Raw genomic sequence first — 54,937 nt, forward strand, 5'->3', positions numbered from 1 at the left:
CCCCACTGGCAGTTAAAAGAAAGAAACAGCAGACATTTCATATTATTCTGAGAAGCACAAAGCTAAAAGCACAAGCCTGATGATGATGAATGTGATTTCATCGAAACGTCGCTATGATACTTCTAATCTTACACGGGAGAAAACCCGAATGACCAAAGACTCACATATATATATATATATATATATATATATATATATACACACACATATGCATGCATACACACATACATACATACATACATACATACATACATACATGCATGCATTATGGTTGGTTGCAGTCAGCCAGATGTTTAAACTGGGTTTGGCATTTTGATCCACCTATCCTGTCCTAGGACGTGGAATAGGCAGATGTTATTTGATGGTGTTAAAGAGATTGCTGTAAGCCTTTCCAAGTAAAACTGCCTTTTGCAGTTATTGGTGGTGATTTTTGCCTCAGTCATTCTATTTTGTCTTCGGTGTTTTTTTCCAGTTTTTTTTCTATTCTATTCTGTCGTCTCCAGATACTACTACATCTACCATCCAGATTTTTTTTTTGTCTTAAGTATTGACAATTGTTAAGGTCTGGGGTGTTATGTGGCAGTTGCTTATGTGTTTTGAGTTCTAACCCAGAGCACTTTAGCTTATTAATTTTCTATTACTTCGTCTACTTGGGTCCCATCAGTTATTACTTGCACTCAATCTTGCAACAGCTAACTTGGTAGTCCACTATTTCTTCTGTTTATTTGCAGACACAGCATTTCTTAAGAGTTGATCTTGTGCAGCCAGAATTAGGCCCTCTCTTTTTTCAACTTTCTTGTTTTTAACTATTACCAAGTCTTCTTGTTATTTACTTTGCATATTTTTTTAAATGTCCTGGCCATGTAATACTTTGCCATGCCTTATCTCTTTTATTTGGTCTTTCCTGCAGACCAGTTTGGTGTCTCTGGCCCTCAGTAACCCTTCCTGGTATGCTAGCTTCAGTGCATCTTCTTCATTGTTCTTCAGATATCCTTCCAATGGCATTTTCCCCTTCAACTGCCTGGCATACTTGCAACATTCCATGCCCATCTGTTTTCTCTGATAAGCAGATGTAGTGGGGAAAATGCTATTGGACTCCTTGTGACAATATTAAAAATGGACATGTATATCACAGTACATCAGCTAGGGGAAAATCCTTCTTCAGATTATTGGGGGGGGGCGTACAGAACCAAAAAATTAAATCAAATTAAATATAATTAACATAATTATTTCCCTTGTATCCAATAATTTCCCCCTTCAGTCATACTAACAATTCCTGTTGCAACTAAATGCAGTTGGCTATTCTGCTGATAAATCTACCAGACCAGGAATTACCATGTATCTCATTTTTATACCGTAATTCTAAACATTGCACTTTTCTCCAAGGCCTCTGAATGTACAGATCATGCCAGAATGTGGAATATATTAAAAACTAGCTGTACCCGGCCACGCGTTGCTGTGGCTCAGTCTGGTAGAAGCGTGTGTTGCTTTTATGTCCAACAGATGGCGCTGTTTTTCAAAAAAAGCATGTTTTTACATCTATATAATATAGGTATATAAAAACATGCACGTATTCAAATGCAACATTGTGTCAAAATTTCAAAGCAATCGGTGAAGAACTTTCGGAGATTTAAGATTTTGAACAAACATTTACATTTTTATTTATATATATAGATAATAGTGTGCCAGAAAACTTGATTATTCTTTACATTTGTTTATTGTTTACAATGAACCAGAAGCTACTTAAGACCTGAATTTAGAGAAACAGATGACTCAGTCTCCATATCTGCTTCAGTTATAGAGTGCAATCAATCTTATTAGTAAGATTGATAAGAGGGGAAAGATGTAGCCACCAGAATCAAAATAAAAAGCCAAAACATGATCTATTTAAGATATGCAATATTTTAAATAAAATATTTATTTAAATAAAATAGTTCCAGACAAGTTTTATAATTTAATTGGAATTGACCTGCCTCCCTCACAGAATTTGTTTCCTCTTGCAATAAGTCTGTTCCTTTGTATCAATCCTTTTTATCTTTTTCTATTTCCCTTTCAAAGGATTCTATTAAGAAAAGGAAAGGTTCATGTAGAAAAACAGTCTGGATTATGAGGGCTAAATTAGTCTCCTAGGTGACTTTGTTAAATCTGAATGTGAATTGGTGATCAGTATAAAGTCTGTATCTGCCTAATTCAGTCATAAGATATGTCCTACTAAAATTGTCCATCTTTATTGAAAACATTCAAATTTTAAATGAAAAGAAGAAATTGCAAAATTACTTCGCTGGAAGATATGTAAATAAGCATGAAGATGGACACATGATCACATAGTTACTACCTTTCTTTCATTGCTAGATTTATAGTCAACTTTCCTTCCATGAGTTCAAAACAATATATTTCATTCAGTTCAACAGAACACATATAATACAGTTCTTGTTCATGTAGAAGTATGCCTTCTACAGTTTAGTAAGAAATACTTCCCAAGAAGTTCACATAATTGCCCGAGCAATTCATTAATTGGAAGAAAAATCCATTGGGTTTGGTGCTATTCAATTGCTGATAAATTCTTTGTAAAAAGTTTTTTTGTTCTATTGTGCCATCTTTATAAAAATTGAAAAAATTATATTATGTGTTTATAGACTTTTAACTTTACATTAGTACCAAATGTTTGAATAAAATAACGGCTTAACAATCTCAATGTGAAAGCTGTGTTTCTTGTTTCAGCTTGTGCTGGAAATCAATTCTAAAGGTTCTGTTATATGTCTCCAAGGCAGAATAGAATTATTTTTTTTTACCTTTTTCTGTCATTCCCTCAACTAAGAGTCACATGAAGATAAAATGCTCACATTTGAAGCAAAATACAACAATAAAAAAAATCAATGGTACACAATTGCACCACTTTGACCCACCACACCCTCCATGGATACTACTTGTTATCATGACCATTATTTCACTAAACAAAAAAGTTGGAAATGGCTATAAGGATTATCTATTTTGGGTTCTGATATTCAGGACAAGAAACAGAACGACAGAGACAGAGATGTGTGTCATTTATTTTGAGAACAAAACATTCAAGTTAGATGAATAATTTAATTACAGATTAAAACAGATTTTCCAAAGTGGGGGGAAAGCCCCAATAATATTTCATCAGTTCCTCTGATCAATACTGATCAATCAATCTCTTGAGAACTTTCCAAAGGATTTCAACTATCGGATTTTATTTTCCATATCTACTTTATTTCCATCCTTTTCCCATGATAAATCTATCCATCATATCCAAAGCCCTTTCTGGTTGGTCATAAGGCAAGATGTGTCCGCCTCCTCGAACAATGACCTATGAAATTACATATAAAAAATAAATTAGAGATATCCCAAAGGAATGGGTGGAAAAATGCTCCCGGACATATTAAATAGCATTATCTATGGAACTCTGTTTTAAAATCTTAGTCACTACCTATTATCTGATCCTTATTTAATAACTTGTTCATGCAAAGCAGATACACAAACAACCACCTACAAATCTCACCATTTATGTTAGAAACATATCCATAATAAGCTTCAAGGGCTGTCCTTGAAGAGCTCTGGAAACTTCAGATGATACAGAATACAGTTGCACAGGCTGTCAATAGTGTGACTATTCGGCACATATAACACTTCATGAGCTGCATTGGTTGCCAGTATATTTTCAAATTAAATTCAAGGTGCTAGTTGTCACTTTTAAAGCTCTCTGTGACTTTGGAAAAGGTTAACTGAGGGACCATAGAATCCCAGTTGATTCTACCTGGGCTCTGGGTCCCATCAGTCAAGGAACGTCAACTTAAGAAGAGATGTGTCCTTTCTGCCATAGTTCTTGTCCTGTGGAACATTCTCCCTCCTGAGATTAGAATAGCCATAATCCTTTTGAAAGGCTTTGAAAACTTAGCTATGTACCTGGCTTGTATGTAAAGAACTCTGTTTCCTGGCTGCATTGACACCAAAAGATTATAATATCTCTTGGCTATTTTTTTGCATTAGATTTTATCTATTTTAATTATTTTTATGATCATTGTCCAAAGTTGCTGGTTTGCAGTGGGCAACTATACAAATTAAACAAATACAGGGGACATGGGCAGCATAAAAATTTAATGAATGAACAAATAAATGATCTACAAAGCTATTCTTAGTTGCATTAGTAGTATTAGTACTACCAGTGCTACTAAATTGGTAATACTTGTATTAGTAATTGCCTTCACAATATATAATGTGAAGCCATAAACCACAGTTTACAGGATCAATGTTTTGTTACACACACTGTTCCATAACCAGACAAATCAAGATATGGCCTATTCCAATGTGTGATTCCAGTGATACTTCAAGTTTATTTCCTCTTTTCAATTAACATTGCATAACCATACATAACCAAATCAAATTAAAATGAGATTGGCATAAGGGAAAATGAAAACAATGAAAATGAACATTTCACAAGGAAGAAAACCTCAGGCCTCACACACAATTATTCATTCACTCATTCAGTAAGAGAACACATATCTATTCTAGACAAGTTCAAATCACCAGGACCAGATGAATTACATTCCAGGGTTATGAAGGAACTGGCAGATGTAATCTCAAAACCATCGTATCACTGATCCTGCAGCACTGGGAAAGTACTGGACAACAGAAAGAAAAAAGAATTGACACAGTTCCTATCTTCAAAAAAGATAAAAACATGGATTCAGGAAATTACCAGTCAGCCTGACGTAGATACCTGGAAAGATTCTAGGAAGGATAATCAAGTAACAAATCTGCAAACACTAGAGGCAAGAAAAGTTATAACCAGAAGCTAACATGGGTTTGTCAAAAACAAATCATGCCAGACAAATCTTATTTCATTCTTTGATAATGTGACTAAATTAGTGGATTAGAGAAATGTTAGGGACATAATTTATTTGGGCTTCAGTTAATCAGTTGACAAAATAGACCACAACCTACTTCATGGTCAGCTTAAAAAATGTAGGATGGACAGCATCACCATCAGATGGAATTGTAATTGGCTGACCAACCACACTCAGAGTATAGTCCTTAATGGAAAGAAGTATGCAGTGAGGTACCCAAAATTCTTTCTTAGGCCCAGGACTCTTCAACATCTTCATAATTGATTTAGATGAGGGGATAGAAGGGCGAACTTATCAAAGTCGCCAATGAATCTGGTGGAGATAGCCAACATGTAAGAAGATAGGTTTAAGATCCAGAAGGATCTTGACAAAACATTGGGCTGTAAACAACAAAATGAAATTCAACGATAAGAAAAGTGAAGTTTTATACTTGGACAAGAAAAACTAAATGCACAAGTATAGAATATGTAGTACCTGGCTCAATAGCAGTAACTGTGAGAGGGATCTGGGATTCCTAGTGGAGAATCACTTAAATATGTGTCAGCTGTATGCTGCAGCCACCAAAAAAGCCAATGCAGTCCTAGGCTACATTAACAGAGGATAGAATCAAAATCATGTGAAGTGTTAGTACCACTTTTATTCTGCTTTGGTAAGTATTCACACTTGGAGTACTGCATCCAGTTTTGGTCACCATAACACACACAAAAATGTTGAGATTTTAGGAAAAAGTGCAGAGAAGAGCAACAAAGATGATTAGGGGACTGGAGGCTAAAACATGAAAAACGGTAGCAGGAACTGGGTATGTCTAGTGTAACAAAGAGCATGATAACAGTATTCTAATATCTCAGGGGCTGCCTCAAAGAAGAGAAAGCCAATCTATTCTCCAAAGCACTGAAGGCAGGTCAAGAAGCTATGAATGGAAACTTATGAAGGAGAGGTGCAACTTAGAAATAAGGAGAAATTTCCTGACATCTAGAACAATTAATCAGTGACACTGCCTCCAGAGGTTATGGATGCTTCATTGGAAGTTTTTAATAAGAAATTGGACAACCATTTGTCTGAAATGTTATAGGGTCTCTTGCTTGAGCTGGAAGTTGAACTAGAAAACCACTGAGATTATTCTGTTATTCTGCCTTTCTATTTGTGTACTGCCAAATCAATGTTTCCTCACTATCTTTACAACAATCCATTCAAAACTCACATAAATAGCTGAAGCTGTCCCTTCACTTGAACCAGATTTTGAAACACATACTTATTTAAAATTGCAGTGATCAAACTCACTTGAAATCATTTTGACCTCTATTCTAATGCTTCAAGACTTCCCTTCTATTCTGCAATCCACGGACAACTATCAGGAGATAATGCTAAACATCTTATAAATGCCAGCAATGTCATTCAGGCTTGATGGAACTGCGAAAGCTAAAGTTCCACATGTACATATACTTTCTTGGGGGAAAAAAAGACTAGACAGTCTCTCTCTGTCCAGAATTGGAAGAAAGAGTAGAAAAAGAAAAAAAACCTAACAGGATTCAATTCCAAATGGTATTTATGCGCAAACAGAAAGTAACAGTAGAACTCACAGAGAAAGAAATATTTAAAAGGCAGAATATATTTCCCTAAAGGATTTTAAAAGCAGAAACCAACTCCGCCCCCAAGTCTCTCTGTCCCAAACAGAAAACAAGTCTGCAGAATTGCAGATGTGATAATCTTGTCAGAAAGACTGGAGTCAGGGAACTGGTATTAAGAAGAAAGATCCCTAGAATCAACAATCCCTCACACCAAAAATCTAAGAGTCATCACAATCCCAGGGAAGCAGGATTGACCTTTGAGACATAATAGGATTAGCCCACCACCATCAGAATACCAGAAAGGCACACTCAGACTCAGGTCAAAGTTCATGCCACAGGAACAACTCCAAACAAAAGGCTCAAGAAAGTATAAAAACCCACTCCCTACATGTGTTCTCTCTCTCTTTTCTTCCAGAGCCATCTTTCTGTCTGGCTCTCCTCTTCAATAAACTGCAACCTTCTTTCTAAAGCAGTCGCCACGTTGTTTATTCCCGGCTTGGACTGAGCCATGATGAAGACTTTTCCTTCAACAAAAGATTGTATTGAGCATATACCATTTTTATTCTCTCTCTCTCTCTCTCTCTCTCTCTCTCTCTCTCTCTCTCTCTCTCTCTCTCTCTCTCTCTCTCACTCACACACACACACACACACACACATCACCATCATCATCCTAGTTGTGAAATTATTAAATGAAACAGCAATGTGTGTGGTAAAGACCTGAATTTCTATGACAGTTCTTATACAAACAGAAAAATATTGTGAGACTGCTGAACTTGACAACTGGAAGAAGGAAGGAAAAACTAATAGGACATAAGAAAAGAGAAAGCATATTAAGCAAACAGGCATTTTTACTTTACTAAATTCACAACTATACTTTTATAAATGAATCAGGAATTATTTTAAAGCAAACCCCAATTGGATTTGGATTGTTTATTTGGCTTGCTTAACGAAATAATTTATTTGAAACCATGATTTAATTACGAATTATCTGAAACAGAATGGTATCATGGATTATTCATTCTTCCAAATGCACAGAAGGAAAACATATGTGACCAAGCCTTTTGCATGGGACTCTATGCAAAATTATACTGAACAGTAAAGCATTATTTTTTAAAAAATAAATAAATAGTGGAATGGTAGAAGAAAATAGCATATTAATCCAAGAAGTAACTTTGGGATAGAGAGGCTTTTTATATGCTTTTTAGTTGCTGTTGTCATAGGTGTATTTTATTAACTACCAATCTCAAGCTAACATTAACTTCTATTTTGTGACCTTTTTATAATATTAAATAAATTTGATTTTAAGTAGAGTTTTGATTGCTTTAATGCATTCACTTTGGCTAATTCAATAAACTAAATTATTTCATTGTACTATAATTGAATACATCCTTATTTATTTTATATAGAACCAATGTAAACTAGCACATTTTTTATATTAAGGTCATGTGGCAGGAAATTTTTTCAAAGCTTAAGATTCTTAGTATAAATTAATAGTAAATGTTTTCTTTTGAAACAGCAAAGACTTATCTTAAGTTGATTAGAATCTTCTGCAGTTGTTTTGATATTAAGACTGCATTAGCCATACTTAAGTGTCTAAAGAATACCAGTCAGAATCCCAAAACAGCAAAACGTATTTCTAAGAATTTGTGTTGCTGATTGAGAATGTATTTTTTTGTGACAAGCCAATGCACAATAATAGCCTGTCAAAGGCATATCATTTTTTTTGTCTAGAGTTAACAGTAGTAATTCTGATCAATTGTCCACCCTAAGGGAATAAGAATAGAAAGAAGATTTGGTAAAATAAATTCTTGTTGCTTCTCACATCATTAATCAGTTTGGGACAGAGAAGACTGCATATGTGAGTCAGTTTGGTCTAGTGTTTAAGGAACCAGGCTAGAAAGCTAGAGACCATGAGTTCAAGTCTTGCCTTAGCCAGGAAAGCGAGTTGAATGACTTTGGGCCAGTCACTTTCTCTCAGCCCAACCCACCTCACAAAGTTTTTGTGGGGAAAATAAGAGGAGAGATGTGTGTCGGTTATGTTTAGATATGCCACTTTGAGTTATTTGTAAAAATAATGAAGGCAGCCTACAAACAAATAAATAAAATAAACTATCTACCTCTAAAATTCTTTTCTCAGTGCTTGTAGGAAGGAAATTAAATTAGATTCTAATTAGATTAGAGTCAATCACATGCAATGAAAGAAGTGGCACAGTATTTCACTTTGGCACGCTTAGAAGTAGTCCTCATTTAGTAACTATTCACAGTTACAACTAATGAAAATAACTTGGCAAACAATTCTTGCATTTACAGTCTTTGCAGGTTTGCAAAGCAAAGCAAAGCTGAAGTAACAGCATAAGCACAATTGCAGTGATTTACTTAGTGATTGCTTTGCTTAGTGAACAAGTTGCCACTCCCATTTGAGGTTGCTAAACAAGGACCTTTTCTTCACTTCATTTTAGAGAAATTCCTGGGACTAGAATAACTTGTTGATATGTCTACGACAGGATAAATAACCAAGAGATAAATTATCTTCAGGAACACCTACTGAGGTCATATGCTGATTATAGACTGAAGAAGTCATCTTTTATTTTTCTTATTCTCTTCTGATATTTTGATATTTTTATTCTTGACATGTATTTTTATATAAACATGGAACAAACTTCCCACTCATTAGCACTGATGATGTTATCTAGTTGAGTAATGAAACATCTGCAAGCAAACAACTAAACTCAAGAGAATACCAAGGACTTCAGTTTAACCCTGAGTTGCACATATTTTAATGGATTTTTCCTTCCTTCCTTCCTTCCTCCCTCCCTCCCTCCCTCCCTCCCTCCCTCCCTCCCTTCCTTCCTTCCTTCCTTCCTTCCTTCCCTTTTCTTATTCCTTTCCCACAAGTTGTCAGATAAATGGGCACACAATCAGAAAACCTTATGCCTTCTAATAAAATGTGTTAGTTTAAAAAGATTCTATCAGACTCCTGAACCTTTGCTACCATAGACTAAAATGGCTCTCCTTCTGCTGTGTCATATTTAACCTGTTTTATTTTTCTTAGAAAATAGTTCATCTCACCTGATAGAATTCACCCACTTGGCGTACATAGCCAGCAACTTCAGGATCTTTATCATGTATTCGCCATACAATTCTCTCAGCATTTTTGTATTCTTTCACTTTGCCCCATGGCACAGTAGGCAGAAATCGTTCAGTAAGTGGAGCTGCCACAATGATATCAAGTTGCCCGTTGTATAAGAGAACCTGGAAGTCAAATGTAAATACAAAAACAAGCAAAGCTCAAAACAATATTTTCAATTTGTTTTATTGATTTTTATCAACCCCAAGTATTATTTTAATTATGATCGTTGTTGTTACTCTTGATTTTATGCTGTTATGTTTTTATTATTTTATTTTGATTTCTATGTATTTTTAGTCATTTGTATAGTAAAAAAGAATATTTGGATTGTCAATAACTGATAAATATTACATCAATCATTTATATCATAAATTTAATATTAAAGGAGCAAAAACTGCTGCAGAATGAGATCAGCCTAAAAAAGGGCATCTTGAGATCTAACACAGAGAGATCAGAGACACAAAACAAAAAAGCAGAAGCCTACATAATATGGTGGTTTCTGAGATGCACAATTTCTGCTTCTGAATTTGACAAAACACTAGCAGTTCCTGACAAGTTACAGAAAGGGTCCACTTTGCAGGAATCAGGTCCTTAACCTGCCTTCACTGGGTATCGGCAGCAGCTTCACATTCTTTTAACCATAATATGCATTTCAAGCCCTTGTCACTTTATTAATTCTAGAATACTATTATTTTTAAATGTTTTACCCATAGAGATCACAATGGCAAATCTTGTCATATACCAGTGGTGGCGAACCTATGGCACGGGTGCCAGAAGCGGCACTCAGAGCCCTCTCTGTGGGCACACGCGCTGTTGCCCCAGTCCTAGGCCTTCAACTGGGTTTTATAAAACTTTTTCGCTTTAGGCCTCCGCCGCCATGTGCAAAAAAAAAAAAAAGGTTCAATCAGTCAATTTCAACTTCTCGCAGGAAAAAAAAAGGTCTTGCAAAGTTGGAATTTATTGATTGAACTTTTTAGTCCACCCAGTCTGCCATTACCACCGCAGCCACGCCCACCCAATGGGCCATGCCCACCCAATGGGCCATACCCAGCCAATGGGCCATACCTACCTGGCACTCGACGATGCATAAATGGGTTTTGGGTTGCAGTTTGGGCACTCGGTCTCTAAAAGGTTCACCATCACCGTCATATACTATTATTATATTTACAGAGGCTGGAATGAACAGCCTTAATTGCATTAAAAATGACAAAATATTGTTCAAGAAATAAATAAGGATCTAAAAGTCTAATGTTTCTATTGTCTACAAGGGATTAAGCAAACTTTGTTTTAAATTTAAAATACAGAGATGGTATTTGAACATTTGGGAAGAATTTTAAAACACATAGATGAAAAGTTCAAAACTTTTAGCTTTAGCTCTACTTAGAGGCTAGGACAGAAATACAGAAAATGTCACCAACGTTATTACATGATCAGAAAGTATCTTTCCAGAACAAGCAAGATTAATGTATGCACAAAGATGGAAACATTTGGCAGTACCCACAATGAAGGAATGGTTGGTGAAGATGATGGAACTTGCTGAGATAACAAAATTGAGGTCTTTAGTCAGAGAAAGGACAATATCTACATGTATTGCTGACTGGAAATCCCTTATAGACTTTTTGCATAAAACAGAATAAAAACTTATGATTTATGGTTTAGATTATTAGACAGGATAAATTATAGAAAGAGAGTTGAGCTGCACCTATAAATTGGGAAATTTATAATTATACCTATAATTGCTGTAAAGAATGTATCCTTTTCCTTTTCTACCTTTTACTTTTTCCCACTTTCTTGCACTTTTAATTTTATTCCTTTTTCTTACTTTGTATTAGTTTGTATTAGTTTCTTCCTTCTTCAAAATCTTTAATAAAATTATGTGTATGTGTATTTATACATAAATATACTCTGTTTTCTCTCTCTCTCTCTCTCTCTACTTATCTAGACATAGTATCACAGCTGAAATCTATTCATTGCAGTTTATATAGTTTATACAGAAATAAACAGCAGAAGCAGAACATTAAGCCATTAGACTTTGCTATTTAAATGGAAGGGAAGATTGAGAGCAGATGTGATCAGTTCAGGAACATATGCAGAGGAGGAATCAAAACCTCAAGATGGCAGTTGTGACTGAAGCCCTGTCCTTTTTTAAACAATTAAAAAAGAGATAAGCCTTCAGTTACATGGTTATAGCTGCCATCTTGCCTTTTTTCTTTCCTTATTCCTAGGGAACCAGGTTTGGCCTAAAAATTCAGAATCATAGGCATTTCCCTTAAATCCTTGGATACTGCCCCATTGAACATTATTCAGTATCCAGAGACTAACATTAATGATACTCATTTCAAAAATATTAGTTTAAATATTGTTTTTACTATATTATTATTTGGATCATCTTTTTTCATGTGCAGCATTTTTCATGCCACCTCGAAGTGCAAGTGCAGCGCTTGATTGGAAAATACTGTGAATTTCCAATTCAGAATTAAGATATTTGAGTGTACATCATTTCAAAAAGGAGATTTTATTAATACCAGAACATACGTTGTTCTACAAAGGTGTCTTTCCCTTTAAATCTTATTAGACACTTCTATGACACATTGGCCCATTCTTTGATAGAAAGATAGCGTAATTTAATGTGATCAAAATGAATATTAAAATTTAGCATGACCATATTTTTTAGTCAAATGTTGGATGTTTCCATGGTCATTTAAAAAGATATATATATCATATATAGAAAGAGGATTATAGTGGCACATGAACTTCAGTAACAAGTCTTGATCTTCCATGACCTCAATAAAAACATTACATTTAATAATATGTTGATTATTATAATTATCCTTATAAGGGTAGAAATATTTTTACTAACCTATATGCCATACAATCTGCATTGTTTAATAATACCCTGTGAAGAATGCAGAAGCAGAAGTGAGATATTTATTTTTTCTATTTACATTTCAACTGAGAAATTGAGATGATTATTTGGAGAGGCCCCCTAATTTTATCTGTCTCAAAAAAGTCTTAGTAGATAGATGAGACTAAGAGAGAATGATTGATCCAAATTTAGTCACAGAGCTGTATGCCCAATGAGATTGAAACCTATGACTCCTCCAACCTAATTGCAATGTACTAACAGTAGCTCTGGGGTAAATAGATTCTATTAATAGATTTTATGTTTTAATTTTTTATTTAATATTTCATTTCCCCCCTATCCTTGACAAGGTAACTATCATGTGTCAACTCTGCAAATGAGCATGGCTACAGTAATTTTCCTTCTCATTCTAGGTTGCCACATAGAACGGAGGGAGAAGGGTTGCCCAGGTGCTTTGTTAGTCAAAATAATCTTTTGTTCCATGGGAACCAAGGTCATCGGCTGTTCCCAAGACTAGGAACAAAGTGTTGCATAAAAAGCCCGCCAAATAATCATATTGGGGAACATAGTTGCTTGCACAGTTTTATGGGTAGGACGTTTAAATTTGTATTGGAAAATTCTTACTTGTGTATCCTGATTTGATTTCACTCTTGACTTTGTAACTAATAAACAAGTTCTTTGAGGAATTTGCAATTAATTGTCTTTGCAAAACAACAACACACACACACTCTTTCTCTCTCTTAAAATAGTACACTTGTCTTCTATAAAAATACAATATCAGTCATAATAATGTTAAATATTCAAGTTTTAAAACTGATAAGTAAGAAACTCAACCTGGCATGTTACTTACTCTGTAATGATCCATTAAAACAGCCAACCAAGGTTTTATTGTCTTCATTACATCTTCAAGCAAATATTCCTCAACCACAGAACCATCATGGAAGGTCAAATTTCCAACGTGAATAGATTTTCTTATGTTTGGTAGTGATAATAGCTTTCCAAAATATTCCTGATCTTCAGGTTCCTGTTATTAAAATAATAAAGAGAAAGAACACATATAAAATTATTTCATCAAAGCAAATTCATGCAACTACATTTTTGATGATTCTGCTTTTCTTCTTATAGCAGCCAAGTGTACTTATCACTGTGTTTGTGAGAACTGAAACAATTGACCTTGCAGGTTCATGTTCAAGTTTGAAATGATGAAACAATTTAGTATTCGCCACTATTGCAAACAATTTAGTATGTTCATATCAATTAATTTTATAAGAAGAAAAAAGCCATCAGTTTGTAAAAAGATATGGTATTGAGTAATAAAAATGCAAGTTATTTGTTTTTCATTGATTAATGTAAATACACTAAATTAATTCTGATGCTGAAAAATACTTCACTAGTTGCTCTTTTAAATAAGAGAAAAAAAGTCTGCTGGACCAGATCTAACAGCCCAACTCATTGAGCATGCTGGCAACAGGATTTTTATACCATTTGCCCTCAATATCTTTTACAAAGCTTTACAATATGAAAAAAAATCTATGTAGACAACCTAGCCAATAGGTTTGACCACAAGTCTGGAAGAAAATAAATTCTTTCTTCCTTAAGAAGAATGCACTTCTGCAGAGCAAAACAGACAGAATGAATTAGGATGCTGATGAAGAGAAAGATATCTATGTTACTGTAGCTATAACATTGTCTTCATTGACTTCTTGACCTAGTAAAACACATATCTGGCTGTGAGGTCTTAAGCACCAAGCTCTTCACAATTCATCCCTGAGTTACAAATATTCTCTTCTATTGGTACTACAATTCTGGCCTTAAGAAAAAGAAGGAATCTTTCATGCAAGCCTTCAAAGACAGAACAAAGTAAATCTGTCTTATTCATCTAATCTAATTTTTGCAGAATGTCATCATGTCACTATCATTCTTTAAATGTGTACACATAAAGTGCATTCAGAAAGTATTCAGACCCCCTTCACTTTTGTCAATTTTGTTATGCTGCAGCCTGATTCTATAGTTGTTGAAATTCATTTTTTTCTTATTAATCTACATTCATAATGACAAAGAGAAAACAGAACCATGCTTCACTATTGGGATGATGCTGGGCAGGTGATGAGGGGTGCCTGGTTTCCTCCAGACACTTCAATTTAGAATTGAGCCCAAACCGTTTAATTTTGGTTTCATCAGACCAGAGAATCTTGTTCCTCAGAGTCTGAGAGTCCTTCAGGGGCTTTTTTGCAAAATCCAAGTGAGCTTTCATGTGTTTTGCACCGAGGAGAGGCTTCAATGTAGCCACTCTTTCATAAAGCCCAGATCAGTGGAGGGCTGCAGTAATAGTTGTCCTTCTGTAACTCTGTCCCATCTCCACAAAGATCTCTGGAGCTTAGAGTGACCATTGGGTTCTTGGTCACCTCTCTTACTAAGGCCCTTCTCCCTCGATTGCTCAGTTTGACCAGGCGACCAGCTCTTGGAAGAGTCCTGGTTGTGCCAACTTCTTTCATTTGAGAGTTATGGAAACCACTGTGCTCTTAGGAACCTTCAGTGCAGCAGAAAGTTTACTGTAGCCTTTCCCAGATCTGTTTCTTGCAATAATCCTGTCTCTGAGCTCTGCAGGCAGTTCCTTTGACTTGATGGCTTTTGCTCTGCTACAGTATGCATTGTCAGCTGTGAGGCCTTCTGTAGAGAGGTTTGTGTCTTTCCAAATCATGTCCAATTAATTTAATTTACCACAGGTGGACTCCAGTCAAGGTCTAGAAACATATCAGCAACAATCAAGAGAAACAGGAGGCACCTGAACTAAATTTCAAGTGTTGTTGCAAAGGGTCTGAATAATTGTAGAATCAGGCTGCAACATTACAAAATTAACAAAGTGAAGGGGGTCTGAATACTTTCTGAAGGCACTGCATATTTTCAATATGTCTGCCTTTTCTCATGAGTACTTACTTGGCACTGCATGAAATTGAAATAGTTGCTACATCCTGAAACAGTCTGAATATAAGAAGGAGTTCCAGTTTTATCACTATTCAATAGAATATCAAATACCTGAGGAAGAAAATCATATAAGTTCAACATGTTTATTTTCATTGTTGAGTATGTCAACTGTTTACTTTTCCACAGCTAGTAAAGAAAAGTTGGTAAAATATAATTGCACTAAAAAATACTAAAAGGAAGAGCCCTCCTTGCATCAAGATCCATCTGAATACCATATTTCAAATCATAAAAGAAAAATGTCCCAATCAAATGTCACCAAAATAAGTTGAGAGGAAATGTCATTTTGTTCCTTGGAAAAAGTATGGGCTGGATGAGCTGGGCCACTCAGTCTGACCCAGCAAAAAAATTTCCTTTCCTTATTTAAAATAGCAGCTACTGCAGTTAATATTTCATAGATTAAACTTGCTTGGCATGATATCAGCAAAAATTAGTGTAACAGAAAATTTTAAAATAAAGGTTTTTTTGCTCTCTTCTTTTTAAAAATGATTTTGTAAAATATGGTTGATTCATTAAATTGCTGGAATGCAAGACGCTAAAAAGTGACTCATGCCAGTTAATTGTGCATGGTAACCACTTCATTTTTTTTTCAACTGACTGAAAAAAATTAGAATACTTATTTATGGATATAAAAGGTATGATAAATATATCCAAGCATCTTCACAACGTCCAAGATTACTTTTCTTCCAGTTTCTATAGGTAAGAAAAAGCTTTAGGACATTTAGGAATCAACATTAAGAAATTAAAGCAATCCACAAAAGAGATGCCTATGTAAACACACACTCAAGTACTCAAGTTTGAAGGGAGTCCAATGTAAACTTTAGGGAAACATTGGAAAATGACTTCTCTCCCTTTTAGGTTGTTGGGTTTTTTTGCTGGTGCTGCAATCAAGTTTGTGACCTCCATATGATTTCCTTCTGACCCTTACTGTGATCAGATGCTTTTAATTGCTGAAGGTCATCATGTGAGCCTCTATGACTTACTTCAAAGGCTTCTTTCCATTTCTTCTGCTGGATGTATTGTTGTCCCAGATTAGACTGATTCTGGACATATATCTTCTGGTTCTCATCTACCAAGCCAATTTGATATAAGAATTCTGCATAGCCTCCCAGCATCTGATCAGGAAAATGAACTATATTAATCACGAATGTTTTCATTTTAAAAAGTCATTAAAAAGATTGAAAAGAACATTACAAAAGTAATACACTAGAACAAGCTAATGCTATACACTGACACTGTAATAAAATTTCAATGGCTTTTAAGCAGCCATCTTGCTAGGGTTGCATCTAATTTGCAATCATATATTTAAGGTTAAAAGCATTTGCACTGGCTGGATATCAATCAGGATAATGTTCTTTTGGGGCCTGCAATTTCAGAATATAAAAAATATAGAAATCATACCACTTCAGGGTCACAAAGACCGTCCCCAATGGCAACACCTTTGAAGTTGATCTTTATCTTTGCTGTAGGATTATTGCTATGAATATAATATCCAATGGCTGGCACATATTTTCCTGCATAAGACTAAAGATAATACATTGGTTGACTCATTAATATATAGGGGGTTATTTATACATTATCCAACTTTGATTAGAGTTTCTTATATCGTGTCTAAAGCAGTAGGCTGATACTCTTACTTAATCCCAATCAAGAGCTTCAGATGTGTGCAAATTTTAATATTCAGGCAATATTGCAACATCACATTAGGGAAGACTGTTACATTTGCTTACCACAGTGTCTTAAGAGTTCACATGTTTCTTTGGAAATAAAAACAGAAAACGATAATGTTCTGAGTTAAGTAATCAGTTTATGTCTTCTTAGTCAATTGGCATCAACAGAAGTCATTAAATAAATAAACATTTGCTTAAATAAAAAACAGAAACAGAAATTCTATTTATTGATTTGATTTGATTTGATTCACACCAAGCCATTATTTGTAGAGCTCAAAGGAGCATAGAGAATGCTCCCTTCTCCTATTCTCCCTATTTGAGAAAAAGCAAAAGACTGAGCCAGATTATCCAACCAGTTTGATACATAAAGGACTAGAATTCATAGTTTCCCAGTTTCTAGCCCAGCATCTTAACAATTAACCAACTAGTATTTTGTTTCACAAACACTGTTTGCATCATGTCTGCAAAATGGGTGAGAAAACATGTATATAATTGAACTATTTAGTAGTCATTTGAAGCAACTTTTAATCTTTTAGAAATGAAAACAACAGGATTTTTTATCATTAAAGGCAAAAGGCATAAAATAAATTCATGTTATTTACATGTCCATCCTCTTTTAGTGTTGCTGTTGGCAAAATTTAATTTAAAAAAAACCCTTCCAAGACAAAATCTGTATAGTCAGAGAAACAAATACCCAGTGAAAACAGTATCTCTTGACTATAAAACATCACTTGTGTTAGCAATTACTAGCAACATTAAACTGCTGAAAAAATGTATTGTTAGAGCTATTATATCCAATATATATTGGGTATAATATATTGCTCCAAATGTTATCTCAGATGTGGGAAAGTTTTCTTTAAAAGATAAATATTAGTAGAGCTATTTACAGTACCAAAAAAAAATTATATTTCTCTGGTGAATAGATAATCAAATGCAAGAACTACTGGAAAAAGCTGGTAAAACAACATAGTTGCAAAATTGAATTTAAATTATTTATGTTTTAAGATCAATGCTACAAGTTAAATTCAGAGGTCAAAATTAACCTCGGTGAAAAATCTGGAAAAGAAAGAAAGAAAATAACTTTGTTTTCAACCCTTGGTTTGTAAAACAAGAAATAGGACTACTTACAATTCCCTTGCTTGATGTTTTTTATGGAGCTACCTGTATTATTTTACAAAGTTTAAATGTGACTTCCTGTGTGTTCACATGCATATATGCTCCACAGCTTGCATTGTTAACAATAAGGGTAACTGAAAAAATTACTGCCTTTCTTTTATTTGTTCTGAGCGTGGTGGCGTGGTTAGAATGCAATATTGCAGGCTAATTCTGCTGACTGCCAACTGTCAGCAATTCGGCAATTCGAATCTCATCAACTCAAGGTTGACTCAGCCTTCCATCCTTCAAGGTCAGTAACATGAGGACCCAGATTGTTGACAGAAAATATGCTGACTCTGTAAATCGCTTAAAGAGGGCTGTAAAGCACTGTGAAGCGGTATGTAAGTCTAGGTGCTATTTACCTTTCTTGTAGCAGAATTGATTATCCTCCCAAAAAGTACTCTTAGGTGGTTTCAATGAAACTTCCAATATTAAATAACTTTGATCGGAACTGATAAATCAGTGCCATTCAATAAAAGAGAGTTTAATTATTTTGCTATGTAAGTACAATTCATTATATAGCCTTTATTAATTCTGCTTGCATGATTGCATAATAATATCACATTTTCAATTAGAACAGAAGACTTTGAAAATTTTGTTGAGTGATCAAATTCTCTGCCTAGAACTCTTGCTGGTTACTGCCTATCAACAATTCTATTAATTAATAGAAGTTTTATTTCTTCTTTAACATTTATACAGACATTTAACATACAATAGAACAGGGGTGTCAAACTCGCAACGTCACGTGATGTGTCGCGACATATCACGACTTTTTTTTCCATTGCTGGCAATGGGGTGGATGCGGTTTTGGCATGACGCATCCGGCCCGTGGGCCGGCAGTTTGACACTCCTACAATAGAATATGGTTTGTAAGTAAAATAGAAATTTACACTCTCAAATTGACAAACGTTTAAGCAAACTTACTTCTCCTGTTGCATAGAAGTCATTTTTCTGATAATGAGGAAAAAGCTGGAAAAACTGAATAATCGCACTGAAATGCATATATAGTATCAGTTAATACACACACTGAGAAATGTAGTAGAAACTCAGAGCTCATTTTAATGTGAAGTCTCATTTATTTAATCAATGGCTGCACCTTTAAAAATACAATCTGACATCTATCTCTGACCGTATGAACTATTACAACCATTGGTTTAGGGACTGTTCAAATTAATAACAGCACTGAAAAAAGTGACTTGGAATTACTCCAGACATTTATGATCACTGCAATATCCCCATGGTCATGTCAAAATTTGGGCATTTGGCATCCATCACATATTTACAATGGTTACAGCATCCTCAGGTCATGTAATCACCATCTGTGACCTTCCCAGCCAGCTTTCGACAGCAAAGTCAATGGAGGAAGCCAGATTTGCTTAATGACTACATGGTTCACTTAACATCTGCACTGGTTCACTTTACAGCTATGATGAAAAGTTGGGCATGACTCACTTAACAACCACCCATTCTTAGAAATCGATATTCTGGTCCTACTTTTTGTCATAAGTGAAGATTACCTGTAAATATTAGAGTTACGCAACTCATTCAAAGAGATCCTTCACAATGTGTTAGCATGAGCAAAGCACCATTTCTTGAAGTAGTAAAGCTAGCCATATCCTATGGAAGTATTGAATGACTGCTTTGAAAGCTGTCCTGGGCTATCTATATGTTTTTAACAGTGGGATAATCCATGCACAGATGCACACATGCATATATGGACAAGCAGGGATACATGGATGCCTGGAAGCAGTGAAGAAGCTGCTTTAATACTTTAAGGATTGCTGCAAATGCTTTGCACAGCTCTAGTAAATTTTCTAAATCTTTACAAAAAGTTGAGTAGGGCTTACTTTTATGAAAAAAGGAAACATTCAGCTTTAATTTACCTATACAAATCTCTTCCTACATCATCTTCATTCTTCGCATATCCTTTCGGATCATCGGTAAAACTGAAGCCAGTTCCAACCTGATAGTTAAAGAGAACCAGGACATTGAGGAACAAAGAATTTTAGTTTGTTGCTGATGTTTTTCACATCAAATAAAATTTAATTAACTATATAGTTTCACCTACAGCAATGTTAAATTTTAATCTGGTTTTGCACTTAGTCTATGTTCATGTCTATTCAGAAGTCAATTTCATCAATTTCATCAATTTCATCAAGACTAATGGGCAAATTTCTAAGCTAGTAAATTGTCTGGATATTTGTTTATTTTTTACTATATTGTAAACTGCTCAGAGTTGCCTTGAAGTGTGAGATAGAATGAAAATAAATTTAAGGATAAGAGTAGGAGTGGAAGGAAGGAAGGAGGAGGAGGAGGAGGAGGAGGAGGTGGTGGTGGTGGTGGTGGTGGAGGAGGAAGAGGAGGAGGAGGAGGAGGAGATAATTTCAGATTAGAAAATCTGGATTCCCAACTTTCTCGTTTTTTTTCAGGCATAACTTATGTGAGTCTTTTTTCTTATGTAGTAGTAATAAACTTTTAGTTGTTGATCAGAGTGTTGATAGCTGGCTATTAAGTCGGCTGTTGTTTCCTTTGCTGCCAAGTCTTTGGCTCCTAAGTACCTGATAAGCTGTTGGTAAATCAGCACTATTGTTGCTGACAGAAACACTAGTCTAAGGGTACTGTAATTTGGGATGCCTACCAATACCATGAGGCTATTCCTACTATAAAGAACTGATGTTCAAGTTTATATTTTAAATAGAACATTATTTATTCTTAACTTACTGGATTGTCAATATACAGCATGGAGAACTTAGAGGTCCAAGGAAACTTTCGTTCAGTCACTATTAAAGCAAGCAAACCAAAATAAGTTTTCAGCTATCATCAATATACCAAATTGTGGAAATCTGAGGTGAATTCGGCATACCAAAATACATTTTGGATATGTCACACACACCGTCCCAAAATAAAACTGCAATGTGTGAATAATATAATTCCAAGTATTATAGGATCTGGGCTTTAGACCCCGATCCAATGCTTTTATCAATGATGCTAACATAAAATAACTTATGATCAATTGTTTGATACGTTAGCCTAAGTTAACATTTCTAATCTAATCTATATTGTCCTTGCGATTATTGGATATATGGAAAATGCACTGCAGGTAGTCCTCAAATAACTGGCCTGGGGACCAATGCAAATATGGCATTCTGGAGGTGAATGATGGATAATGGATTAGAAAACACCCCACCTCCTCTTTGTGTGCACATTGCTCCCTTCTTCCCCATTTTAGTTAATTTGATTTTAACTTAATTTTAAAGATCTCTATTATAGTTTCGACATTTTATATGCCATTTTTACTAAATGATTGTAAGCTGCCTAGAGCCGCTTATATGGGCAGCATATAAGTTTAATAAATAAATGAAATAAAGTTAAGACCATAATTGAGCCTGCAATTTTGGTTACAAGTCAGGACAGTTGTAAAATGGATTACCATGCGGTGGACCTGATTATACAATCATTTTTGGAGCAGTCATTAAGCAAACACAGTGGTTATATAAACCAAACCAATTGTTTGCTTTGGGGCGTGATTTGCTGAAAACTGGAAGAAAACACAGGCTTCTGACAAAAAAAATATCATCAATCATGGTCATGTGGCTACAGAATTCTGCAAATGGCCATAAATCTGGGCTGTTTGCCAAACATCCAAAATGTGGTCATGTGACTATATGGTGAGGTTTGGATGTTGGAACTATGAAACAAGGTTATAAGTCCCATTTTCAGGGTTTGTTGTAACTTCAAACAAAAGACTGTCACAAGTCAAGGACTACCCATATTGGATCAGTTTTCACTACTAATTCTATTTTAGTTCATGTTAGTAAATTAACTAACTTTCAAGTTATTTTTATTTCAGAATGATGTAACATGTCAAGAATAACATTTAATTTCAATTAGTCTGTATTTATACAATATCTTCAACTATGTATTAATACCACAATCCATGCATCTAGGATTTTAAATATAATTTTGCTGTATTTTACTTCGTGGGGCTCTTTATTTCTTGCCACTAAAAAACAGAGACCTAGTAATATCTAGTGAATATATAGGAAGCATTTGTGCTTATAAATTTAAAAGATATTATTTTTAAACTGACAAGTTTTGTAAAGAGAGTTTTAGCCATATTTCATCTCAAACATAAGTACTAACTTTGCATCCATTTCCTTACTTACACTTGTTCAGAATAGGAAATCTATATTTTGCTATTAAATATATTTCACTCAAAAATAGAATTACAAATAAAATTTGGTAAAAAATGGTAAAAAATGAATATTCAAAAGTAAAAATATGTGCTTATATTCCCATATACTACACTAGAAACAAATCAAATACTTGCAAGAGAGATTCTTCTGAACAACATATGGTCCATGTTCAACAAAGAGGCCAAACATAGATGTTCCTCCAGGTCCCCCTTGGAGCCAAAGTAGAACAGGAGTCTTTTCTGGCTGAACCTGAAACCATACGAACAAAAAAACCTGGAATTATTCTTGAAATACTGCATTTATTTTAACAGATTGTAAAAAAACTGTCACAGTTTTATTTTACTTTATTTGGTTTTCCATATGGTTGTTATCAAACTGAATGTGAGGGTTTTGGGCTACCATTCTGAAATAAATATGTACTAGACTTTTCAATACCTAGTTTTAAATCAACTATCTCAAACACCATGTTGAGACAGAAATAAATTCCCATCCAATTCCCATCCAGGTGTCCAAGTGAGCCACTCAGTTCTATTGAACTGCTGCGCTATCATCCCCTCCACCACAAAGAGCCTGCAAGAGAAAGGTAGTATGGACAACCGTGGGATCTGGCAGGGTGAGACCTGTGAGCCACCAACACAAAGCTTTCACTGTGTCCCTGCACAACAGATACAGTGCCCTTGCTGACCTTAATAGAGATACTAAGGTGGCAGGTCAAGGTAGTTGTGATGATAATAGCTCAAATGAGCAGGGGATTGTGGTCCAAGACGAAGAACTTGTTTTGGATAGGAGAAAGTGTGTATTAGGTATTACACATCAGTCATGCAAGAAGAGCAAGGTATCCAAAAAGAGAAGCCACCTTCTGGTTGCTGATTCAATTATAAGAGATGTAAATTTAGGAAAGAATACAGAGGTCTCGAAAGAGATTAGGTGTCTTCCAGGTGCTACTGCCAGCAGGGACAAGAAGCGTATTTTTAAGATAGTCAAGAATGTCAGCAAGGACTGTGAGGTTGATGCTACTGTACATCTTGATACGAACGATCTGTCCCAAAGATATATTCTCTGTGCAAAATGATTTCCAGAGGTTGGGGCAGGAACTTATCAGGATAGGCTGTATTCTTACTTCTTTAGAGGTTTTACCAGTGTATAAGGAACAAAATGGAAAAGGCCAGCGTATAGCACAATTCAATATGTGGCTAAAGGAGTGGAGTAAAGGGGAAGGCTTTGGATATATTAGTCACGATGTCAGCAGCTGGTCCAATGAAAAAATGTACAAAAGAGATGGTTTGCATCCATCAAAGAAAGGGATTGATTTACTCGGCTATAAATTCACAAATTTTCTGGAGGAATATTTAAACTAAACAGCGGGGACAGTGAGCTAATTGGTACAGAACATCCCTGTCCTCGCCAATCTAAAAATTATAGGGCTATCAGTGCATGTAACATAGATGTGTGTGTGGACAAGAACATCAGGCTTGCTGTCAAGCAAAATCAAGCTTTTAATAGTGAGTGCCACACAAAGTGCACTAACCAAAGAGGTGGTAAGACAATAAAGAAATAGGCATCACACACGTTATGTAGGAAGTAAACACAGGGACAGTCATAAAGGACTCAAATGTCTATACACTAATGCGCAGAGTATGAACAGCAAACCAGGTAAACTAGAAATTCAGGTTAATGAGGGCAGATATGATATTGTTGCCATTACGGAAACATGGTGGGATGAAACCCACAAATGGAACACACAGCTAGAGGGATTTAAATTATTTAAAAGAAACAGACCAAATAAAAGAGGAGGTGGAGTTGCTCTCTATATAAGAAATAATTACATCTCTACAGAAATAGAGCACAGCAATGATGAAAACTGTCTTGAATGCATTTGGGTTAATATAAAAGGGGGGGAAATGACATTGCCATAGGTGTATACTATAGGCCACCCAACCAAACAGAGGAAATAGATGAACTTTTTGCTAGTCAGCTAACTAAGGTATGTAGGAAGCACATCACAATAGTAATGGGGGACTTTAACTACCCTGATATCAACTGGGAGACACCAGTTGAGGCACCAAGTGGAAGATCAAACAGATTCCTGACAAACCTTGCAGACAACTTTGTCTCCCAAAAAGTAGAGAAGGGAACTAGGGGATTAGCCATTTTGGATCTAGTTCTCACTAACAGAGATGAAATGATAGAAGGTGTTGAAGCCATAGGAACCTTGGTAGGAAGTGATCATGCAATATTGGAATTCAACATTATGGCAGCACAAGCAATAGAACACAGTCAAACTAGAGTCTTGGACTTCAAGAGAGCTAATTTCAATAAACTTTGAAAGGGTTTGAGAAGGATTCCATGGATGAGAATCCTCCAGGGGAAAACAACTCAAGAAGCTTGGGAAATTTTGAAAAGTGAGATAATAAAAGCCCAGTCTAGCACAATACCAACAAAGAGGAAAAATAACAGCTCTCAAAAGAAACCAGCATGGCTGCATAAAAAACTGATAAATTGAAAGATAAAAAGGACAAGTATAGAAAGTGGAAAGAGGGACACATAGCTAAGTCAGAATATCAGCAAATAGCCCGAGCCTGCAAAGATGAAGTGAGGAAAGCTAAGGCTCAAAATGAACTAAGGCTTGCGACCAAAGTCAAAAATAACAAAAAAGCTTCTTTCAACATGTAAAAAATAAGAAAAAAGTGAAGGAAACGATTGGTCCATTAGTGGGTGAAAGTGGCAAGAAGGTGACAAGCAACAGGGAGAAAGCAGAGTTATTTAACTCATTTTTTGCATCTGTCTTTACAGAAAGGGAAAAAACAGACCAACCTACCAAAAATAGTGCCATAAAAAACAGAATAGAAACGCAAGTTAAGATAGGCAAGAAAATGCAACTGTTACAAAAAAAAGGACTTTGCAAAAGTTCTGTTTCCTTGAATGAATATAAAGAAAAGTTCTTGTTATCTTCTTAACAATTGATCCAGTCACTAATTGTGATAAAGGAAACAACTTCTTATCAAATGTTTATGTATGCTTATGTCCAGAGGCAGAAATACCTCAATACAATGCTCTGTCTGTGTCAATTCTTCTTTTATAAAATTCCCAATGGAAAAAGTTAGTCTATATTTATCTACTTTTAGGTAGGCTGTAAATCCTGCTTTGTTTAGACTAGTCTTTGATGGGTTTTGAGGTAGTATCCTACTCTCTAAATGTTTCAACATGAATTGCCCTGTTCTTAATTTGATTGTTTTGATAAGGGAATGTTTTCACAGCTGCACAAAGCGAGAAGGAACCTTTTGGGCAGAAGGGAGATTTATAAATATTTAAAAAAATCAAACACCTGCACAGTCTTTAGCTGTTTATATTCAGAGAAAACAAAGTAGGCAGATTTTATAGTGAGAGAAAAGGAACAGAAAACTATAAATTGATGTTCCTAAATAATATGACCAGGTGGAACAGAACTTGATTATCTGCACGAAATTGTAGACTAACAAAATTTTCTCACAGGTAAATTAGCATAATAGAATGCAGTGTAACTCCAAAACAATGTCTCCTCCAGAATTTCTATGTGCTGCAGTCTGAAGATAAAAATAATAAAACCCTAAGCAATTTCAGGGGTACTTATTTCATTATTCTTTTTTCATGGGCATGTGAGTAAGTTCTGGGGAAAAGCATTCAAATTCTCCTCTAAATAAAACATTATTACTGCCAATCCTTTTTTTCTTTTCTCATATCCATTATATCAGATGGACTATAAATGGAATAAACTCAGGAATATTGCCACCATCATCATACCACCTGAGATTACAACTGCATTGTTAACAAAACAATGCATGTTTTAACTTTAACTTGTACTGGTATTCTTGTTCAAAATTATATTTTTACATATCCCGAGGAGACTTAAAATTTGCAACATGCTAATATGCCTTTAAGAAATGTAAATCAAAGGACTTACTGGCGTAAGCTCACAGTAATTCATGCCCTTTGCAAATAGTCCTCAATGGCTCGGTTCACACATGGTATCAAAGTATATGATGGCTTATTTGATTATGACTTAGCAATCTATGTGAACCTCAGCTACCATGGTTTTTTAATCATGGCTTATAAGTTAGCACAATAATCAGATATTTGCAGTATTTATTATTTGTATCTTTGAATATATACATATCTCTCACTACCATTTTTGGTTTCAAACATCCATAATTAAACAACAGATTGTCATTATGCATCTAATCAGTAAACAATTTCAAAATATTTTATCGCAGCTTTCCAATATACATGGGGGGAGGGGAGCTCAATCACATTATTCTTTCAGATAAATAATAATAAAATAAATCTGAGATCGTCTTTTAAATTATCTCAATGTTACATTCAAGTTTTATTTTGTCTAAGCATCATGAGTACATGCATGTATCAAACTAATTGAATGTGCTTTACTTTCCCAGCCTTTAACATATTAACATTATGTTATTGACTGTAGAAGCCCAGGACTTTGTTCTGATATAAATCTATTCATAGCATAATAGAGCTACAGTAATAAAGAGATAATCATTTATCCAAAAATGATAACAAAAGAATAATTTGTCTAAAAATGATAAATGATGATATAGTGTTTCTTTTTAGCACTTCTATGGGCTTAAGGTTCCTTTAAATATCAGAGGTACCCCACATCATATACAGCAACTGCCTTTTGAACGAATACCTTTCTAATCTTATCTTCTAGTTTCAAAAGATGAAAAATATATTGTACCCACCTGAGCAGGAAAGAACCAAAAGAAAAGGTTGCTATTGTGAGTTTTGTTGACTGTCAGATAGCCTGAATAACTCTTCACATGGGGACCTGGGAGATGTTCCACTAGGCTTAATTGCCTTCCTTTGAAAGAATGATAAATCACTGTCATTGTCTAAACTTCGAAAGATTGGCCAAGAATGCAAGAATATATACGATATATACGATATATCTGACTTGTGCATACAAAGTTTAACATTTTTAGCCCTCCAATCATTCTAATGCATGGTTGTTTGGCTTCTCTGGATCACACTGAGTGAAGGAGAATCGTCTTGGGCCACTACATATAATGTAGTTAATGTATATAAATAACAAGCTTCCTTTATCTTTTTACATGTTTTTATTATTTTGTGGAGCCACATAAGCTTGCAGGATATGCGTTGGACACGACTACTTAATGTTTTCACAGAAAAAATTAATTAATTAAAAATAAATAAATAAATAAAATAAATAAGTAAATATTTTATTTTTTATTATTATTTAATGTTTGTACCACTTTTTTAAATTTTAAATTAAGGAGCAACAGTGAAAAACATATTGTACTCTGCTTCATTTAAGTATTACGATCTGGGTTGTTTATAAATACACTTTCTCTTGCTGTAATGGTGAATTTCAAAAAAATGCTTGTTTAGGTCCCAAGAAAGACAAAATAAATGAAAAAGCCCACTTCTGGTAATTTGCTGATAAGTATAGTGGCTTAGATTGATATGACAAGAGTAAGAAAGTTTACATCCTCCATGGGAAGTCACAATTATACCAATGCTGGCTTTGCATTTTTAATTTAAAGCTTTAAAATGAGAAAATTTCACTTAAAAGTTGGAACAATAGTACGTTTGCACCAGTCCCCCCCCCCACTAAAGAGAAGTGATAAAGAATTCCAATTCTTCTGATTTCCTAAAAAACAGTAGCATAGCTTGAAATACAATACATTCAAAAGTTTTTGTTTTCTTCAACTTGTACCTAGATATCCAGACTGTAACATGACCTGTGGCAAATGTTAAAAAAAACAACTGGAAATCTGTCTGCATTTTTACTCTATGGACCTGGGTGGTCTACAATCCAAACAACGATAGAAAGAGAATAAATGTAAGATACATTCCTCCAATTCAACTACATTTATATAAAATTCCAGTCAAACATATTGCAAAGTTTAAAATATATTCTAAACTCTTACTATTGTAACCACTGGATTTTAACAGGGATAAGTATAAACAAACAAACAAACATATAGCAATAGAAAAGATATAGTTTTATGCAGGCACAAGTGGGAACAGCTCCTACAAAAGGATGGAACTTGCAAAAGACACAGCTGCTTGAACAATCCAATAAAAAATGCATTTTACAAAACTTCTCTTGGGAATCCTTTGCAGTCTTAGATTCATTATGTGCAGATACTGCAAAAAAGCTGGAGACATTGGAAATATTATCTTTCTGCATGATTTAAGTTTTAAAAATGTCATGTTTATAAACCAATTTTACCTTCTTCAATTTTACCACTTTCAATGTAAGGTGTTAGAAACAGTGGTTGTCCAGGATCTCCTTGTGATGGTAAAGCATGTTTTAGTCTCCTAAAAATACTTCCCATGGCATTCCGTCGTACATGGCAGCTGCTTAATTCTAAGAAGAAACTCAGGCTTAGCAAACCCAGTAAAGCCGTTGTTATCTTGCACATCTTTTCACTTGGTTACCTTGAAAGAAATCATATAAAGCACTAATTAAAAATGAAAATTGGCTATAGTAGTTTTGTCAAAACAATCCAGATCCCAATCATGCCAAAAATATTCCAACAGGTTGGTGTCAAGGTTCTGACTAATGAAACTAAATAAAGCAGAACTCCAAGGTTTGAAACACATGTTTATTGGATACATAATATCGGCATGGCCAAAAGTGAAACCAACTCTAAATTTTTCCCTAGAGATTAAATGTAACTAAATGTAACATTACCTTCCCCTCTATTATGCTATAAATCATGCTACCCAATGAAAGTAATTGGTGGGGACTTCCGGTTTTGTGCCATAGCTCATGGCTGAGGAATTGCAGAGCTTCGTACCCCACGGCTAGTTTCACCCTGGGTCTAAAGTCTCCCTGGAGAGGCAACGAAGAAAGAGGAGCACCCCGATGATTACCGAACGATGGTGGATCCAGGGGAAATTCTCTAACCCGACAGGAGAAAGGCTGGCCACACCTTGATGACCAGCCCAAGCTACTTCGGGCCGAAGTCCAAAGGCACCAACCAGAACAATGGTGAACAGCGTGCTTAAAACTGGGTGAGGAATTCAATCTTCTCTCTCTGATTTCTGGAAAAAATCCCCAAGAAGCAAAATTCTCCCAAAGTGAGAAGGGAAGGAACTATACCCCCACCGTCCCATAGACAGAAGCAGCAAATTAAACTCTTATGGGGAACAAAAATATATTGAAATGAGGCTAAAAATACTACAGTCTGGACAAATTTGAAAACTAAGAAAACTGTTAAAATTCCATACCTGAAAAAGTATTGATGAAATAATAATAATAATAATAATAATAATAATAATAATAATAATAATAATAACAACAACAACAACAACAACAACAACAATAATAACAACAACAACAACTCTTTGTTTTAAAAGTTGAAAAATGAACAGCTACTGACACCTAGTGGAGGACTAGAGAAAACTATAGCTGCATTGACTCAGAATTTGGCAAGATGCACAGGAATAGCAAAAAACAGCTGGGAACAATGCATTGGGCTATCTAATACAGAGTGAAATTATATATGTTTAGAAACTGTTGACCTTCTGGGATTATAAACACACTGAGCTGCATTTTTAAGTTTAAGAAATATTTGCAGAAAAGAAAACCTTGGCCTTTGACTAATCTTTTAAAGGGGAAGTCACTGGAAAGCTTTCAGGTGGTTAAACACTTTGGACTGAAATTTTTGCTGGCTGACAATCCATAAGATCCCTGAAAAAAAGAACTGTTACAAAACACTGTTTTCAGTGGTGCTTTAATAATGGGAACGTATTAGATTACAAAAACTATATATAAAGATAAGAACTACACATGATTTGATTGTTTGGATTTTAAGATGGGCTGGTTTGATAAAGCTAATTAAAGAGAGTATGGAACTGGTGAAAGACTACCTAGAGAAGGGAGACAAAATGGATGTTGTATATTTACCTAAAAGTGACAGAAAACTATACCTATCCCTTCTTCCTGAAGATCCCAGCATGGAACATCAGAGATCTGCAAGAATAATGACTCAAGATAAAGCAATACATTCTAGGAGAAAATATATGCAATGCTGCGACAGATTGAAATGACAATTGTCTTAAATCATGATGAGATTAAAAACATCTTTGATAACATAAATGAACATATCTCTAACCTAAACACTCAATTAAATAACGCTCAAAAAAATGACAATAAAGAATGAACAAATAAATTATAATCAAATAGATAAGATGTGTAACCAGAATATCAGACTTTGGTATGAAAAGAGAAAAAGGGAGAAGTTGAGATAAGGAAAACTTTTGCTCAACTAAACATAAAATACTTGAAAATCATAAATAATAGTGTTACTTTGAATATTGATGGGAAATTAAAGCCTGGGGAGGGGGGGAAGCAATAACAGGACATTGATTGTATACAAGGATTAAGTGCAAACGCAATTAAGATATGTATAAGGTAAAAATTATTCATAACAGTAACAAAGATGTTTCTACTTAGTTGATAACAATAAGAATTGTATTAGCCCAATATGAGATAACAGGTGCTAATGGAAAAGGAGAGGAAATATTTGATGTTATAACAGGAGATTTATTCTAAAGATTGATGTACACTATTGAACTATTGATTAACCCAGTCCATCACGTTGCTTTTTAAATATTCAATTGTAAAATGAGAAAATCAATAAAATAATATTAAAAATGAACAAATCAGATAATAGAACACAAATCAGAGGAAAATGACTTAAATATGAAAGCTACAAATGAAGAGAACTACAACTTAATACAAACAAAAGAAAATCTGCAAAATTTTGCTACAACAAAGGAAATAAAAAAGAAGTTTTATCTTCCAGGACTTCAAAACAAATTTGAGGACAAAAAAGAAGATTTAATAAAATGGATTAAAGAGCTGTCAGGAGAATCATTAAAGTGTGGGAGACAAAAAATAAATATTCTACTCAATTTGTCTTTTTTTCCCCCAACAATATCTACAAAAATACAACCTGGCAAGCTAAATCTACTGATTTGGAAAGCAACCTGGCAAAACAAAATTAGAATTAGATTTAAGAGATGTGATTCAACATCCCAGATAGAATACTATATGATTAAACACCTGTTTGAATATGGTTAAAAAATATAAAGTTTGGATATAAAGAGGCCCTATAGTAAGATTGCTAGATGGTGTATTATATGATTAAATACTTGTTTGAACACGGTCAAAAGAATAGATAAAGCTTGGACAAAAAGGGGCCCTATAGTAAGTAGTATAATATTTTTATAATATATGAAATGTAAAAATATTGAGACAGTGTATTTGAATGAAAAGTTTGAATATTCAATGAAAATTATCAAACGTTATCTAGTCAAAAATAGTTCAAGGAACTATTGCAATTATATTATACCACAACACTTTGATTTGTCTCCCTATCCATTTCTGTGCCAAATTTAAATATAATGGCAGTACTGTGAAGCCTAAACAGGTTCAGCTTTTCTGTTCTCACTCCACATGCACAAGCATGTGCCCCATTCTGTAGATCAGGGGTACCCAACTCCCAGTCCATGGATCGGTACCAGTCCTCAGCATGCCACACAAACAAGCAAAGCTCCATCCTCAGGATGCAGGCAGTATTCAAAACCACACACCCTCTAGTGCAAGGAAAAACCCAAAAGGTTGGGGACCTCTGCTGTAGATCATTGTCAAGGCCTTGTTAGTAATTCCACAAAGTCATAAAAGGCATTTTTTTTCTCCAGAGAGCTTTCCTATGGTCTTGAATATCACTACTTTAAGATTCAATATTATATTTCAGCCCCTGCTGTCTGGTTTCAATTACGGATGCATTACTCAAGGGTATTGTTAAGGATGGTACAAAAGTGCTCTTCAGTAAATGCAATAAGACAGTATATTCTCTTGCCTTTGTATGAAACTCTTCAGAACTATTGTACTGACAGGAATTTTTTGGCTCCTGATATAGATCATCAACATATCTCAAACAAAACAAAACTCCCCAAAGAAAACATGATAAACAACACACTTCCAAGGAAATTACATAGCCATGTCTGCAATCTCTCTAGCAGTCAAACTCTAAGGAGACTTTATAGTTTAAATTATTCCAAGTTTTGAGTCCAGAGGTACTCATTAGAATATTCATTGAGGATGACTTTGAGTTTTATCATTCAAATAAGGGCTCAACTAGCTTGATCTTGTTGTTGTTAGTTGCGAAGTCGTATCCTTCCATACAAAAAAAAAGATTTAAGAAAACCATATTCTTAAATATAAATTTACATGAGAATGCTAGCTTTTATGTACTGTATAGAGATTTATGTTTGTAACTATATAAGTAACCAGTAATAAGCAGCATATGTGATATAAAAGATCAGGATAACATCTTGGCACGAAAATTAATCAACTAAGCAGCTTGAACAATTAGCTGAGATCACAGCAGCAATGAGCAAAATCATAAGGAAGGAGATGGGTACATCTTGTATGTTTGGGTTTAGTGAGTTCATGATCTAAGTCATGTAGTTGGTAAACCATAACTGAAGATGTTGTTTAGTATTAACCCAGTAATGTGAGGCTTATTTAATAAACCATGAGTAAGCAAACCATGATTACACAGAATGTATGAATTTAAATGTTAGTTCAATAAATGAGATATTATGTTCTCATTCTCATTCTCATATGTCTTATTTTGTTATTATTCAAAAATAAGGGAAGAGTTAGCTGCAATTGCAGGGCAACCTTGATAAACACTTGCTGAAGGGAACAGTGATACTCACTTAAAGATATTGTTTGTAATAAACATAAGGATAAGGGATTTAGATAGAAAATGATCTTTACATAGCATAGTATTACTTAACTCACGGGTGTCAAACTTGCCACGTCACGTGACATGTCGTGACGTATCGCGACTCTTTTTGCATTGCCGGCAATGGGGTGGGTGCAGCTTCGGTATGATGAAACTGGCCCTGGGACCGGCAGTTTGACACCCGACTTAACTAAAATTACAAAATGTGCATCATGATGTCATAATACAAGCTCCATACTTTCATATTTGCATTGCTATGTCAACACAAGCATATAACCATAGAGGTAAGCATCACAGCGCAGGTTTTGTCACGTGATACTCTTCCACCACCCCGACTATGACTTTGTGTCACTGACCCATCAGCTTTCCATTGAACCACCTGAACTTCTTTTGTCATATCTGGCAGATGAGTAAAAATAGTAATTTTAGGAATTATTTGATTCAATTTCAAGTACTGCCTAACTCCAACTGACACTGTTTTCCTCCTAGCAGTTTTTCTTAAGCATATCATTTATAATGTGTGTTTAAGGCTATGAATACTGCTCTACAAGCTTTTTTGGATGGAGATCAATATAAAATGAATGAATGCTATTAAATTTTAAATGAAAAGAATTCCCAAAAATTGATTATACTTAGTTAACATCATGCTTAATTCATCCTTACCTCAAGCCTCACTGTAATATGATTATATCAGTGTAGTTAACTGTGCTGAAGAAAGTTTAACTAAAGACCATATCTCATTATATTGATATCAGGAGATATCCAGCCTGCTGTGCTACACATGATCAGCTACCATTCTTTAGTGATAGAAATAAGACTTTGTCTGAAGTGAGAAATGCAACGACTTATTACTGATATATGTTAGGCATATGAAAGCTACTCACCTTTATAATTAGGTTTTTCCAAGATATTAATTGACAATAATATTTGTCTATTAATGGATTGGTTTTATTCTGGATTTTGTTTGGGTTCATAAGCTACTTATGTATTCAGTTTAAATAAAAATATTAGTATGATTAGTAATACTAATGGTTACCTGTGTTTGATGTGTCGTTAATGGGCTCAGAGGGAAGACTGAAACATTGCTGGTTTTAATTCTTTGTCAGCGAAGTTAAATATTTTAAGGAGCTATGCTTGCTATTAAAATCATTTAGAAATGAAAAGTACAAAATTGGATCTACAGTCATACTGGAGAGAAATGGCTTCTTAATCAGAAATGCTTTTAGACTTCTAGGTAATTCTACCCAGGAAACACAAATGAAACCAAGAAGGCCAAATTCAATCAACAGCTATTCCAAGTGTACAGTGTTGCCTTCTATTATACAAATAGAATAGAATAGAATAGAATAAAATAGAATAGAATAGAAGGGACCTTGGAAGTCTTCTAGTCCAGCCCCCTGCTCAAGCAGGAGAACCTATACTATTTCAGACAAGTGACTGTCTAGTCACTTCTTTAAAATCTCCAGTGATGGAACGCCCATAATTTCTGGAGGCAAGCTGTTCCACTGGTTAATTTCCACTGGTTGACTGGTTAACTTGTGATTTACCAGTACTACACATCAAAATAATGTACCTCTTCTCAGTTAAACAAATTTTAAAAGAGGATTTATCAAATTGATAGTCTTTGTCTTAAATTAAAATCATCTTAATGATTCTTTATTAAGGTGATTTTAATTTAATTAAGCTTTTATGTGAAAGGGTTAACGTCCTAAGGTCTTTTTGAAAATGTAACATAATTGTCAGAAGATGGTATTAAAAGTTATTTATGATTGCTTTCCATATTGTGCCACACACAACTAATCCAGGACCAAGAGTTCTCACTTCTCTGGTCCCAATAAGATATTATTCTTTTAGCCAATTACCAGATTTGAAAGAGTAAAAGCATACTTTTAAATAACACTGATCCTGTGAAAAAAAAATCTCCCCTGTGCTTTGTCATACATTCATGTGAAATGGTAAGCTTGTAAATTATTGCTTAAGTTGCATTAATTTACGAGGAACTATGACCATAAAAAATCAACAACAGTGTGTTGAGCAATTGTTGAGCAATTTTCCCGACTTCTTCAACAACCTTTTAGCCCGACTTACGGTGAAAAGATGGTCATCTGATGACATGGCCAGGGAAGGATCCCTGAAGGGATTTTCCCTGGACTGCAGCCTTTTCAATTTACCAACAGAAGCAATCAGCATTCCTTTAGTTTATATGACTTTCCTGACTTAGGGAAAATACAGCAAAGGTCTGCAAGTAGCTTCAGGGGCTGTATTTTGAAATAGCCTACGTGCTGAAAGCTGGGGGTGGGGAGAGGGCTGCAATCAGTTCATTGTTGAAGAAGCAGCTGTTTTGGAATTTTTTTTGTCAAATGGACAGAAAGTTGTCCCTTTCTAAGGACTATTTATTAAGCTAAAAGAGGCTATCGTTAGCCATAGCCTGTAATTCCTTTTTAAAGATCTGCACCATTTTTGGGATTTCTTCATTGTTAAACAACAAGGAAGAAGGTTACAGAAGGCAAGCTAAAATAAGGAAGTGTAGAGTGTCCTTTTAAAAAAAAGGTAGATGGAGAAATAGAAGGGCAAAAAGTTGTGGTTCCAGTTTATCTGCTTGCTGTGGATGGCTAAAACTTTCCTATTTTTATGATTCTTGATTGGCCAGTAGTTCTTAAGTGACTTACAAAAAACCTACTCTTTGACTAAAGAGGGAGTTAAGAAGATAGAGGAGCAAATTATTAGATACGTATTTGAAAAATCTTTAAATAAAATCCATCAGTTCATAGATCAGCTATGGTCCAAGGATATTAAAAAAAACCTTCTCAAACTACTTCAGTGATGCAATACGTATAGAAAGTTACTGGGACAATTTCATAAGTAGCTGGTAATGCAGAGGAGTCAATTGCAATTTTGGAATATAAATCTGACACCAATTTTTATTATGATGGTTTAAATACAAACTTCCCAAAACAATTGAAAGAAGAGCTTCAAGAAAATCTGCAACTTTTAAATGGACAAGTTTGGGAATTTTTCTCATGGACATTAACAAGGTTGAGAAATCCTTGAGAAAAAGAGAAGCTTATAACTACTTGACAAACATTCCAGAGAAGAAAAAGATTTTATTCCATGAAGACAAGCTGGAAGGAGTGACTTAAACTTAATGAGTCAATTGGAATTAGGATGGATTTTTATCGGTCTGATATTTGTAATTGAAAGAAAGTCTTAATCTAAAGTTTGAAAATGTATTTTTCCTTTATATATAATGCTTAAGTAATTTTTAAAATTTGTAAAATATTATTGAAAGTGTAATTGAAAGTATCTATCTTAAGAGAAAATTAGCTTCAAGAAAAGTTTAGAGTTTTAAAAAGAATGTGTACAAAAAGAAAAAATTACTCTAGAGGGTAATTGGAAGGAGTGATCTAAATTTAACAAATTAATTAGTGTTAGTTGGAATTTTATTAGTCTGAAAGAGAACTTTAAGGTACGTGTGTTAAGAGGAAGTTAAAAAAATGAATTAGAATGTTTTGGTTTTAGAAATGTTTTTTAAAAAAGTTTAGTGTTTTAATTATTATTAAAAATGAAGGGAACAAAGCATTTTTCCTTTAAGGTTAAAGGATCTGAAAGAATAGAGTGAATTTTGTTAATATAAATGGATAGTTTATAAAGATTATTAAGTGCAAATGGAAATACATATTATTTCTACAGCAAGGAAGATAAAGCAGAAATGGTTAAATTGATTATTTTATTCAGGGAGAAGAGTATATTTAATTATGTTTTTTATGTTGATATCACTTCTGGATTTTGTGCTTGTGGTGAAAAAAATGAAACTTTAACCGGTTTTGCCGATTAGATAGATTTGTTATTATAGAAATGGCTAATTATATGATAATGTGTAAAAGTAAAAAGTTGAGACTATAATATTGTTATCTTGTACTGTGTTAAAATGAGTCCGAAGTCAATACTTTTTGCTTTTTTCCCTTGTACTTCCTATTTTCTTTCCTCCTCTTTTTCCTTCCCTTAATTTCCTATTTTTATTTTTCTTTGTATTTTATACATTGATAAAACAATAAAAGTCATGCGATAAAAAAACCTTTTAATCCAAAGAAATATCTATCTTGGCAATCCTTAGTGGCACATATTTTATACCTGTGCCAAAACTATATAGAAAGATTATACAAAGTTATTCTAATAGATTTATTGCCACCTATGGATTTTATCTGTAGCACATTCTTGATTATTTAATATAATACTTGCAAACTGAGTTCATATATAGTATTGCACTGAGCTGTAATGTGGTTTGCTTAATTTAGCCTACTATATAAACTAACTTACTGTAATTGGTCACAAGTGGTTTATTCATATTAACTGCAGTCATATCATACTTGAAAACCAAACTATATTATATACATCCTGTCTGAGTCCAGACAAAAGTTTCTTAGCAAAATAGCATAGTTAATAAATTATCAGGGGGATTCGGATTCAAATCCAGCAATTCTTATATAGGGAAAATTCAAGGAAGGCTAATTAGCACCTCAAGTGAATTGAACTACATTACATGCTATTGGTATTATTAATATCGGGAAGTGGTGAAATTGTAATCCAAAACCTCTAAAACATTCCAGGATTGGAAAAACAAATACTTGTTAAACAAATTATTTCTTTTATTTTCTTTAGTATATTTCTGTATACAACTGCTTATATATGTATACAACTGCACCATTGGAATAAATTGGTACAGAAATAGAAGTATTAATCCCAAAGAAAGAGGCATGCATTTCAAATTCCCCTTAGAGTTTTGAAATATTATAGATAATTCAAGTGATATTGATTTGTCAAATATTATGGTTATATGATCTCTTATTTCACTTGGTATATAGTAGAATATCAAAGAATGAGAGATACAGAAGCAGAAATAATGGTGCTAAAAGTCTATTAAGACATTAATTCCAGTTATTTAAAATAAATTATCAGGCATATTGGTAATGTATTAAAATAATTCCTAACTGGTTGCGATAGAAAAGACAATGAGCGCAATTTCTGAGTTGGGACTATAAACAGCTAATCTGAAATGGCATCCAAAATAAGTTTTTTCTGGAATCATCTGTTAGGCTAGGCCAGGGGTAGCCAACCTTTGGCTCTTTTATGACGTGGACTTCAACTCCCAGAATTCATGAGCCAGCCCATGAATTCTGGGAGTTGAAGTCCATGAGTCATAAAAGAGCCAAGGTTGCCTACCCCTGGGCTAGACAGCTATTTCATGCCTTTTCAAGGTTTTCATTTGTAGGATATCCTTGATATGGCCTGCACCCAGGGAGATGTAATGGAAAAGATACTATACATATGAAAAACTCCATGGATTCAATTCCTACAATTCAATTCAATTCAGTCCTACACAGGACAATCAAGCAATTAGACAATGTAGATCACTTTTAATTTTTGACATTAAATGTAATAGTGGATAGTGCTGATGCTTTCTCCAGCTGCCAGCATTTCTATTTTACTATTTTATTATTTTTGTTGGCTTCTGAAGAAGTTATGCAAACCTGAAATTCTATTATATTCTTTGCCTAACAAAGTCTGAAAACATCTGTTGCATCTCATTTATGTAGAAGCAAGGAAAGCTCTCCAAATGGATTTATTGTGACAAGCTCTCAAGGTAGCCGGTGTGTATGTATAACAAAGAGAAAAAGATTATTTTTATGATAAATAAACTAAAAAAGGAGACAGTTTTCATCACAGTATTTCAAGACTGTTTAAAATTGCATTTTGCTTGGTGTTGATCTAGACTAATCTTTCAACCAAATATAAAAATCTTTCATATTTGCTGGTGGGAGGAAAAAGAAATTATGAAAGCGAAGAAAATGTAAGAAGCATGCTTTTTTCATGCTACAGCCAAAAAAACATCATTAGCAAGCAGACTCTTTCGGTTTTAGACACAAAACTGATAACATTTTAAAATTGCACAATTATTTGATGTTTCTGTTCCTGCCTGGCCTTTAGATTAATTCACATGTGCTAAATTATCAAAACAAATATATAGCAATTTTTCTCAACCTGGTGCTTGCCAGATGTGCTAAATACTGGGTAGATCATGGAAACATTTGGAGGGTACTCCATTGGGAAAGGCTAATGTAAGAGAAATACACACATATCAACCAGTTTGATCAATTTGCTTTTTTTCCATCCCAATGAAGCATAGGGCTACCCAAATAAACTGAATGAACCTTTTGGCTAATATATAAAAACTATCTTGGAAAGAAGTATAAGTTCTGATCATATTGTAAATCAGTGGTACTCCCCCTAGTGGCTGATTTCTATCCAGGATTTTTATTTTTCCTTGTCAAAACAGGTTTTTGCATTTTGTAATCATGCTACTTCAATGGTGATATAATCAATCAATGGCAGGAAACCTTGTAATAATTTGAACAATATGTATGGTCATTTATCCTCATAGTCAAATTCAGAGAAGAGCAAGAAGGCCATTATGGCAACATTATGATGTCTTCTTATTCCTGATTCAATATCATCCCTTAGAGGTTTTATCCCAAAATTACTTATGTCCTTAATGCTACATGTTAAACCATGGTGCAGAAATTTCACAACTGACTTTGCCCAAACCACATAAACTATAGTGTGGTTTAGAATTGTATGTGAATTCTATATTTGCCCAGCCAGGCAATATTCAATTCTAAAGCACTCCTTTGCTTTTTTTCCAATTCAAACCAATCCATCTAATTTTGGGGAAACATTCTAAAGAACTTCATATTCTTTTTCATGGAACAAAAGTTTATAATACCTGCTTCCTATCCCTGCTTTTCATTCCTTATAGCCTTCCCTCTTAATTTTCTTTTATTAGGAAAACCCAGTCATCAAGTTGAAAATTTCCCTCATCACCAAAAGCCAGCTCTTTATTTGAACTTCCAAATATATTTAATATCTTTAACCTCTAAATACAGGTAGTCCTCGACTTACAATCACAATTGAGTCCAAAATTCCCATTGCTAGGAGAGACTGTTAAGTGAATTTTGCTCCATTTTATGAACTTTCTTACCACAGTTGTTAAATGAATCACTGCAGTTAAGTTAGCAACATGGTTGTTAAGTGAATCTGGCTTCCTCATTGACTTTGCTTATCAGGAGATTGCAAAAGTTGACCACATGACCCAGGACACAACAACTGTCATAAATATGAGTCAGTTGCCAAGCATCTGAATTTTGATCACATGACCAGAAGGATGCTATAATTATTGTGTGAAAAATGGTCATAAGTCGCTTCTTTCAGTCCCATTGTAACTGAATGGTCACTAAATGAACTGTTGTAAGTCAAGGACTATCTGTATATTACTTTCATGAGAATCAGTTTAGCATAACAGTTCTCACTTTAAAATCAGAAAGTTGGCCCAATAGGGACATTTCTTTCATTATATAGCAATCAATTCTGTTTGTAACAGAATATTGAGTAAAATGTTATCAATGGCTCTGAAATTCACATGTAAAAACAGAATTGTTTTCATCTAAAGGGATTTTGAAATGGTACATACACTTCTGCAAGGACAGATAAGGAAAAGACTTGAGATCAGCCACAAATGCTCCAAATAACTGCTCTTTGTAAGGAGACCACAGTCTCTGGCAGGTTAAGAGCTCTGGAAAAGCTTATTGCTCAAATAGTTAATGCAGGGGTGTCAAACTCAATTTCACTGAGGGCCGCATCAGCATTGCAGTTGCCCTGGGGGGGCCGGGTGGGTGTGACCAGAATGGGTGCAGCTTACTGGGTGGGCATGGAGTGGGTGTGGCCTACTGGGTGGGCGTGGCCAGTTCTACATCATTTGCGTCAAGGGTGCCTATGGGGGCCTGGGCAGGAGTGGGACAGATCTGAGGCTCTCTGGCAGAAGGTGGTGGGACCGGGTCAAGTGCCAAGGCAGGGTCCACCGGGGCAAGTGCCAAGATGGCCCCCACAAAATTGTACATTGGCTGCCAGCTGGCCTGGGCCCCGGCCAAGGCAGCGGGGGCCGTTCCCTCACTTTTTCCAGGATGGCTTCGTGGGCCACATGAAACCACTTCGCGGTCCGTATCCGGCCCCCAGGCCTTGTGTTTGACATGTCTGGTCTAATGCCCAAAACATAAGCAGTTTTAAGGACACTGAATTTGCTTCCTTTTCTAATCACTTTCAGAAATTGCTTGTTAACTGCTTTTCAGCTATTAGGAATCTTTTGATACATGTGTTTACAGCACCTGGCAAGTTTCCTATAATCCTTAGGAAACCAAATTTTAACAAGTTTAGAGATATTTTTTTAATAAACAGCAAAAGATTAAATCAAACTCTAATTTTAGAGGATTATAAATAGACAAACCATCAGATAAATTTGAAATAAGATTTTGGAATTAATTATAAAAATCTTTCCTATGGAAAATTTGAATTATTTTAAAAAAACTAAGGTACGACTTTATAAATTGGAAACTAGAGGAAACTAGAAGGAATTAAAAGCTAAGAACACTGAAACTCAACTTACTAAGACAAAATGAAGCAAAATATTTTAACACTGGACATATTGAAGGACATTGCAAGTTCTATCTAGTCTTAGGCATGAAAGCTGCTGGATGATTTGGGGCCAATCATTTTCTCTCAGCCTAATCTACCTCACAGGATTGTTGTGGTTGAAAATAAAAGGAGCAAGGAGTATTAGATATATACACTATACTGAGTTACTTATAAAGTAACAAAGGCAAGAAAAATATAATTAAATAATTTGAAAGATCAAGATTGTTAGAAGTAAAAGGAAGAAATAAAAAGTTGGTTTATTTGGGATTAAAATAGATGTTATCTTAGATAACTCTTAATGGACTTTTGCTGTTTTTGTTTATAGATAAGAAATGGCATATGAGAAAGAGAGATCATTTATTGTATTTTAAGGGAAGTAATCAGTTAGTAAAATTGTATTTCCTGTGAAGGAGAAAAATCACTTCTTTATATATTTATTTTTCTTTACTTATTAAAACAGGTCGATCAATTTAAGCTGGTATTTAATAAACCAGTTATACAAGGAAGCTTTTCAACCTTATATAACTTCTGCAAATCTTGCTTCCTGTCACAAAGGCCATTAAAGCATAGCCACTCTTAAAATGTATTGCAAACCACCGTATTTATTAGGAAATCCCCACTCATCTCAACAGAATCTGAGTAGAATAATATGCTCATCGTGGTCAATGTCGAATACATTTATTCTGAATAAATCGAATCATGTTTTCTCTATTTGATCCAGGCCTCTTTCAGGGCCCTCTCAGGGTTTTCTCCACAGGAGGAAAGTAAGAAAAACGAGTTACAAAGCTGGATTTTTTTCTCCTCGTTCCATAATTAAACCTAATTATGGAACGAAAGTAATTGCTAACTTGGGAACGCCTTTCCAATCAGATTGGAAGACCTAAGCAAACCGCAGCGGCGTTCCTTTTCTAAATCAACCACGATAATTCCGCATATCTTGCACCAGGTTTTCCCTAGCCACACGGAGGCAATCCTGCGCTTCGGTATAGTTCCGTCTTTCACAGATCTGGGGAAGGCAGCGCAAGTGGAGCGGATCCAATCAGCATTTGCAATCCAAGCAGAGTCTACTGTTCCCTCCCTTCCCGGGTATTATTCCATCCCGGTTGTTCTCCCATGACAGCTGGCTGCCTAATTTACAAGAGTCTGAACTCATTCCTATAATTCTAATGTACCAATATATAGACTTCACTCACCAGCTTCAAATGATCTGAAATTCTGGAAAAAGCTAACAGCAGCTCCTTTAACCTATCATAGCTCTATCGCTGAAATGAAAGGCGGGTGCAAAACAATCAGCCTGCCCATTTTTTAAGCCGTGGAGCACGCCCTTCCTTAAAGTGAAACGGGCTTCCCGATGCCGGAATAGGTTTCAAATCTTCAACTTCTCGTTAATAATTCGTGTCATGTTTTTGTGCAGGGATCACCAGATCTGGGCTGCCATCAGAAGACAGCAAGCTGTACAGAAAATTGTAACAAATGGTTTGGATTTTTGCAGCTCAGATCTGGTATAGCAAAACTAAACCAAAATTAAAGTAAAGGAACATAAAAGAGCATAAATACATTAGAAGCTGCATTATGGATAATTACTTGTTCCAAAATAATGAAGTATTTCCTATATTGGTCACATAGTGGACAATGCTAAGGTGCAAGTGATCTCTGTCTCCTAGTTTTTGGTGATGGATTTGTATGGAACATATAGCTCAAGCCCCATTAGATTATTAGAAGTGCAGTGCCACATAACAGTGCAATGAATTCAATTTGCCAAACGAATATCAACAGAATAAGCCAGGGGTCTTCAAATCTGATCTTTTTATGACTTGTGGATGTCAACTCCCAGAATTCCTCAGCCAGCATACCTGGCTGAGGAATTCTGGGAATTGAAGTCCACACGTTATAAAAGGGCCAAGTTTGGAAACCCCTGGAATTATTAGGAAAAGCCTTAAGAATGGATTTCAAAATGGGTAAATAAATAAAATCCTAGATTGTAACCCTCTAAAGATCTAAATTTTCCACTTGACAACAATTAGAACGAATATCATAAATTCACATAAGAAGCACCAGAAAATAGATGGCTGAAGCACCCCACAATCTTTGCTGAAAATCCAAGGCAAGTTGCAAACACTATAGAATGAAATCAGCCCCAATGAGAAATTAAGCAAAAAGGACGTTTACTGGAGGGGAAAGTGGTTGGCAACAGGTTGAAAATGGCATAACATTTTATCCCTGAAAACTCAAGCAATTTTTCAAAATATCCAATATCCATTTATATTCCACCTTTAGGAGCTGGAGATAATGTTCTTAGCACTCCTTCTTCCCATTTGTCATCACAAAAATTACTATAGAGTAATTTAGAGTGAGAAAGTGAGGTGAGTGTAAGCTTCCACAGTTTTCACAGTTGAGGATGGATTTGAGACTAACAATTCCCAATGCCAATCCCACATGTTAACTCCTAATCTACCCCTGCTGTCTTCTAGATGAATAGAAATAGTAAGAGCAGGAAAAGTTGAAAGCATAAATATTCATGCAAAAAAATGGAATCCAAAGATATTTAATCATTTGTAACCCTGTAATCTTCCAGAAGTTCATTCACACTTTTGGCCCAGCTCCATGATAAACTGCTTACATTTTGCTGAGCATATATCTTCACATCAGTGTCTCAGCCAACAGCAGCTTCTGGAAAGAAGCTGAAGCTAGATCCAAAATATAGCAAGAAAATATTTTTCCATTGAAATGGAAGAAAACCCCTTTTGCCCACAGAAGAGGAGCCAGAAAGAGGTCAATAACTTGTAGTACTCCAACTGGTCCACTGTAGATTTTGTCCCCTCCTATCGGATCATGAAACCCAAACCTAAGTGTCCATGTCTACTTTGGCTATCAGAGTGACCAAACTTTCCACAGCAAGGGATTTTTGTGTCATTGATCACTTTTTGCCACCTTATGACAAGCAAAGTCAATGGGGAAACCTGTTCCACTTAACAACTGTATTACTCACTTAACAGTTGCAATGGTTCAGTTATCAGCTGTGGCAAGAAAGGTTGTAAAATGGGGCTTAATTGTTGTAAATCAAGAACTACTTGTATTCTGAAACTGAAATGGATTATGATAACCAGAACAACCCTAAATACTGTTTATGTTTATCTTACTCTGTCATTCTTTCAGGGTTATATCCTATACCATCACAAAACTAAAAAAAATATCATGAAAGTACATAAAGTATGTTTGTTATCACTTGTTTTGTTTGAATTTTAAGGCTGAAGATTATAGCACCTTTGCAGTAATATACAGGTAGACCTTACTTAATAACTACACTGTTTAGTGACTGATCCCAACATGTAAGGAAAAAAGTTTTAAATCTTTTAAAATTGTCACTTCAAAGTTACCATTTTTAAAAAAATCTTACTTTTATTTTGGAAAGCATGATGATGCACATCAAAGTCTTATCTCATTTTGTTATGCCGACATTGTAATGTAAATTGGATTGGGAGATTGTTATCCACAGACTGAATATAAAAACTTGAAGGGCCACTAGATAGCAGCAAAATTAGCCAATAATAATAATATTATTATTATTATTATTATTATTATTATTATTATTATTATTATTATTATTATTATTATTATTATTATTATTATTATCTAGCAAACTTCCAGATTCTTACAACTTAGGTCTATAGCCCTATCATTAAAAACTATAGATGAATACAGACTGAATGTCTCTAATCACCGTCTAACACCACACCTCACAAGCTCCAAAATAACTATTTGCGCTATATGTGACAATAATAGAATATACCCAATTCCTGAAGTAGTCTATCATTTTTTTATCTAATGTTATGTACAATTTGGGCCAGGAAGTAAATATCAAGAAATTCAATTTTTGTACAGTACTGTAAGCTCCCGGAGTCGTAGATTGAGATGGTGACTATAGAAATTAAACAAATAAACAAACAAAACAAAACAAAACAAACAAACACACACACACACACACACACACACACATTACGAACACCATTTAAACAGCATGAAACTATACCTACTTTCCTATAATTAAGCTTCACTGAACCCAAATTCTAAGTGCATGGCTATGTGCATGGTTATGCTATCTCATTTTCCCTAACTGCACATACACTAAATGGAAGAATTAATTTTCTGTACACTATTTTTTTGGTGCCATCTAGTGGTCTCTAGATTCTTCCAGACAAGTATGGTCTGTATTACACTGTAAGCATATTCATTCAAAAAATGATAAAATTACTTCCTTTCTATATAATAGGTGCAGCTTGGAATGTTCTTAGATTGTGACAATAATTCTTGCTTTGTTAAGTATAACAAACATACATAGCCAATTTAAAATGAATAGCAATGACATGTATATGCAGTTATTCATTAAGTATATCAAGTTGGTGAATTACCAGGAAAAGTGCTATATAATTTTTCTTAATGTTATTGAACTGCAACTATTCTATAGATCACTTTTCTTTCTCAGATCAATATTTTACTCCTGGTACTTTTCCATGTGTAAGTCAGCAATTTTCTTATTCGCTTGAGAGTTTTCTCTCCTTTCAGCTTAAGCAAGTCCTTGCTTCCTGTTATTCATTTACCTTCTAATTGTTTTTCCTATCTTTTCATATTCATTATCATTTTTAGAACTAAAAAAACCCCTCTGGAACATAATTTCAGCTTTCCTAAGATATTGATCATGCCTAGATTTTCTGAAACTCTGTTTTGTTAAAGTTTTATTGCCTAATCATAACTATGTTAGAGGTCAGTCTCACTAAAATCCAAAACCTATTTCCAAGTCACATACTGAGCATCAGAGCTAAGGCCTGTTCAAATTATCCTCTATGAACTAATTCTTGTTTGTATTAGTTGGGTTCTCATAATTCATTATGCAGCTGGAGATTCATATGTGAACTTTGAAAACTTACAGCCTTTAGAAAGCTTCAGAAGTTGTGACCAAATTGCAACTTTTAAACTTAAGCAGAAGTCAATATTAAAAATACAATTGAAGCAAAATTGTACTACCCATATTTATTTTTAAGTAAAGGTAAAAAATATAAACTGGGTCAACAATGTATAAATGGCAAAATGACCTGATGATCAAAACCCTGGCCCTTCTTAATATGTGCTGTACACATCACACACATACTTTGATTGCCATTTGCTCCCACTATTTTTACATCACCCTACCACAGTGTCCCTGGATTCAAAATCAAATTAGTTTTTAATTTTAGCCTTCAACATGTTGCTCAAAATTAAGAAAGAGTTTGGACTAAAAAATAGTAGTGCAAGTAGGGTTGCCAGGTGTCCACTATTTGAGCGGACAGTCCACTTTTTTCACATTATGTTCACTATTTTTTTTCACAAAATAGTGGACATTTTTTTATTCAAAAGCTTTATGATGAAATGGTACGTAATCTAAAGCTGTACAGTCTACTTTTTTTTACTACTTAACCCCCCCCCCCCCGCTTGTCCGCTATTTTTTGGAAGCAGACCTGGCAACCCTAAGTGCAAGGTCAAAATATGATTTTGTGGTCAGGGTGTTGGGAAATATAGACCAACATAGCTACTAAATCTGAAAAATAGTATTATGCAGTGGTTACCTGACATCCCCATATTATTCAGATGAAGAAACTAGCAATAGAAGGTTTATGTTAAGTTAGGCAACCCTTGGATACAAAGACAGAAGGTTATAACAGTCATAAATAAATTATCTTTGCTTACCTGTTTCAGTTTTGTTTTGCCCTATGTTGCTTATTTTTTTGCACACATACTTGAGCAGGTGTGGAAATAATGCAGGGACTAAATGTTGTCATGCATCTGAGAGTTTGTTCCTGATTCTGGTTCATTAGCTAAGCAAATGGAAGGTTATAGTCATGCTATAATCCTATACACTCTTGTGCTTGGTTAGTTGATAGTGTACTGTGATAAGCAAGCTAGTATAGTTAGTGCGTTATGCAAATAATAAATTGAACCATGGTTCAACATCCCAGGCAAACAGCTATACAACTGTTCATTTAGTTAGGTTTTAGCACATTAATGAATTAGGCTATGGTTAAATCATGTAATCATGTAATCCCAAGAACAGAAAAAAAGACCCAGATGAACCTTATTTTATCTTGTTCTGTTGTTTGAGTTCATGTAATATTGAAATGTGAACTAGCCAAACAGTTTGGATTAAAATAATTCACCAAGCCACAAATAACCTATTCACCAAGTTTGGCATGTTGTGTAAATGCCCTATTATTTATAAACTAACACTGTAATAACTTATTAAGCCATATTGTCAACCATAATCTGCAATTATGCTTTGTTCTAAAGTTGGCATTTCAGCTATGGTGAAGTATTTATGAAACTGGCCTAAGAGCTAGTTTATGGTTCAACAGCCATTAATCTACCAGGAAAAAATTTTCCATATTTTTTTTCTCTTTATTTTGAAAACAAAGGGAATGAAAGATACCCTTATCCAGCATGTTAGTGAAAGCTTTTTGTTGTTGTCTGCAAAATCAAACTAAAAGAAAAATACGATAACCTCAAAGATTGTTGACACATTTACAAAGAGGAAAAGAACTGGCAATCTGGGGCTGAGTTTTTATTGCTGTCTCAAATAGTTTTTCTGGAAAACTATCATTGATTGATTGATTGATTGATTGAATTTATATAGCTGCCCATTTCACTTGTATATGACCCTGAGCAATATACATAATTAAAGCAAAAATTAAAAACTAAACATAATCAATCAATTAAAACAAATTTTTAAAACTTTAATAACAAAAAGACAAGGTAAAAGGGCTACCATGGCAACAACATTTAGATTGTTGATTGAATACAAACATTGGTTAGGCTTAAGACATAATTTGATTCATTTTTGGTTTAGTGGGATGGATATAATTTATTGACCAAATTAAGTTTAAAATATTATAATATATAAATAATGTAGTAAGGAAATGACTTCCTTGCCAAGTAGGAATATGAATGGCCAATTTTTTTTCTGACCAGGTACATGAATTGCAGAAAAGTAGTGTTTAATACCTAACAAAAAATATTTAAACTGCTTCCTCTTATAGACATTTTTTCCACATTAGGCAATTACTAATAGCACAGGCAACTTGCTAGAAAAAAAATCCAAATGATTAGTCAAAATCTGCTAGTAGTCTTGGGCTGGAATCCACAAAATTGTACAACTCTAATCCTTGTATCTGAGGGGTGTTTTAGGTTATGTTTTTCAAACAATATTTTTTAAAAGAAGAGTTAAGGTTGATATACATTCTAAAATATGAAATCCTTTATTTGAAGACATTTATTTCATTTTGTAACAGGAAGACTGTTGTGTAATTTTGTGTTATTTATTTAATGATATGAATCTCTTTTACCTGTTAAGAGATTATTCAATGCAGCAAATAGTCCTTTTGATTTTCCAAAGGCAATATTTCCAGTTGTTGGATATATTTCACAATGAAATTACTATATTCACAAAGTCTTTCCTTCTTGCCAGATCTTCAGGGAAAAAGAGATAAATATAATTTCCACAGGTTTCATAGTTTAAACCAAGGCTATTATGCAGTAAAATTTCCATCACATTATTCTCCAATCAAAATGTACACAACAGACGTACAGTTCCCACATCTATTTCCAAACATTATAGCAGCTGCCACACATCTGTATTCCATGGCTTAATAAGCTACTTAGAGATAGGTAAATTAGTGGTGTTCTCCAAAAATTATCTAAATTAACAGAAAAGTATATATTTCCTTTGTATACAGTTAGATTGTAAAGCTTCAGATAGATTATGTATAGAAGTTGCAGCTGACCAGAAAATTGTTCAGTTAGTAGGATATCATATAGCAGATTACATTTATAATGGATGCTAATATTAATACTCATTACTTCAAATCCTAGGTATATATTTTTGAAATACCCTCTGGTGAATTATTCTAAGAAGCTTCTGCCCTTAATGCAAAGTGAAAGATAAACATAGGCAAATCACTATAAATAAAATCTGCTGTCCCATGACAATCCATTCTTCTAATATAAAATCTATTCTGGCAGCTCCAAGCATTCTGTATTCCTAAGCACAATGCTTTTCCCACATTGAATAGATATTTAATTATTTCGCTAGCCTTGTTTTTGTAAAAGTTCATTTAGGTTTTCAGTTTGATAGGACAGAATAGATCTGTCTGGACAATCTAGGCACAGAAGATAAAATTAGTCATGTTTCCTTTATACAAATTGAGAAAAATAAGTATGTTCTGATATTAATTTAGCTATGAACTACCTAATCATGATGAGAAAAAAAATTAAAGAGTTGGACTCCAATGTACATGAAGACTATCTGATCGGGAAAACTGAGTTTTATCCGAGATAAACAAAACAACTTTTTACAGTTATCTTGGACAGCAAATTCTATAGTTCCTGACAAATGAATATGTTTATTGAAGTTGCTTTATTTGTTAAAAAATATCTGAAGGGCATCATGGTGTCTATCTCTGATTTAAATAATAATTGAGACAGAACATAATTTTGATTTCAAAATGGAACAAGAGAACACCACTGCATTATGGTATAGGGGGTAAGATATGGATTTAGGTTCAGTACCTTCTTCCACTATGAAAACCATCAATGTAGTTATATAAGAAGAGGGCATGCCAGTAAATAAATAGAAGCACAACAATTTTATGTGGTATGCAATGCCCCATGTCTCTTCCCAGTCCCATCCCTCAATCTTCTTTCTCTAGCCATATTTATCCTCCACCTTGGTCACTGCTGGTTTCCCAACTCATTGTTTCCCAGGTCTCTAGCTCTTCATATGCCTTACCTGAGGTTTCCCTTAGTTCCCACTTCCTGTCTTGTTTCACATTGTCATAACATTCTCTATCCACTGGCTGCCTTGTTAGCCTCCTTCTCCATCTTTGTAATTTATGAAAGATCCAGATTTGAAGCAAGATTAATGTGAAGGTAATAATAATAATAATAATAATAATAATAATAATAATAATAATAATAATAATAATAATAATAATAATAATAATAATAATAATAATAAAGTTGGAAGGGACCTTGGAGGTCATCTAGTCCAACCCCCTGCTCAGGCAGGAAACCCTATACTATTTCAGACAAATGGCTGTCCAGGCTTTTCTTAAAAACTTCCAGTGTTGGAGCATTCACCACTTCTGGAGACAGGTTGTTCCACTGGTTAATTGTTCTAACTGTCAGGAAGTTTCTCCTTAGTATTAGGTTGCTTCTCTCCTTGATTAATTTCCATCCGTTGCTTCTTGTCCTGCCTTCAGGCGCCTTGGAAAATAGCTTGACTTGATATTTTTGTACTGTCAAGCAATTTTTTAAAAAGACAAAGGTTGATGCAAATTTTCATTACATTTACACATGCTACTTTACATACATTGATACTAACTTTAGAAAACATAAGTGCAGTTTAAATTGATATGTGGTTCATCGTAGTAGGAAAGACTTTAAATAGCTGCATGGTCTTCCATCCAGGACTAACTTTTAATGGGGACTCTCAAATATCTCTTTATATTTATTTGAACTGTGCCTGGACTGAAGAGCTCTTCAAACAGAGGATACTATTAAGTGAAGAACTTTCTATAAAGAAAAGAATATGGTCACCTTTGCAAGACCTTGAAGAGAGGTCTTCCAATTTTGATTGAAATAGAAGAATTCAAAAAAAAATTAGACAAACTTGAGTAATGAGCTGAAATAATAGAATTTATCGGGGAGAAATGTAAAGTTCTGCCTCTGAGTAGAAAAAAGATAAGACATGTACATAATGGGGCTATAGTATCTATGAAAAGGTTCTGTGTAACCTTGCCAACCACAAGTTAAACATTAACTAGTACTGTGATAAGGCTGTAAAAAAGATAAATACTATGTTGAAGAGGATTAATAAGAACATAGTGTCTAGATCACAGAAAGTAATTGTCCTGCTGAACTCTACCATGCTCCATATGTACTATTATGTCCAGGTCTAGGCACCATAGTTCAAAAAAAATTGACAATGATAAATTGGAAGAAGTTCAGAAAACAGGTCGGTTAAAATCATAAATAAGGAGATCCAGACTCAATATGAGAATAAACTTTCAGATGGGGGATCTTGCTGTGGCTTGAAAATTAAATATCTTCAAATAGAGGCTGGAAGGTATGTACCATATCTGTGATGATATGTGGGAATAACCTTGGGAGACAGGGCAAAGAGACAGAACACAATTATAGCTGGAACAGAACACAGCCACCTGCATCCTATCTGGTGTAAACAAACACAACAAAATGACATCAATTTTGATGGGTTTCATTGACAGCCAATTTGCTTCTGGACTCAATTCAATTGCCTATACAGCCCTTTTTGGCTCTGGTTTTTGAGATAATATTCTCCATGCCAAAATCTACATTCTGAATACACGCAAGGGGAGGGGCACTGGAAAATCACTTTGGCCTAGCTTAAACTGTGAAGTATGAATGCTTACTACCTTAGATAGAAAGGTAGTAGATTATTTCTCGCATAACTTTTTGAAGTAAGTATGATATATCTACTGTTTAGTATTGAATGTTGGGAGGAGTTGGTTTGTCTACCCAAAGTGCTATGACAATTGTTGTTTATTGGGATCGTTGATGTTTTTGCTACTTCAGAATTGTAACCTGAATTGTACTAGTTTGAGTATGTAGCATTCATATAAATATATTTAAATAAAGACATGTGAATGAAACTTGACTCTTTGAAGTTTTATGTTTCATTGCAAGCAGGAAGATTGCTACAAAATATCTGCCCTCTTGAGCACTGCTCTGTTTTAGTTAACTTCAAGCTATGCTATTTTCTAGACTTTAAAAGCTTCTCAAAATAATATTGAGGTTTCTCAGCAAAACGTGAGAAATGTTTCTTCAGCTTACTGGGTTTTAATGTTTCATTGGTTAATCTATCACCATAAATGATACTTTCTGGAGTAGAATTAATTCATCACTATGCCAAGTGAATTCCATTACTAAATAACTGCCTGAACAAGAATATATATTTTAGTGCGTAGTCTTTAATCTTGCTTACTGTGGAAGAACATTTTTCTTTTTCTTTTCTTTTTCACTTATATTTCTATTGTAGTCTGTTGCTTCATCCTCTCATCTTCGTATTTCCATTTCTTATTGGCAAATGTATCTATTATGAACCTTAGGATATGTCATGTTACCTCTTATCCAATGACTACAACAATGCCTCATTGGCAATCAAATTATAGTCTTTCAATAGTTACTTATGGATTAAATATCCCTGTTTTTGTTACTTGGCAGACAGTTTTACATTATACCAGTGACAGCTTTTAAAATTTTAACATTTTTAGGTGAAGGCTAGTTTGTCAACTAACTCGCCTTAGATTTTTTTAAAAATGCATTAACCATAATCGTGTCAATTTTCATTTGGAGAGACAGAGAGAGTTCTCAGATGGAATATCACACAAATCAATCTAGAGTTCTGTCTAGAAGCATAAATTTCAGGCTCAAATTATTTTATTTCAGATACATAATAACATAAAATCTAGTTCTCTGGAGAAGTCTATAATTCTGGGAAACAGGAAAAAAAGATAAAAAGAAAAGAATCACCATCAGCAAGATGGTTGGACTTAGTTGCAAGAATGAAGGTACCACATTGCTGGACAGATTGCCCTGGGGAAAAAAACTTATCTATGTAGTCACTAAGAGTTGACATTAATTTTTGGGCACCTAATCACATCAATCAGTCAGTCAGTCAGTCAGTCAATCAATCAATAATTACACAATTATAAAAAAAGAAAGAGTAAGATGCTTCTAGAAGATGTTTGTACCATTCTAGTGTGCTGTGACATTCTGGTTGAGAATCGGTGTTTCAAAACTTTCTTTTCTGCTGCAACTGGGCAATGTATTACTTCTGTTATTCGAGTCTCATCAATCAGCATTGTTATGGTTTCCCATCAATAGATCTACGTGCAGCTGATCAAGCTCTTCTGTCTACTAAGCTGAATCAATCGGTTGTGCTTAAAAAGAAAACATATATTGCTGACTGCCAAAGAGCATGTGGAGTTGCTGAGCAATACAAAGAAATCTAATAAAGATATAGTATTTGCCATAAAACTTTAGTTTTGGAAAGAAGCAGAAACTTCCCGGAAGAAGCTAACTATATACAAAAGTGGAAACAGTATACATACAATAGCCTTAAAATTACCCTGTGGTAAAGTGGGAGCCAGTAAATTCAGTAAAGTCACTTATATTCTAATAGCTTGCCCTGTCAGTGTTGGTGGGGGTGGTCTTGGAGGTTCTTTAGATGGGCTGTTTATTGTTGGCAGTTCCTTGATTGGCGTATTGTTTATTTGATTGTTCATATGATGTTAATCTTGGAGCATGTATTATCATGTCACTAAATTTAGTCTCTTTAATCTCCATAACTATAACTCTAACCCTTGATTAACAACCCTAATTGTAACTAGAAACTCTCTGACACTGTTATATGTTGAGAAAGCCCAGGACTATATTGCATAGTATGGCAGTCCCAGCTACCTTCATTGCCTTCAACTGCACAATGGGAACAGGAAAGTTAAGGCCAAAAGTACAAGGACTGATTGTAATTATCACTTGTTCAGCATTGTTGTAAAGTTTGAATGGTATCTGAATAAGAGGTTGTTAAATGAGGACTACCGTATTATCTGAATAAAACTCCCATACCAGTAACCAGTGCTGCCTGTGAAGCTTTGGAATCAAATTGACATGCCAAGTCATTCTCATCACTGCCTGAACCTGCATTCTGAATCAACTGAGCCTTTGGAATGATCTTGGAGGACGGCCTCATGTAGAGTGCTGGTGAAGTCGTTCACCAGTTTAATAACCATGGGATCGCAATCCAGTTTCTCTTGCAAAGCATAGCATCATCTATATTAACATACTTAATACCTCTACACAATTATTATTGGAAGATCCCCAACAAGAATTTTTCAGTGATTAGTAGTAATATATTAGTAGTAATATATATATAGGCTCCTTAACCAATCAGAACACACCTCCACCCAATCAGAACACAGCCAAGCTCCCACCCAATCAGCTCCAACCCCACTGGCAGTTAAAAGGAAGAAACAGCTGCGATCACACACCACTCTTAGAAGCACGAAGCTGAAGACACCAGCCTGAAGATGACGAATGTGACTTCGTCGAAACGTTGCCAAGGTACTTTTAA

General features: G+C 34.6%; 1 protein-coding gene across 2 annotated transcripts; it reads right to left on the reverse strand.

The window, feature by feature from the left end:
• Positions 1–3,030: 3,030 nt before the first annotated feature.
• CPVL (carboxypeptidase vitellogenic like) lies at positions 3,031–43,007 on the reverse strand. 2 transcript variants are annotated; one of them, XM_015810599.1, is made up of 14 exons: positions 42,936–43,007; positions 30,366–30,431; positions 28,683–28,891; positions 27,169–27,287; positions 22,564–22,678; positions 20,955–21,013; positions 20,117–20,196; positions 19,158–19,224; positions 16,810–16,932; positions 16,392–16,523; positions 15,364–15,462; positions 13,277–13,450; positions 9,506–9,688; positions 3,031–3,331 (listed from the first exon to the last, which is right to left on the reverse strand). In XM_015810599.1, exons 3-14 carry the CDS (start codon positions 28,873–28,875, stop codon positions 3,233–3,235), a joined length of 1,443 nt encoding a protein of 480 aa, XP_015666085.1. In that variant the 5' UTR covers positions 28,876–28,891; positions 30,366–30,431; positions 42,936–43,007; the 3' UTR covers positions 3,031–3,232. The 2 variants fall into 2 exon arrangements, with proteins under 2 accessions (XP_015666085.1, XP_015666086.1); XM_015810600.1 differs by lacking the exon at positions 30,366–30,431.
• Between the last annotated feature and the right edge of the window lie 11,930 nt (positions 43,008–54,937).

This window comes from Protobothrops mucrosquamatus, unplaced genomic scaffold, assembly GCF_001527695.2.
Source record: "Protobothrops mucrosquamatus isolate PMUCROS unplaced genomic scaffold, P.Mucros_1.0 scaffold12, whole genome shotgun sequence".
NCBI classification, from domain to species: domain Eukaryota; kingdom Metazoa; phylum Chordata; class Lepidosauria; order Squamata; family Viperidae; genus Protobothrops; species Protobothrops mucrosquamatus.

Bases quoted from the DNA above. Each gene is read 5' to 3' on its own strand.
- CPVL (XM_015810600.1), bottom strand. From the start codon at position 28,875: ATGTGCAAGATAACAACGGCTTTACTGGGTTTGCTAAGCCTGAGTTTC. The intron at 20,197-20,954 runs GTAAGTTAAGAA...TTTAACTATCAG, and splicing joins TGCTGTATATTGACAATCCA to GTTGGAACTGGCTTCAGTTT. The intron at 19,225-20,116 runs GTAAATTAAAGC...TATGCATTTCAG, and splicing joins GTAGGAAGAGATTTGTATAG to TGCGATTATTCAGTTTTTCC.